Source organism: Equus caballus, chromosome 11 (assembly GCF_041296265.1).
Source record: "Equus caballus isolate H_3958 breed thoroughbred chromosome 11, TB-T2T, whole genome shotgun sequence".
Lineage (NCBI taxonomy): Eukaryota > Metazoa > Chordata > Mammalia > Perissodactyla > Equidae > Equus > Equus caballus.
In genome coordinates, this window is record NC_091694.1 from 38,707,787 (window position 1) to 38,778,394 (window position 70,608).

At 45.0% G+C, this 70,608-nt stretch overlaps 3 protein-coding genes and 1 long non-coding RNA gene across 4 annotated transcripts; 1 reads left to right on the plus strand and 3 right to left on the minus strand.

Moving 5' to 3' along the window:
- Nucleotides 1-326: 326 nt before the first annotated feature.
- On the minus strand, nt 327-2,415 carry CCL11 (chemokine (C-C motif) ligand 11). Its single transcript, NM_001081871.1, has 3 exons — nt 2,273-2,415; nt 967-1,078; nt 327-571 (listed from the first exon to the last, which is right to left on the minus strand). The coding sequence occupies exons 1-3, from the start codon at nt 2,346-2,348 to the stop codon at nt 457-459; spliced, it is 303 nt and encodes a 100-aa protein (NP_001075340.1). The 5' UTR covers nt 2,349-2,415; the 3' UTR covers nt 327-456.
- Nucleotides 2,416-4,720: 2,305 nt separating this feature from the next.
- On the plus strand, nt 4,721-10,444 carry LOC138916282 (uncharacterized). Its single transcript, XR_011423324.1, has 2 exons — nt 4,721-5,225; nt 8,836-10,444. It is a non-coding gene; the product is annotated as an uncharacterized lncRNA (long non-coding RNA).
- A 7,369-nt stretch (nt 10,445-17,813) lies between these two features.
- On the minus strand, nt 17,814-19,539 carry LOC100071714 (C-C motif chemokine 7). The gene is made up of 3 exons (XM_005597581.3): nt 19,386-19,539; nt 18,496-18,613; nt 17,814-18,076 (listed from the first exon to the last, which is right to left on the minus strand). Exons 1-3 carry the CDS (start codon nt 19,459-19,461, stop codon nt 17,971-17,973), a joined length of 300 nt encoding a protein of 99 aa, XP_005597638.1. The 5' UTR covers nt 19,462-19,539; the 3' UTR covers nt 17,814-17,970.
- Nucleotides 19,540-34,855: 15,316 nt separating this feature from the next.
- CCL2 (chemokine (C-C motif) ligand 2) lies at nt 34,856-36,799 on the minus strand. The gene is made up of 3 exons (NM_001081931.2): nt 36,670-36,799; nt 35,738-35,855; nt 34,856-35,360 (listed from the first exon to the last, which is right to left on the minus strand). The coding sequence occupies exons 1-3, from the start codon at nt 36,743-36,745 to the stop codon at nt 35,255-35,257; spliced, it is 300 nt and encodes a 99-aa protein (NP_001075400.1). The 5' UTR covers nt 36,746-36,799; the 3' UTR covers nt 34,856-35,254.
- Nucleotides 36,800-70,608: the final 33,809 nt, after the last annotated feature.

The window sequence follows — 70,608 nt, forward strand, 5'->3', positions numbered from 1 at the left end:
CACAAAAACGTGACAGCTGATTGTAATTAAAAATGAATATTTTTATGTATTCCTAAAGTAAATTTAATTCCACTGAACGTTATGAGTCACACCTCTGGATCACAAGAACAATGTCTTCTTAGAAAAAGAAAATACTTTCATATTGATGATCTTGGCCAGGGTCGCTACAAGATTCCAGGGAGGTAGGGAAGAGAGGAGTAATGTTTCTCATATTTTGCAGGGGATTGCATTGGAGCTCACAGAGGGAAGGGACCTGACCAAAGCTTTGGATTTTAAAAACAACTGATATTCATAGAAGATAAGTTTAAAAACATCAATAACTTAAATGCAATATATGTATTTTTTAATTATTAAATAAAAGCCATTCCTTTTGTAATGATGATGAAATTATCTCAGGACACATCTTAGGAAGAGCAGGGAAGATGAATCAGGCATTCCTCTGGCTCTGATTTGGTCTCAAAAAGATGAATACTTTGTAGTTCGGGAGTTTTCGTCCAGGTACTTCATGGCATCCTGGACCCACTTCTGCTTGGGATCAGCACAGATCTTCTTGGCTTGTTTGGTCTTGAAGCTGCAGGAGAGAAGGGAAGCAGTTAGAAGGATCCTCTTTCAAGGTTGTGTCCATTTAACCCTAAACCTTCTAGGACCATCTGTCATGGGGTGAAGGGCTTGCTATGGGAGAGGAGGAAGGGGAGAGAGGAAGGGTGGGATGCTGGGGCTTAGCTGCAGCTCTTGACGGCCCAGTAAAGCCATCTGTGCTCTTGACTCAAAGGAACTGGTATGACCCAAACAAGCCTTCAGGCAGGGAGCTGGGAATGAAAATTTCGTGTTGTGAAAATTCATAGCATTGGAACTCTCTGAGTCTATGACTCCCAAGATTCCAAGCAACTCTGATGCAGTTCTTGACCTTTGCCTCCTAGAAATTCTAATTTGGGGGCTGGGAGAGGTCGAGCTTTGTCTACTTACATCACAGCTTTCTGGGGACATTTGCTGCTGGTGATTTTTCTGTAGCTCTGCAGTCGCTGAAAAGAGATCTTCCTACTGGCCACGTTAAAGCAGCAGACGGTCGAGATAGAAACTGAATTTGGGGGAGAAATGAAAGAAAGGATAAGCCACTAATGATATGTAGATATATTAAAACATAACTTTGTAAGGAAGGAAGGAAATTTAGGAGAAGGCAAGGAAATGTAAGAGGTGGATATAGACACCATCTGCTCTGAGGTCCTGTGCCTCTGCCTGTTGATTCAAGGTCCCCAGCTGTACACTGGGGACCCATCACCTTGGGCTAGGGTATGGAAAATCTCGGTCAAGGTAACAAGCTCTAGCTTTGTCGTTACGAGGAGCTATGTGACTATGTGATAGTCATCGTGTTTTCACCAAGTATTCTCCATTCTCTGCTTTCTGGACACACGGTGGACTTGCATTTCTTGGCCACTTTTGGTTGTTAGAGCGATTAACTAGTATTGACCCATAAGTGAGAAGACAAAGTGGGAGGTGTCATTTCTGAGCCAGAGTTTGTAATTGCCAGCGCAAGACTCTTGGGAGCTTTCTTTTCCTTCGTCACAGGGAGCAGCAATGTTCCTGAGGGCGGCTGCTCCATCAATCAAGAATCCCGAGTATATGAAGAGAAGCTCTCGCCAGTACGTTACAGATGTTTAGTACAAGCGAGAAATTAACCTTTGTTGTTTTAAGCCACTGATAATTTAAGATTGTTACCACAGCATCCACGTTCTTATTCGGACTGACACATGCAGTAAATCTAAGTCATCAGAGGATGGAAAAGTGAGTTATGATATAAACATTTAGATACTTTTTCCCAAACAGAGTCAAAATATGTCCCCTGGGACCTCATTCCCTTCCTCTAACCACTGTTTCTGAAAGTTTCTGAAAAGCTTTTGGAGTCCCGTAAAAATTCTCCAATTAAGCAATTTTTGCCCCCTCCACCACTGCCCCAGATGCCCACTGTGCCCACAGTAAGAAAGGGTCTTTTGTGTGCCCTATTCCTAAACACTGTGAAGGTAGCTGGGTTGTACATACACCTGGCATCTCTCTCAATACTCATGTCAGGAAAGAACATGGAGACTGGCCTCAGGGGCCGGGGTTTCTAGTTACGGCTCTTCCACTGATTGTGAGGTCTGGGCATTTCTTATCCACTCATGGGACCTCTTTTCCCATCTTTAAAATGCAGGATTTGTGGCAAGTCTCTGCAGATCCTTGCTGATCTGATAGTTCTGGAGGTGCTTAGCTTTCCCATAGGGAGAGGGGGGCTCACCTGGCTGAGCCAGCACCTGGGTGCTGAAGGCGGCCGTGGTGAGCAGCAGGCACAGGAGGGCTGCGGAGACCTTCATGCTGGAGGGCGAGGACGCGAGCTTCAGCGTGAGAGCTGTTGGTTTCTGGGCTGGTCTCTGCTGCTCTGCAGCTCTGCAGCTCTGCCTGCCTTTTATAGGAAGCAGGGAGGGTGGGGGCTTCCAAGGAAGCTGTCCCTGGGCAGGGTCATGGCCAAATCATGATGGAGGGGTGTCCTGAATTGCTGACCAAGCTCCACATCTTGGCAAGTTAACAGGACAAACCAGAGGAAGGAGACTCGAAATACCTTTCCCTCCAAGTGGGGAAGGGCGTGTATGCTTGTGCAATAACTGAGCACGGAGAGTAACGAGAGATTGTCATTCTTTGTTTTGGTTTGTTTTCTTAGGAATATTTACTCCTGGCCTAACTTCTGTTGCCAATCTTCCTTGTTTTTTGCTTGAGGGACATTAGTCCTCTACTTTATATGTGGGTCACAGCCACAGGTGGGCTGACGAGTAGTGTCTGCACCTGGCATCCAAACTCACGGACCCGGGTCTCCGAATTGGAGTGTGCCAAATGTAACCACTTTGCCATGGGGCTGGCCCCGAGGGGCTCATTCTTAAAAGCTCTGTTTTCCCTGACATGAAACATCTGGGGTTGGCGAAAGAAGCAGGAAAACAAAGAGCGTGAAGAGATGAGGAGATCCAAGAACCTCCCCTGGTCCCTGTGTTCGCATGGTGGTCTGTAGGATTTTGGAGGCCAGGAAGGGGCCCTAAAGCTTCTGCTAGACTCCCCTCCAGCTGCAGAGAGATCTCAGCAGCTCTGAACATTGCCAGGCTCTGGGAACCCAGGAATGGGAGCAAACAAGAACCTCACCCCAATAGTTCAATCCAGGGGTCATAGAATCTTAGTTCCCCAGAATCTTCGTGTCATAGGACATCAGAACTGATAGTTCCTATTGCTCTTGACTTCATTTTTGTTGTTGTTTTGTTTTGTTTTTTAAAGATTTTATTTTTTTCCTTTTTCTCCCCAAAGCCCCCCGGTACATAGTTGTATATTCTTTGTTGTGGTCCTTCTAGTTGTGGCATGTGGGATGCTGCCTCAGCGTGGTTTGATGAGCAGTGCCATGTCCGCGCCCAGGGTTCAAACCAACGAAACACTGGGCCGCCTGCAGCGGAGCGCACGAACTTAACCACTCAGCCACGGGGCCAGCCCCTGCTCTTGACTTCTTGTTCATTTTCCCCAGCTTTCTTGATGAATAGTTGACAAATAAAGATTGTATATATTTAAGGTGTACAATGGGATAGTTTAATATACGTATACAATGGGAAATGATTCCTGCAGTCAAGTTAACTCACATGTCCATCACATCACATAGTTACCTTTTTTATCTTTTTTGGTGTCTTGAGAACACAAGTTCTACTCTCTTAGCAAATTTCAAGTATATAATATAGTATGATTAACTATAATCCTCACACTGTGCATTAGATCCCCAGAATTTATTCATCTTATAAGTGAAAGTTTGCACACTTTGACAAACATCTCCCCAGAAACACAAATCAAAACTACAATGAGATATCACCCCACACCTGTTAGAATGGCTGTTATCCAAAAGACAAGAGATAACAGGTGTTGACGAGGCTGCGAAGAGAGGAGTACCCTGGTGCACTGCTGGTGGGAACGTGAATTGGTGCAGCCCCTATGGAAAACAGTAGAGAGGTTCCTGTGCATTTCTAAACGATTTGCTTGGCTGCTAAAGTCTTTTTTCCAAAGGGATCAAACAGTAAAACCCTGTTCATCAGCTCCGCCATAGTGGAGTGGGTCTGTTTGAAGCAGAATGGGTGGTTCCCCATGCTCTCACAGCCCAAGGATTCAAGGAACACGTGTGGAAGACAGCGCTCTAGTTCACCCTCTCCCCTGAGCACATGTCACACCCAAGGTGCCCGATGACTAAAATTCTCAAAGAGAAAGAGGAGACAAGAACCCACATATATCTTCTTTGTGCGCCACACAAGGACTCCTTGTGGGAGACAGTGCAAGAGCAGGCAGTCTTTAATGAGGTCCTTAATTAAGATCTTTAATGAGATCACTGTGATACCGACCCCGATATCAGTTTTCCCACATTAAACCCAGCATATATGGGGTTAAAACCAAAACACTCATTCCTTGTTTACTCTCTGGCTTCCTGACTCCAGAATCCACTATCCTCCATGGAGACAGACACCGCCAAGGGCAAGCACCTGGATCATCTCCTCCCCGCAAAGCGATACAGGCTGGTGGGAAAGCTGCTGACCAGCAGGGTGACAGGTTTCCTCTTCTCTGCAAGTGTCTGAAGGCCAAAGACAGGCTGGTGGGAAAGCTCCGACCAGCAAGGCTATATGCTCCCCCTCTCCTACCTAAAACCCCAAATAAAAACCCTTCCTTTCAGCTTTTCGGGGAGTTTGGGATTTCAGCGTTAGCTGCCCTCTCTCCTTGCTCAGCGCTGTGCAAAAATAAAATTCCTACTTTCTTCCACCACACCTGGTGTCAGAGATTGGCTTGCTGTGCAACGGGTGAGCGAACTCACTTCAGGTTCGGTATCAATTTGGTGACCCAGATGGGACAATGTCCCGGGTGGACGTCTCGCCTGTGGCACACCGGCCTCTGGCTAAAGGCCTCTCTTGGAAGCTGTGCTGCAGCTGCCTGAGCCCCCTGTCTCAGGGACAGCCCCAAGAGACTGGCTGCTAACCAGATGTCGTCGGCCCACGGCACTTTTGCTTTGGTGGTGGAAGAAACTAGCTTTAGGACTTAGGAAGATGTCTCTTGTAAGTAGCTAGTAGCTTTTGGTTTTGTTTTTGTGTTAACCTTCTCCAACAGGACCGGCCAGAAATAACGGGTACCCGGCAGCCCTCTGGGCTCCATTTGTTTTGAAGTCACCGCGATGCCCTGGCCAAATTTTGGTAAGTCCCCTGGGTGTGCACAACCGAGGTCCCTTGTCCTTGCTCATTTGGGAAGATCTTCATGGTGGATCCTCATTTGTGGGCGCCCACTGAGTGCAGGACACGGACTAAGCTGGGACTGGAAGCTCTTTGGTTTTTGGTTTTGGTCTTTGTTTTGGCTTCCGTTTGTGGCCGAGGGTTTTTGGGAATGCGCGCTTGTTTGGCATTTGTTGTTGTTTGTCTGTTTGTCTGTCCTTTTAAAAGTGTTAACATGGGAGATGCTGGATTTATTCCACCTAAGAGCTCCTTGGGAAAAAGTGGCTGATGGTCGACCTATAGATAAGCCAGTGTCTAAAGAGGTACGATTTTCTTTTGTAACCATGTGGCCACAACATTCTTTAGATGCCGGAGAGAAAAAAAATGGCCAAATGATGGATCCTCAAGTTGGGAAAGTTTTTAGAGAGCTCTTATGATAAACAACTGTTTTCTTGGTACCTCTGAAAAGACCAAATTAAGAGGAAACTATAATGACTAGTCTTAAGAACTTAATTCAACTTGGGGTCTCAGCTTCTTGTGGTCTTATAGATGCTAATGAAAGTGTCAACAAAGAGAAATCAGAAAGGGAAGAGTCACAGGACTTATCCCAATGGGATAAAAATCTTTAGCTAGTTATTAAAAGAAAAATGGGATAAAGGGAACAGATATGAATGAAGCTAAAAGAAAGGTTTTAATGAAACACTGCCTAAGGTTGGATGGGCTAGAGGGACCCCCCTATTTGCTCCCCAACATTAGAGGACATCAGACAAAGCTGTTCTATTTACCCCAGTTTGAAAAATGTACAAGGTCAGGAGGCAAAAATCACAGTGAGAAACCTGACCAACAATTATTTGGGGCAACAGTTAGGCTACTAAGATTAATAAAACTATAAAGATTAAAGTGTTTAAGCTAATATTATATGAAGAGGTTATGTCAACTTTGCCTGAATGTTTTCTTTGGGAATAAATGCTATGTGTAGCTGGGAATGCTTCCGCTGAACAATATTGTAATACCAAAACTTGTTAATAAAATTCTAATGTAAGTTATAATTAAAAGTATAAGGGTTAGGAAAAGCAAGACAGAGTTTTGTAAAAATTGATATACTTAAACGGGCCAAAAACAGTTCACCCAAACTGGTGTATGCAACTGGAAAAGCCAGCTGCAACAACGGGGAGCCTGTTTTAATCTTTTGAGGCTTCTAAATAAAATTAGAAATACTTTACTGCCTCTTTAAGAGAAAATAATTAAATAATTAAACAAGCCAGCAGCCAAACCCAAATCTGCGGCTTTTTTCTGCTCTCTTGCTGAGCTTCCCAGCAAGCTGAGCTTCGCTTCAACTCCCCCAAAATTCCTGATCTAAAATTGCATAAGTAAAAATAAGTAAACTTTTGAGATAATTTGGAATTGTAATGGCCATTCTGAAAACCTGTTTCAGAAGAGGATTCAAAATCTCTCATAATGGAATGCAGTCTTTAATGAATATGTAAAAACTTCTAAGAGACAAAGTTATTTAACATGATGTAAAATGATCTTTGATGAATGAAAGCCTGTTTAAGCTTGCTGGTTTCATTTAAAATGAACGTGTCCTCAAAGTTATCAGCATTGGCTATAATGCAGACACACAGCCTGGGTTTACTGGTCAAATGAGCTCATGTCATCTCTGCTACAAAATTCATCAGCAAAACTCACAACTCAGTATAATAGCTAAGTCGGTTTAACGTCTCATGGAGTTTTTGTAGACGATCTAAATATAATTGTTAAGAACAGGTAAACTAAATAAATGTAAAAAAATAAAAGTTTCTGGAAAAACTTTTTAGCAATAATTATCTGTATAATTATGTATATAATAATTATATTATGATATATGTACTTAAAACAACTGAGGAAGATAGTTAACTGCTGTAATGTCACATGAAGTTTTTAAGAATAATTGTTAAAACTGGGTAAGAGTTTTAAGGACAATAATTATGTTTTATAGTCTGCATACTCAAAAATCAGCTTCCAAAATCTTTTTGGATACTTAAATTTTATAGCTTTACTAAGTTAAGTTAAATAATAACAGTTTATTGGGTATCTAGGTCATTTCCACGTAAGATAAAATATTAAAGGTTAACTACTAAGCATATATTTGTCTGCCTTTGGTTTCTTATATCGAAGAGACTGAAAAGTGCTTAGGTTTATTGATAAACATGTTTTATGTGTGCTGAGAAATTTTCTATGAGAAAACATATATTTCTAAAAGGTCTATATGCAAGGAAAGTAAAATATATGTTTTCAGTAAAAAAATATAAAGAATGGAAATATTTTTGTTTCTTGAGTTGGGAAAGATAAATTTGTCCTAAAGTCTGGGACAAATTCTGAATGTAAAAAGTAACCAAAGGTTTGTAAAAGTAAAGCCCTAAAGAGATTTATGTATGGTCAAGTTGGCCAGGATTAAAGTAAATCCAATTAAGTAAATAAACTTATATGTCAAAAGTAAACTGATACAAAATTAAAACTTGGTTTCCTCTTTCTTAAAAGGATAATTTTCCTAAATTTTTAATCTGCTCTTGATAAAAAGATTACAAAAAGGTTTTTTTTTTTTTTTTTACTATTTTAACTCTGTTTCCCCTTGACTGTTTTGTTGTCACTTGGAATAGATACCTGAACAGGGTTTCGCAGTGAACTTTGTTTCCTATCTGAACAAATGTTTTAAAGCTTTTAATATTTTTGACAAGCACACACACAAATATTCAAGTCTTGAATAAAAGCTTTCTTTTGACCTGGAAGAAGAGACAGGTTTCTCTGGGGATTTTCAGAGGGCCCCTGGGACTTCTCAGAGAAATTTGCTCTCTTCTTATTAAAAAAAAAAAAAAAAGCTAAACTAATGAGGCTTATTTGTATGTTAAATTACATGAGAAGCGTTGTCAAATAAGCAATGATAAACTTTCTTAAATGGTATTATATAAATGAATGTTATTGATATAAATATTTAAAAAATTATCTGATCTGTTCTGATCGTCAGCTATAATCCTGGTTATTATCTCAAAATATTATACATATCACAGACATGATCAAATGCCTTTGTCAGTTACCATTTTTGAATGTTTTGTTATTTATAAACAGTGACTGTTTTACTTTGATGTTTTTGCAAATATGTTTCATCTTCAGAGAAATTCATGGAAAAGACTCTGACACTCTAGAATACAGGTTTCCAATAAACGTTCAGATTGTAAAACTAAACTAGGTAAAAATTACAGAACTCCAACAGGGAAACTGATGACCTCACAAACTGCTGACAGAAGATTAAGATCAAGAACCAGTTACACAGGACAAAATAAACTGATAGGGATGATTATAATTTTTATGACTTTTTGATTGAGATATTACTGATTTTTGATGTTTTGCTTTTTTTCAGAGTTAAGAAAATCTTTTTCTCTATTCTCTTAAAGAACTATGACTTACAACAATTTATAAACAAAATTGAAACGTTTGTCTTTTCCTCCCTATCTGAGCCCTCCAGAATGTAGAAAACCCTGATGAGTAAGTATTATTATTCTTATGGCAATATAGTTATTTGCATAAGTCCAATAAGAATCTGTTCTTCTTTTAACAGGACACAATTGGAAACACTGGTTATATTACCAAGGCTTTGACTGGACCATCATATTTAAAAAAACATACAGGCTTGAATATAACAAGACAGCTTTTGAGGAACGAAAGTTGACATTCTGGAATAAAGCCACTTGGAAATATTGGCCTGGTACTGTGCTTATGGGTTCTGTAACCTGGTAAGGTTGAGCAAAGAATGTCGCTCCCTCTGACAGGTACAGGAACCTCAATACTTTGGGGACCTCATGAAGAGAAGGATTCACCCAAATCTGTAGATACTGCAGGCGGAACCTGATAACACGTCCTTTGCTTGGCTTTCCTTGAGAGGCCTTTAAAGTTCAACCTGAGATTCCTTATAGGGTTCCAGCAAAGCAGATTTAAAAGAGCCTATATGATCAATTACTATTCTTGCTGTACTTGTGTAAATAATTATGCCAAATTTATTAAAACTAGACTTATTTTGCAAATGAGTTAGTCTTAGTTTGGCTATGTCTAGTGAAATTGAGGGTGATTTTAGAGAGGAAAATTATGTTTCAATGGAAACTATAACACATGTTTATAGATATTGGTTTTTAGTTTTTTCAATTGACTTTGAAATTTTGTTTTACTTCTGTTAACTGAACTGGGTCTTGAATTCTTCTAGTCTCCTAAAATATCTGGCTAAAAACCTCCAAACTAACATTTTCAGTGTTTTTTCCCATTATTTTCATTTGGAGTCATTGAAAACTAAATCTGCCCTTTTTCCTAAAGCCTTACAAACTGAAGCTGGAGGACCTAATATAAACTTAAGAGAGATTCATGTCTACTGCTGTGTAAGCCACTCAAAAAGCTACCTGAGTGCCCGATGACACCATGAGAGACAATTCAAACTGCAAAAGATGCTTCGACCCTGACTTCTAGGAATCTTGATTGGCTGCCCCCTGGGCTCAGAAACTTTTTTATAATTTGCTCCAACCATTAACCTTGTTTTTCTCTTTTTGTTTCTCTAGAAAAACTTCTTATTAAATACCTGGTTACTTACTTACATGATACAGGCCTTCAGGAGCCCACCAGCATCACTGCCTTATTAAAAGACTGGTTCAATGAGATGAAACAACCTACGCCCCATTTCAGCAGGAAGTAGCTAGATCGGTCACCGCCCCAAATCTCTCAAGATTCAGGGATGGACATAAAATAGGGGGGAGTTGATACTGACCCTGATATCAGTTTCCCCACATTAAACCCAGCATATATGGGGTTAAAACCAAAACACTCATTCCCTGTTTACTCTCTGGCTTCCTGACTCCAGAATCCACTATCCTCCATGGAGACAGACACCGCCAAGGACAAGCACCTGGATCATCTCCTCCCCGCAAAGCGATACAGGCTGGTGGGAAAGCTGCTGACCAGCAGGGTGACAGGCTTCCTCCTCTCTGCAAGTAGTCTCAAGGCCAAAGACAGGCTGGTGGGAAAGCTCCGACCAGCAAGGCTATATGCTCCCCCTCTCCTACCTAAAACCCCAAATAAAAACCCTTCCTTTCAGCTTTTCGGGGAGTTTGGGATTTCAGCGTTAGCTGCCCTCTCTCCTTGCTCAGCGCTGTGCAAAAATAAAATTCCTACTTTCTTCCACCACACCTGGTGTCAGAGATTGGCTTGCTGTGCAATGGGTGAGAGAACGCACTTCAGGTTCGGTTACAACTGTGGTGAATACAGAATTGAATACTGGCATGGAGGCACTTCAAGGCCCTTTCTTGACTTTTCCTGAACCCTCATATATCAAATTAATTTATTGCTACAACTTACACAGAGAGGCGTGCTGAGGACTCTGAGGCGTTGTCTTGGATTAATAGAAGACAGTTTTGTGGCTTCCTAGTTATGTCCATCATGGGCACAGGATTAAGAAAGTGCCCTTGCTGGCCTACACGATCTCTATGATCCCATCTAGAATACTTGGTCTAGGGGCCAACCTGGTGGTGCAGCAGTTAAGTTCACACATTCTGCTTTGGTGGCCCTGGGATTATCAGTTCAGATCCTGGATGCAGACCTATGCACCGCTTGGCAAGCCATGCTATGGCGGCATCCCACATATAAACTAGAGGAAGATGGGCATGGATGTTAGCTCAGGGCCAGTCTTCCTTAGCAAAAGGAGGAGGATTGGTGGCAGATGTTAGCTCAGGGCTAATCTTCCTCAAAAAAAAACCCAACATAGAATACTTGGTCTACAAAAAGTGATCAAGTAGGGAGCAGAGAACCTGGACCTTCCTTGTTCTTTCCTGCTCAACACTGGTAGAGGTGTTCTAGTGTTGTCTCTGGAATCAGCATCCTCAGTTTGAATGATAGCTCTGCCAATAACCAGCTTTGATACCGTGGACAACTTACTAAGCACTCTTTGCTAGGTTAAGATAGGGATAACAATCATGCCTACCTTAGAAGATTGTTGTGTGGATTAAATGAGTTAATAGGTATAAAGTGCTCAGAAGAATGATCAGATCACTGTAGATCCTCAGTAAGTGGAAGTTCATATTTATTATCATTAGAAATATTTTATGGGTCCAGGGATGCTAGAAGAGGACTCCGAGTCTGGCCCGATGGCTTCCACCTCAATTTTCCTACTGCTTCCAAGGAAAAACACGTAACACTAGGGATGGTTGCGAAGAATGCCTGAGTTGCACATGTGTGGTCTCAGAAGCTGTGTCAATACAAGAAGTTTGGAATGTTCTTGACCTCAGAGGTGTTTGGCTAAGATGACCAAGTGATTATATTCCTTTGGTAGGAACAATTTCATAACTGCTGGATGTTTAGGAGGCCCTATCACCAAGTGAGTTTCCATGTTCATATTGTCCTCCCAGGGGTTAGAATTTAGTCTGGACCAGGAAAACTCCAGTGGGAAAAGATAAACAAAGTCTTTAGACATCCAAGTTTGGCAGCTGTTGCATCCTGCTGCCTGGTTGGCCCTAACAAATGGGGGAAGCTCCACTGCTGGCTGTTGAATGAAGCGTCGGATGAATGTGAGGTCTTAGTCAGGAATGACTCTGAGTGATGGACAGGAGTTGGATACCTACTGTAAAAGGAAAATCCCAGCTTCATAAGTGTTTTCCAAGGAATGGCAAGTGATCAGTGGTAAAGGACCCAGGAATCAGGACTCCTGGTTCTGTTTTGTAGCTCTGCCCAGATGTCCTCTAATAAAGCAAAGTTATACACAGACTTGAAAGAGACATTAACATCCATTTTTTTCCCAACCTTCCTTAAAAAAAAAAAAAGAATAGAGTCTTGAGGCTTGGGGATGTAGGGGAGGAAGAATATTTCCTCTACCCACTCTAGGTCCTTCTGGCTAGGCTACGAACTAAATTGACATGACACAGAATAACAGGAGAAAATCAAACAAAGCTTTATGACATGCAAACATGGAAGAGACTCAGGAAAACTGAGCAACTTGCCATAATGGCCAAGTTGCCAGCTTCAACATCATCTTCAGCTAAAGACAAAGGAGGGTATTGGGAGTAGTGGTTTGGGACTTCAAAGGGGAGGAAGGCAATTCACATGGAAATGGACAAGCAAATGTTTGGTGAACAGAACTTTGATAAGAGTGGGCTTGGCGAGGATCCTCCCAGTCTACCGATACCCAGAGTTACCTACGGTGATGGCCTGTCCAGGGGACAGGACTTTTATCTTAAATTCTTTTTTTTTTTTTTAAAGATTTTAAATTTTTTTTCCTTTTTCTCCCCAAAGCCCCCGGTACATAGTTGTATATTCTTCATTGTGGGTCCTTCTAGTTGTGGCATGTGGGACGCTTCCTCAGCATGGCTTGATGAGCAGTGCCATGTCCACACCCAGGATTTGAACCAACGAAACATTGGGCTGCCTGCAGCAAAGCCCGCGAACTTTAACCACTCGGCCATGGGGCCAGCCCCTATCTTAAATTCTTTTAGGCAGTTAGGGGAAAGGTCAAAGTTTCTTTCAGAGTCTTTTGTTCTGTCAAGGCAGAAAGACACATTTTGGCTTGGCCAATTTGATTGCCCACGGGGACCAGTGCCCAAATCCCTAAGGCCACATGGTATGTTTTAGGCTGAGATGATTCTAGAACTTGTCTCTTGCCTCTCTATCTTGTGAAACCTTTACCACATTGTGGCCCTCCAACTCAGTTTTCCCTTATGCAAAATAGGACCAAGTAGGGCCTGCTATCTCTTCTTCTCAAGGGTCACTAAGACCATGTCTCCAGTTTCTTGTTGCTTTTGAAGGAAAACTACCTCAAAATATATGTTAATATAAAAATTTTGACAATATGCCTATCAAATAGCAAGCTCTCAAGAACAATGCTAATTTGTGCAAGCCACTATATTATTTCATTTCACATGGGTTGACTCATTTAATCCTCTCAACAAACCTATGAAGTAGGCACAGTCATGCACCGCATACTGACGCTTCAGTCAACAACAGACCGCATATTTGATGGTGGTCCCATAAGATTCGTACCATATGGCCTAGGTGTGTCGTAGGCTATACCATCTAGGTTTGTGTAAGCACACTCGATGATGTTCACACAATGACAAAATTGCCTGATGACACATTTCTCAGAATGTATCTGAATTGTTAAGTGACAAATGACTATATTCTAATTAAGTCCACTTCAAAAATGAGAAAAATGAGGTTAAGCAACTTCCCTTTCTGTGAAATCCTTGATAAAAGTGAAGCCTGCTTCTCCAAGTGGCCCAGAGAGAAACCCAAGCTCTTTGATTTAAAATATTCTTACTGTTACATTATCTCACGTAGTCTTCCTGGGGCAATCAGCTTTGTTCTTTTGTACAAAGGTGAAAACTGAGGCACAGAATGCTGAAGGCATTTCCCTGAGCCAATTGGTCATGGGAATGCTAGCCTGTGCTTCAACAACAATAACCAACACAAAAAGCTCGTCGGCTTACTGCAACAGATATTTATCTTTTGTTTACATCACAGCCTGATGTTGGTCAGGCAGCTTGCCAAAGGTACTTTCTTCAGAGATCCAGGCTGCTTATAAATTATAGCCATCATCTGGGCCAAGTGGCCTCTAAGTTCACTGAGGCGAGAAGAGATGGTTGACAGATTGTGTAGGATGTTTTAAAGAACCAGGCCTGGAGGCAGCTTATATTACATCCATCAACATCCTGTTGGCCTTAACTCATCATACTACTCTAGTTTAACTGCAACAGAGGCTGAGGAATGAAGATAAGTGCATGAATATTTGGTGAAGACTAATGGTTTCTGTCACAGACTGGCCTTTGCTTGCTTCTTCTCATCGTAAGTTAATACCATTAATCCACCCACAAGTGAGATAACCCAAAGTCCCATACAGTCATTGCATCAACCTAACTGCCCGGGACCCCTGAGTGGCAGGTGGTCTTCCCTGTCAGATGAGGACATGGATCTACTTTGTCCAGTGACTTGTGAACTAAAAAGACAAGTTATTTGTCCTTTCTCCAATATAACAAATTTGAAAAGGACAGAGTACTTGCAGTGAACACTCTCATTCATGGAGGGAAAGATGGTAGACACCAGTGGCCAATGCTCTGCAGCAACCCTGCAGTTCTTTAGGCAGGTATTGTAAAAGTCCCTCACCTTTCAGTAGGCTTGATTCTGCAATTTAGGGGAGTTCCTTTGTCTTTTTTTTTTTTTTTTTTTGCTGAGGAAGATTTGCCCCAAACTAACATCTATGGCAGTCTTCCTCTTTTTTGTGTATGGGTTGTCACCACAGCATGGCTGCTGACGAGTGGTGTAGGTCCACAGCTGGGAACCGAACCCAGGCCACTGAAGCAGAGCGTGCCAAACTTAACCACTAGGCTACAGGGCCAGACCCACTCTTTTTTCTTTTTGATGCTGGCTCCTGATTGCCCTTGTGAGGTCCCTCCTTTTACATTACTCCCCTTGGCCACCTCTGAAGTGGGTGTGGAAGACAGACGTGTTCTCCCAGGGGGTTCTGTAGCCTCTGAAGACAGCTTGCTGCATGGTAGTGCTTGGAGTTTGTTTTCATTCTGAACTGTCAATGCCGCCTTCTTTTTTCTTTCACTCCAGGCTGATTCATGGTTTTATTGGCAGTATAGTATCAGTTCTCCTTAACTTAACAAACTTCTGATGTCTTTCTCCCCAGCCAATTCCATATACCTGCAGCCACAGCCCAAGCTTCTTTCTAAATATAGTCCTCAAATTATTTTTCTGCACTTTCCCCTCTCTCTCTCCCTCCTCTTAATGAGGCTTGAAATGGCAAGTCTACAACTTTAATCTGATTTTTGCCCTAAGGTTCTTCATCCAACTAGAAGTTTCTTGCTAGATTTTTATTACTGAAATCTTTTTACTTTTTTTACTTAAATACCTTCTTTTAATGTTTGGGACCTAGAAACAGGGGGCTTTTCTAACAATGTAAGGTCCTGAATTTGTCCACTTTACCCCATCTCATTTCTACTTTAAGACCAGTCAATTTTTTCCTGAGCTCATCTCTTTCTTGCAATACCTTAACACATGCAGACAAAAACAACAATCACATTACTAATGCGTATTTTTCAAACTCTCTCCCTGGAGCCACAGTTTCAGCAGACAGGACTTCACAGCTCTGACTCTTGGTAACATGAATCTCCTTTTCAACTTGAAATATTGGCTTCTTCGCTGCCTGCTGCTGAATGACTAGTCAATGCCACATAATCTAGGTTTTTAATGGCAACACATGCTCATGGTATCAGTTCTTTTATTAACAGGGTTAAGCTAGGCTCCAAATTTCAGTGGCTTAATACAATGAAGGATTATTTCTTTCTCATGTCATAGTGCAGGGTAGGTCAGGTGACTCCTCCAAGCGCTCACCAGTGACTTGGGAACGTTGGCTGCCCCCACCTGGAAGCTGAGCTTTAAGGAACACTTTCCCTCCAGGGTCAGCTTGACAGAGGAAGAGAAGGCTGGAGGTATAAGTCATTTATGAGGGCTGTGTCTGGAAGTGGCTGCATCATTGCAGCTCTCATCCAATTGGTTAGAATTCAGTCTCATGGCTCCCCAATAAATGCTGTTTAGGCTGGAAAATGTGGAAATGTACATGGATATGTGGCGGGCATTTAGAGGCCCTGCCACTTCAGGACTAGTGAATGCCCAACAGCCAAGTCTAGGAGGAGGGAAAGTTCAAACAAAAGGCACTTGTCCCGTCTAAGCCGGAGGCACAGGTCAAGCCCAGAGGCTGCACTGATCTGAAAGACAGAACATCGGGGAGCCTCAAGCATATCCCATCACCAGCCCACAGATGTGGCTGAGAACAAGTTAAAGATGGAAGGGGCCCCTTCCCCACCCAACACTCCGTACCAGAATCTTTGGATGGTACTGGAAATCTGTGTTTTCCTTAGTGTCTAAGTGATGGTGACACCAGTATGAGAGCCATCGGTCTTCTGTCAATCTCCATTTATGGGGACCTAGTCAGGTAAAGTAACTTGCCCAAAGTTATTAGGAACATTGGTGATATAACTGGTCCTATCTTTGAATCCCATGAAACTCAATGCCCAATTATGTATCAGCCTCTGATCCTGGCTGTGTTTTGGAATTTCTCTCTAATCCTCTGTGCCTGAAGGGGACAAGGGATCCAGGCCTACATGAGGACAAGTGTGTTTAGAAGTCCTTGAAAATGAAGAGATACGGCTTGACAAAGAGAGTGTGAGCAGATTCTGCTTGGGCTTGGGTACATGGAGCTCATCTCCCCTTGCCTGGCCTACTGTCTGACACTCTGCTTAATATTTGCCTGCACCAGAGGGCTTGCTGTGTCTCAGGATGCTCTAACAGCTATTTATTTCTCCTCCTACTTCTGGTCGGCCTCCAGTTGTTCTCCACTGCAATTTGAGATGACACCCCTTGGCAGTAAATGGTCACCAATAAATTGTCTGCTTGGCACTAAGGAGCCTGATTTCTCCTGACACTTTGAGATTTCTCCTTGGGGCTTTGATGCAAATCATCTGTCTCCAAGAAGCTCAGCTTGAAGTTATCAAGGGTTTGTCAGTATCCTGCCTTGGCTGCAGGGTCCTCACCCTCCTTGTTCTTCCTCAGCTTGCTGAGATAGAAATTTTTAAGATATGGGGTTCTCAGTGGATGTGGAAGGGAACATGTAAGGTCATCTGTCAGTCCCCTCCCTGATTTCTCAATGCAAGTGATGTTTGTATTATTTTGGATTCAAGGACTGATTAGAAGGGGAAAACCAGCCAGCCACAAAGCTGATGCAATAGATGAGACGGGGAGAAGCGGGGGAGGGCGTCGGCGGTGGGGGGAGGGACGCCGCGGGTGGAGGGGGGAGCTCTTTCGGGTAGAGTTGGGATGGTGAGAAAAGGAATGACTTTGAAAAGAAAGAAGGTATTTGAACAAATGGCTGAAGCTGCTGTCAGGTCTGGAGATGTGTAGCTGGCTACGTCTGGCTCCAACCTGCCTCACTCTCCTTGACACGCAGGTGAGCGCAGCCTGGAGGCAAGCCCAGCGCCCATCCTTATACTCACACCTCCAGAACCCAAGCCCTACCTCCCAAAATCACGCCTTCTTCCCCAGTTATTGCCAGCTTTGTCTTTATCCTTTAAAAAGCCATCAAAGTCTGGTTACACAACTCTACGAATATCCTAAGAACTACTGAATTGTATACTTTAGGTGAATTGTATGGTATGTGAATTATACCTCAAATAAAGCTATTATTTTACAAATGAAAAAAAAAACCCCCATCAAAGTCAACTTTTATCCAAAAACATATTTTATGTGAAATCCCAAGAGACATACGAATAAAAATATTCAATTATATAATAACATTATGGTTTCATAAGCACATCACCTCCTAAAAACCCAAACCAAAAATCTTTGCATTGTCTTGTGCAAGGAGCTTCGTAACGCCACAGTGAGGTAGAGAGGAGAGGAGCAGCCTGCAGTTTTCAGAGGACTGAGGGGGACGTTGTGTCCCAGGCTTTACATTTAAAACCCAGCCAAATCCATGGCACATTACATTAAAATATTAATAACTTAAAAAAAAGATAAGGCAGTACTTAAAAACTATAATTCACATTATTCCACAAAACTCACATTCCTTAGAATTATAAGAAGATAATCTCAGAGTGCATCTTGGAAAGGATAGGAATATAAATTAGTTGTTTCTCAGGTACTAGCTTGGCTTCAGTTCAGGCGTGAGCAATTAAAGCTTTGGAGTTCGGGTTTTCTTGTCCAGGTAGTTCGTGAAATCCTGGACCCACTTTTGCTTGGGGTCGGCACAGACCTGTTTGGCCAGTTTGGTCTTGAAGCTGTAAGGGAGAGAAGGCACAGTGAGAGGCAGCACTCTGAGGATTCGACCTGGGAGCATAACCTATTCTATGGGAAATTGGCCCGGCCCATTAGGCTCATTAGGTAGCGCTGGCCCAGGGATGGAGAAGAAAGAAGGGACTTCAGGGAGGGCAGCTGCTTTTGCTGGCCGAGGTGAAGCCGTGTTGGCTCCTGGATGAAGCAACTGAGATCTGAACCAATGGCTAGACAGGGAACTGGGAGCGGCAAGTCTCTCTTTTCATGAGTTCAATTTTCCCATTGGAAAATTTCTGGAATTGGATTAGAGAGGGTCTAAGCACCTGAAGGTTTAATTCTAACTCAATTTGATAATAACCCTATCACTGCCCGGGAGAAGAACTCAGAACTGAGGGATGAGTCTGGGTGGTCAGGGGCCACTCACATCACAGCTTCCTGGGGACAGTAGCTGCTGGTGACTCTTCTGTAGCTCTCCAGCTTCTGGATGGGGATCTTCTTATTGATGAATCTGTAGCAGCAGGTCGTTGAGGTATTAATTCCATCTACAATGAAACAACAACAAAAGGCTGTTTAGAATGTGTGCTGGGGCTTTCTATTTATGAAGGAGCAAGCAGGAGGAAGGAGAAGTCAATGGGAAAGAAGGCCACCCACCCCAAGTCCAGTGTCACTATCCTTTGAGACATGCCTTAAACTCTCTGTCTCACTTGCATGGAGTGTAAAATGGAAAGGCACCATCATTAATTGAGGAGGAATGGAAGACAACTCTGGGTGTTGCTGGGAGAGGCTAGTGGAATAATTCCATTTCTTGGGGCAAGGGGACTCTAGCTATGGGTCCCTCATTCGACTGCAAGTAATCATTTCCATCATGACTTTCCCTGATACCCATTGCCTCTGCAGAGCTGTGTCTCTGGAAGCTGGACTGAATGAAGCACAGCCCAGGTTCTGGGTCTCCTGCTCTGCACTCCCCCATATCTGGAAATACCCTGCACACCCACCACCAGAGGCCCCCCCTCTTGATCACCCCAGTCCCTAAACACTGTTGAAGGGAGCCAGGGCAGTAACTGCACTGAGGCTGTGTTTACAGAGCTGGAGTCTGGGGAGGAGCTGGATTTGGCGTCCACAGCTGGAATTCTCGCCCAGACTCTGGCCAGGAGCAGCTGTGTGATCAGGCTCACCCCTTATCCTTCTCTGACCTTCCCGATCTTAAAAAGGCAGTTGTTAAGAGTGAGACCGTGGGTACCCTTCTACTCTGATGGCCCGTGATAAGCCAGAGATGGGGCGATGTGCTTCAGAGGGAAGGAGACGGGGGCTTACCTGGCTGAGCCAGCACCTGGGTGCTGAAGGTGGCCGCGGTGAGCAGCAGGCACAGGAGGGCTGCGGAGACCTTCATGCTGGAGGGCGAGGATGTGAGCTTCAGCGTGAGAGCTGTTGGTTTCTGGGCTGGTCTCAGCCTCTCTGTTTCTCTGGCTGCTCTGCCTGCCTTTTATAGGAGCAGACAGGAAAAGGGAAAAATTCAGTAGGGGAGAGTCCCTTGTTCTTCTGAATGAATCACAGGATGTAGTAATAAACCTGCTGAGCCATCACCCTGCCCTGAGAAGGATGTTAGGAAATGAAAGAGAAAAGTGTAAGTTGGTGTGGGCTGGTTTTCCATCCAAGGTCAGAATCGCCAGTGAGGCGGGGGCTGTGCCCACAGAAACCACCGCATGTGATCTATGGCTGTTATTAAGGGTTCTGCCTTTTTGAAATGAAACACTTTCTGTAGTAAAAGGATACCAAGATCAAGGAGATGCAAGAGATTTTCCCAGTTTCCCTTTCAGCATCCCCAGGGCCCTGGGGTCCAGAAAGAGGCTCCCCCCAAAACTTTGGCTGGGCTCTAAAATGGACTAAAAAATCTTTCACTGCTTCAAATCCTGCTGATTTTTCCAACACCCAGAGAGAAATAGGATAATAGCACATTAGCAAAATAGAATTCAGTATTCTTAGAAGAATAATACCTAAAATTGTAGTGTCTATTCTATTACTGTGTAACAACCCATGTGAAAACAGTGACTTAAGACAATGACAGTCATCGGTTTCGCTCTTGAATGCGGGGGTTGACTGGCCTCAGCAAGGCAATTCTCACTCAGGGATCTTTTACATCTTCACGTTTGGGTGATGGCTAGGATTGAGGTTGATACCGGCTCAACACAAGGTTGACATGAGGGAAGCCATATTGTAGAAAAGAAATCATGTTGTAACTTTGCATGACCTCTAACGTACTAACCCTGCTGGATGTGCGCCCTCCAGGAGGTCCACTTGCTCTGCAGATTGTACGGCCCCTGCTTTTGCATATACCTGCCAGGTGTGATAAGATGATAACTTCGTTCTTTTGAGTTCCTTGGGAATGTGATGATGCCTGGACACAGAGTCTATGCTGTAGCCACCATCAATGACAACTGAAAGACCTGGTGTGGCGATTCCTAGTCTGCAACCCCAGAGGGTCAACATTCTTAACTCCCTCCGCTATAACCCACTGGCCTATGGAACTGCTTCAAGATTCTATGCCTCATTTAAGAAGGTTCTTTAGGATACTAGTCCCGCAATCTTCTGATTTGCTAGCTTATTGCTTAATAAAATGCCCTTTCTCTGCCGCCATCTTACCTCTTGGCTATTGGCTTTTGTCTTGCGGCGAGCAGATAACGCCCTTTGTATGGTAACAGGGTCATCTCAAGGGCTTCACTCACTCTCCGTTGTCTGGGCTGAGGACTTAAACAGCTGGGAGTTGGACCAGATGGAAGCGTATCTCTCTCTCTCCCTTCCTCTCTCTCTGTCTCTCATCTCTCCAGTGGTCTGTCCACATGGCTGGATGTTTCATATGATGGTTTAAGGCTCCCAGGTGCAAGGCTAGGGAATGTAGACACCATCTCTTAATGCAAGGGGTATAAAAGAATTTGCAGACATGTTTTAAAATCACTATCTGTTTCATAGGCTATCAGAACTGCAAGGCATGTGAAGATTGTGGCATGCCATGCTTTTCAAAATATCTGATTATCTAGGAAAATATTATTCCAAGTAAAAGAATATAGGGAAGCCAAATTTATGAACAAAATCTAAGTGGACTTACACAGTTTGACGCAGAGGCCGGAGTCTCCACATCGTACTCCCCACACAAATCTGAGGGATCCAAAGGATAGATTTTGAAAACCAGAAGTCCAGTTACCCATCTCAAAGTATCTTCCTTTACACACATACATTACAAGATCATCAACTAATTGCTGGTGATAGTGATGAAAAGGGGTTTGACAAGAGGCCCTGCATGGCCCTTCAAACCTATAATTGGATTGCCCACAATAGACGTGGGATGTGAGGGAGGAAAATTCTTCAGTGGGAGAGATAAGGGCATTATACAACCTGGAACACTGACTTGAAGCAATTCAAGGCTTTTATTCTGCCTTTAGATTTCTATCAAGTTTATTTTTACCTCTGTGACTTTGCTCATGCTACTATCTCCATTAGCTCTTTTTCAAATTTCTATTACTCGCAGTTCCAGAAATTGGTGGAGATTCAATCTACATCCTATCTCCTTATCCATGGAGTCTTCTCTGCCCACTCTCATGTAACCCATCCCAATAGCTTATTTTCTAATCCGGTGTGTATATTCCATCTACTTGGTGCTTCTAAGACTCAGAACTCTCTCCCTTGGCTTTTTCTGTTCCAGGAGACAGCTGTCATGGATAACCTACTGATGATCCACAAACCTGGGGCAGGGTACAGGGGTCCTGCCCAGAGAATAACTTCCCTGGATGTGTCTGTTCACCTGTTCAGCAGGTCAAGGAAGTACTGATGAGTCCAGTTCATCCAACCTCTCTCCTTCATAAAATCTCAAGTGAAGTCCCCCAGGATGTCTCTGCCTAAGACCCCAGGGAAAAATGCCAGCTTGTGTTCACTATGGAAAAGTCTGTGCTTGACATCCATAGGAGCTTGGAATGGAATAAATAAGAGACTGTTAGTTTTGTGACAGAATTTTGTAAAAACACTTTGTAATGATTTAAAATCAATGTCAGTTGATTTTAGAAAATATGGCAAAATTGAAAACACACAAGAAAAGGACAAAATCCTTCTACATTGTTGGCACCCAAAGGCAGAAATGGTTAATTTATTTTTAGAGTTTAAAAACGTATTTTTAACCCTTTATCATTATAAAATATCCTTCTTTGTCTCTAGTAACAATTTTTGTCTTAAAATCTATTTGTTAGACAATAGTATAGCCACTAATGCTCTTTTGGTTAATGTTTGCATGATGTGTCTTTTCCTACCTTTTTACTTTCAAATTCTTTGAGCTTTTGAACCTACATTGTGTTTCTAGTAGCCAGCATATAGTTGATTGATTTTTAAAATCCATTCACCCAATCTTTGCGTTTTGGTTGAAGAGATTAATCCTTTTACATTTAGTGTAATTAATGATAAGGTAGGACTAACATCTGACATTTTGCTTTCTTTTTCCTATATGCTTATATCTTCTTTGCCCCTCAACCCCTCCATTACTTTCTTTTGGAATATATTCATTCTCCCCTTCCCCCCAGCTTTATTGAGATAATTTACTTAGAACATTATATATGTTTAAGGTGTAAAACATGAAGAGTTGATACACATATATGAAATAATTACAACAATATGGTTAGTTAACACCTCCGTCACCTCACATTTTTGTGTGTGGTGAGAACATTTTAGATCTACTTTTTTAGCAACTTGAAAGTATATAATACAGTATTGTTAATTATAGTAACTATGCTGTACATCAGATCCCCAGAACTTACTCATCTTATAACTAGGAGTTTGTACCCTTTGACAAACATCTCCCCATTTGCTCCATCCTCCAGCCCTTGGCAACCACCATTCTACTCTCTGTTTCTATGATTTTAGCTTTGTGATTTTTTTTTTTTTGAGGAAGATTAGCCGTGAGCTAACTCCTGCCAATCCTCCTCTTTTTGCTGAGGAAGACTGGCCCTGAGCTATCATCCATGCCCATCTTCCTCTACTTTATATGTGGGACACCTACCACAGCATGGCGTGCCAAGTGGTGCCATGTCTGCACGCGGGATCTGAACCAGCGAACCCCAGGCCACTGAAGCAGAATGTGTGCACTTAACCACTGCACCACTGGGCCAGCCCCAGTTTCAGCTTTTTTAGATTCCACATTTAAGTGAGATCATACAATATTTGTCTTTCTCTGTCTGACATATTTCACTTAGCATAATGACGTCAAGGTCCATCCATGTTGTTGCAAATGGGTGGATTTCCTTGTTTCTCATGGCTGAATAATATTGCATTGTGTATGTGTATATATACATACACACATACACATATACATATCTTTGTCCATTCACCCAGTGATAGATGCTTAGGTTGTTTTTATATCTTAGCTTTTGTGAATAATGCTGCAATGAATACAGGAGAGCAGATATCTCTGAAATCCTGATTTCATTTCCTTTGGATATATGCCCAGAAGCGGAATTGTAGGATCGTCTGGTAGTTCTATTTTTAATTTTTTAAGGAACCTCTGTACAGTTTTCCATACTAATTCCATACTAATCTGCCCTCCCTTCTTCTAACTGCTAATTTAATCTTTATATTTACATGTTTGTTTTTTGTTGTTGTTTTTATCTTCCACTTATGAGGGAAAGCATATGGTATTTGACTTTCTCCCTTTGACTTATTTTGCTTAGCATAATACCCTCAAGGTCCATCCATGTTGTCACAAATGGCAAGATTTCGTCTTTTTTATAGCTGAGTAGTATTCCATTGTGTATATATACCATATCTTTCCTATCCACTCATCAATTGATGGCCACTTAGGTTGTTTCCAAGTATTGGCTGTTATAAACAATGTTGCAATGAACATAGGGGTTCAAATATCTTTTTGAATTAGTGTTTTTGTGTTCTTTAGATAAATACCCAGAAGTGGTAGAGTTGGATCATATAATAGTTATATTCTTAATTTTTTGAGGAATCTCCATACTGTTGTCCATACTAGCTTCACCAGTTTACATTCCCACCAGCAATGTTTGAGTGTTCCCTTTTCTCCATATTCTCTCCAATACTTGGTACTTCTTGGCTTTTTAATTACAGCCATTCTGACAGGTGTGAGGTGATATCTCATTGTAGTTTTGATTTACATTTCCCTAATAATTAGTGATTCCGAGCATCTTTTCATATTCCTGTTGGCCATCTGTGTATCTTCTTTGGAAAAATGTCTGTTCAGATACTTTGTTCATTTTTTAGTTGGAGTTTTTTGTTGTTTTTGTTGAGTTGTATGAGTTCTTTATATATTTTGGATATTAACCCCAAATCAGGTATGCAATTTGCAAATAACTTCTCCCAATTTTCATGTAGTATTTTCATTTTTTTAATGGTTCCATCACTATAGGCTTTTTAGTTTGATGCAGTCCCATTAGTTTATTTTTTCTCTTGATTCCCTTGCCTGGAGAGACATGGCATTCAAAAAGATACTGCTAAGACTGATGTCAAAGAGCATACTGCCTATGTTTTCTTCTAGGAGTTTTATGGTTTCAGGTCTTACATTCACATTTTTAATCCATTTTGAGTTAATTTTTGTGTATGTTCTACTTTCATTTTTTTTTGCACGACTGTCCAGTTTTCCCAACACTATTTATTGAAGAGACTTTCTTTTCTCCATTGTATGTTCTTGGCTCTTTTATCAAAAATTAGCTGTCCATAGGTATGTGGGTTTATTTCTGGGCTCTTGATTCTGTTCCGTTGATCTGTGTGTCTGTTTTTGTGCCAGTACCATGCCGTTTTGACTGCTATAGCTTTGTAGTATATTTTTAAATCAAGGGGTGTGATACCTCTAACTTTGATCTTTTTTTCTCAGGATTCTTTTGGCTATTCAGTGTCTTTTGTTGTTCCGTATAAATTTTAGGATTCTTTGTTCTATTTCCATGCAAAATGTTATCGGGACTTTGATGGAGATTGCAGTGAATCTGTAGATTGCTTTAGGAAGTATGGACATTTTAACTACATTAGTTCTTCCAATCTGTGAGCATGGAATATCTTTTGATTTCTTTGCATCTTCTTTGATTTCTTTCCACAGTGTTTTATAGTTTTCAGTGTACAGGTTTTTCACCTGTTTAGTTAAATTTATTCCAAGTATTTTATTCTTTTTGTGGAGATTGTAAATGGGGTTATATTCTTGATTTCTCTTTCTGCTATTTCATTGGTAGTGTATAGAAATGCCACTGATTTTTGTATGTTGATTTTCTACCCTGCAACTTTACTGTATTTGTTTATTATTTCTAATAGATTTTTGGTGGATTCTTGATGGTTTTCTATATTTAAAATCATATCATATGGAAATAGTGACAGTTTCACTTCTTCTTTTCTGTTTTGGGTAACTGTTATTTCTTTTTCTTGCTGGATGGCTCTGGTTAGAACTTCCAATACTATGTTAAATAAGAGTGACAAAAGGGGGCATCCATGTCTGGTTCCTGTTTTTAAGGGATAGCTTTCAGTTTTTCACCATTGAGTATGATGTTAGGTGTGGATTTGTCATATACGGCCCTTATTATGTTGAGGTACTTTCCTTCTATATCCATTTTATTCAGAGTTTTTTTTATCATAAATGGATGCTTTATCTTGTCAAATGCTTTCTCTGCATCTGTTTGGAAGATCATGTGATTTTTATTCTTCATTTTGTTAATGTGGTGTATCACGTTGATTGATTTGAGGATGTTGAACCATCCCTGCATCCCTGGAATAAATCCCAGTTGATCATGGTGTGTGATCTTTTTAATGTGTTGTTTTATTCAATTTGCAAGTATTTTGTTGAGGATCTTTGCATCGGTGTTCATCAGTAATATTATAATTTTCTTTTTTTGTATTGTCCTTTTCTGGTTTTGGAATCAGGGTAATGTTGGCCTTGTAAAATAACAACAACAACAACAATAATAATAATAACAATAATGATGTTATGAAGCTTCCCCTCCTCTTCAGTTTTTTGGAAGAGTTTGAGAAGGGTAGGTATTAAGTCTTCTTTGAATGTTTGCTGGAATTCACCAGGGAAGCCATCTGGTCCTGGACTTTTATTTTTTGGGAGTTTTTTGATTAATGTTTCAATCTCCTTACTGGTGATTGATGTATTCAAATGCTCTATTTCTTCTTGATTCAGTTTTGGAAGGTTGTATGATTCTAAGAATTTATCCATTTCATCCAGATTATCCAATTTGTTGGTGTATAGCTTTTTGTAGTATTCCCTTTTATAATTTTTTTGTATTTCCATTGTAATTTCTCATCTTTCATTTCTGATTTTATTTATTTGAGCCCTCTCACTTTTTTTTCTTGGTGAGTCTAGCTAAGCCTTGCCAATTTTTTTTTCTTTTCAAAGAACCAGCTCTTAGTTCCATTGATTTTTCTATTTTCTTTTTTAGTCTCTATTTCACTTATTTCTGCTCTGATTTTTATTATTTCTTTTCTTATACTGATTTCAGGCTTTCTTTGTTCTTCTTTGATCAGTTCCTTTAGGTGGACTGTGAGACTGTTTATTTGGGATTTTTCTTGTTTGTTGAGGTTGCTGTAACTGCTGAATTGCTATAAACTTCCCCCTTAGAACTACTTTTGCTGTATCCCATAAATTTTGGCATGTCGTATTTTCATTTTCATTTGTCTCCAGATGTTTTCTGTGCGTGTGAGGGAGGTTGGCCTTGAGCTAACATCTGCTGCCAATCTTCCTCTTTTTGCTTGAGGAAGATTGTCACTGAGCTAACATCCATGCCAATCTTCCTCTACTTTATGTGAGATGCCACCACAGCATGGCTTAACAAGCAGTGCTAGGTCTGCACCCAGGATCCAAACCTGTGAACCCTAGGCCACTGAAGTGGAGTGCGTGGACTTTAACCACTACGCCACTGGGCAGGCCTCCTGTCTCCAGGTATTTTTTGATTTCTCCTTTGATTTCTTTGTTGATCCAATGGTTGTTCAGCAGAATTTTGTTTAATCTCCACATATTTGTGGCTTTTCCAATTTTCTTCCTGTAGTTGATTTCTAGTTTCATACCACTGTGGTCAGAAAAGATGTTTGGTAATACTTCAATCTTCTTAAATTTTTTGCGACTTGTTGGAATTTTGATAGGAATTGCATTGAATCTATAGATGACTTTCAGCAATATGGACACTATAATAATTTTAATTCTTCCTATCTATGAATGTTGGATAACTTCCAATTTATTTTTGTCTTCCTCAGTTTCTTTCATCAAAGTCCCATAATCTTCAGTGTACTGATCTTTCACCTCCTTGGTTAAATTTATTCCTAAATGTTTTATTGTTTTTGAAGCTATTGTGAATGGGATTGTTTTCTTTATTTCTAAGATATTTTGTTTTTCATATATAGAAACACAACTGATTTCTGTATGTTGATGTTGTCTCCTACAACTTTACTGAATTTTTTGATTAGTTCTAACAGTTTTTTTGGTAAAGTCTTAGGATTTTCTAGATATGAGATCATATCATCTGCAAATGGAAGCAATTTAACTTCTTCCTTTCTTTTTATTTTATTTCTTTTTGTTGCCTGATTGCTCTGGCTAGGACTTCCAGTACTATGCTGAATAAGAGTGGCAGGAGTGGGCACCTTTATCTTCTTCCTGATCTTAGAGGAAAAGCTTTCACTGTTTCACTGTTGAGTATGATGTTAGCTGTGAGACTGTCACATGTAGACTTCATTATGTTGAAGTACACTCCTTCTATACACAATTTTTTGAGAGTTTTCATCATTAAAGTATGTTGTATTTTGTCAAATACTCCTTCTGCATCTATTGAGAGGATCATATGATTATTATCTTTCATTCTATTAAAGTAGTGTATGATGTTTATTGATTTGTGTATGCTGAACCATCCTTGCATCCCAGGATAAATCCCACTTGATCATAGTACAAGATACCTTTAATGTGCTGTTGAATTAAACTTGCTTATATTTTCTTGAGAATTTTTGCATGTATATTCATCAGGGATATTGGCTTGTAGCTTTTTTTTCTTGTAGTGTCCTTATCTACCTTTGATATCAGGGTAATGCTGGCCTCATTAGTTTGGACTCTTCAATATTTTGGAAGAGTTTGAGAAGGGTTGGCATTAGTTCTTCTTTAAATGTTTAGCAGAATTCACCAGGGAAACCATCTGGTCCTGGGCTTTTATTTGTTGAGATGTTTTTGGTTACTGATTCAACTTTTTCACTCATTATTGGTCTGCTCAGATTTTCTACCTCTTCATGATTTGATCTTGGTAAGTTGTATGTTTCTAGGAATTTGAAATCTTTCTTTTTTCTTAATTTTGGTGTTTATCACTATAAACTTCTCTCTTAGAACTACTTTTGCTGCATTGCATAAGTTTTAGTATGCTGTATTGTCATTTTCGTTTTTTCAAGATTTTTAAAAATTTTCCCTTTGATTTCTTCTTTGACCCATCAGTTATTCAGGAGTGAGTTTTCTAATTTCTATATTTGTGAGTTTTCCAGTTTTCCTGCTGTTATTGATTTATAGTTTCATATCATTGTGTTTGGAAAAAATACTTGGCATGATTTCAACCCTCTTATGTTTGCTAAGACTTATTTTACCTATCATGTGATCTATCCTGGAGAATGTTCTGTGTGCAATTGAGAAGAATGTGTATTCTGCTGCTGTTTGATGGGAAGGTCTGTATATGTCTGTTAGTCACATTTGGTTAAAGTATAGTTCAAATCCAATGTTTCCTTATTGGTTTTCTGTTTGGATGATATATCTGCTGTTGAAAGTGGAGTATTTAAGTCGCCTACTAGGGGCCAGCCTGGTGGCACAGTGGTTAAGTTTGCATGTTCTGCTTCGGTGGCCTGATGTTTGCTGGTTTGGATCCTGGGTGCAGACATGGTACCGCTTGGCAAAAGCCATGCTGTGGCAGGCGTCCCACATATAAAGTGGACGAAGATGGGCATGGGTGTTAGCTCAGGGCCAGTCTTCCTCAGCAAAAAGAGGAGGATTGGCAGAGGTGTTAGCTCAGGGCTAATCTTCCTCAAAAAAAAAAAAAAACCATCTTCTCCAAGACACATTGTAATAAAACTGTCAAAAATCAAAGACAAAGAGAAAATCTCAAAAGCAGCAAGAGAAAAGAAGCTTGGAACTTACAAAGGGATCCCCATAAGGTTATCAGCAGATTTCTCAGCAGAAACCTTAAAATCAGGACACAGTGGGATGATATAATCAGAGTGCTGAAAGAAAAAAACTTCACAGACTAAGAACACTCTACCAGGCAAAGCAGTCCTTGAGAAATTAAGTAATGATAAGGACTTTCTCAGACGAGCAAAAACTGAGGGAGTTCATCATCACTAGACCTGCCTCGCAAGAAATGCTGAAAGGACTTCTTCAAGCTGAAATGAAAGGACACTAGTTAGTTATATAAAAACATAAAGAAATATACAACACACTGGTAAAGTAAGTATATATTCAAATTCAGAGTACTCCAATACTGTAAGATGATGGTGAATTAACCACGTAACTCTAGTACAAAGGTTAAAGGACAAAATGATTAAAAATAACTGTAGCTACAATAATTTGTTAATGGCTACACAACATATAAAGAAGTTAATTGTAACATAAAAAACATAAAAGGGGTAAAAAGGTAGAGTTTTTGTATGCAATCAAAGTTAATGTGTTATCAGCATAAAATACACTGCTGTATCTATAAGATATATTATGTAAGCCTCATGATAACCACAAGCAAAAACCTACTGTAGATACGCAAAGGATAAAGAGAAGGGAATCAAAGCACACCACTAGGGAAAAGCATCAATTCACAAAGGAAAGCAGTAAGAGAGAAAGAAAGGAACAAGGGAACTACAAATAGTCAGAAAACAATAAGATGGTATTAGTAACTCCTTACCTGTGAATAATTACTCTAAATGTGAATGGATTAAATTCTCCAAAAAAGGCGTAGAGTGGCTAAATGGATTAAAAAGAACAAGATCCAACTATATACTTCCTACAAGAGACTCACTTCAGCTTTAAGGGCACATCTAGGCTCAAAGTGAAGTGATGAAAGAAGATATGCCATACAAGGGAAGACCAAAAGAGAACAGGAGTAGCTATACTCATATCAGACAAAATAGAGTTTAAGCCAAAAAGTGTGAGAGGAGACAAAGAAGGTCATTATATAATGATAAAGGGGTCAATTCATCAAAAGAATACTTGCCAAGCAGTGCCATGTCTGTACCAGGATCTGAACTTGCGGACCCTGGGCCACTGAAGCGGAACATGCACACTTAACCGCTGCACCACTGGGCCGGCCCCAAAGGAGAAGATCTCTTTAAGTTGAGCTTGTTTGGAAGCCTATGAACTTCATGAAATTGGATATCTAAATTTCTCCCTGGATTTGGGAAGTTCTCAGACGTTATTTTTTTTTTAAATAAGGTTCCTGCCCCCTTCTCCCTTTCTTCTCCTTCTGGAACCACAATAATTCACGATTGTTTCTTTGGATGGTATCTCATAAAACATGTAGGCTTTCTTCACTCTTTTTAATTCTTTTTTCTTTGTTCTCCTGTGACTAGATAATTTCAAAGGGCCTGCATTCTATCTCACAAATTCTTTCTTCTCCTCAATCCATTCTCCTGTTCACAATATCTATTGCATTTTTCATTCCATTCATTGTATCTTCAGCTCTAGACTTTTCTTTTCTTTAATGATTTCTATCTCTTTGTTAATCTTCTCATTTTGTTCATGTATTGCTTTCCTGATTTTGTTGAATTGTCTTCCTCTGTTTTCTCGTAGCTCATTAAGCTTGCTTGAAATGCTATTTCACACTCTTTTTCAGGTAAATCATAGATCTCCATGTCTTTGGGGTCAGCTACTAGAAGGTTATTGCGATCCATTGGTGGTGCCATGTTTTCTTGCTCTTTCACATTCCTTGGAGTCTTGTGCTGCTTTCTTTGAATATGAAGTAGCAGTCACCTCCTCCAGTCTTTATTGTCTGACTTTTAGAGACAAATCCCTTCTGTCAGCCCTGCTAGGGATTTTGAAGCTTTCTCAGAACATCTATGGATATGCCTTCTCCAGGCTTCTTGCTCCCTCTTATGGCAGAATTCTTAAGCTTGTATGCCTTTTCTCAATCCTGCAACACACCAGGCCAAGCGCTGGCAGCCTCTCTTGCTTTCTCAAGTGTGGAGCTAGCTCCAGTTTGTGATCTCCTCCTGGCCCAGAGATTCAGGCTGGCTTTCTGCTTGTGCTCACTACCTGTCTGCTAAAGCTTGCTTTTGCCATTGTTGGGGATATTCATAGGGAGCCAGACACATGTTGGGGGTGTGTGGGTGAGGCTCATGGAGCACTAGTGGTGCCTGTGGGCCAGTTAGGGGGGTCTTCAGATGAGACATCTCCACTGGCTTGTGGGTGGGCTTCTCGATGGAGTCTGCAATACAGTTAGTAGGATTCACATCCCTTTAGTGCCTTCCCAAAGTCCTATCTTCTGCTCCCCCAGCCTCTTCTTGACCCCCAGCAGCTCACACCTCAGTACTCCGGATGGGGCAGGAGAGATATGAGTGTCTTTGGCAGCATCCACATAACTGAGGAGCTGGGGAAGCTCACTCATGTGCTCTCACTTCCCCTCACAGGAGAAATCGCAGGCTGAGAAGGTCTCTCTTGGCACCGAGCTGTGCCACTTTGGGAGAAGGGTGGCACCAGTGATGTCAAACTGCTCGTCTTATCCACTCCAATGCATCCAAACTTGAATTTTTGCTCCAATGGTGTGCTAGAAGCTTCTCTGCTAGAAACCTGAACTTCCACAAAGGCTCTTTCATATATGCATGATTGTCTAGGACAGCACTCGCCAGTGGACTCCCAGACCACAGCCACAAGGGGCTAGAACCAGTTCATGGGTCACTGCAGATTCCACAGCCAGGGCCGAGATCTGCATGTTTTTTACTGAGACTTTCTCGGTCCCTTGGCTTATGGTGCTGGATCCCACAGCTCCCAAAAAGACACTTTTCATGAATGGTTGCAAAATTACTGTCGTTGAGGGGAAGATATGAACGATGAACATCTTATCTGACCATCTTACTGACTTCACTCTTCTGCCCATTACCGTTTTCTTTTGTGACATTTTGATAGCTTCTAGTGTACCATTTTATTTCCTTTTTTTCTTTTAGTACATGTGTTTGAGTTATTTTCTTAGTAGTCACTGTAAGGATTACCGTTATCATTGTAATTGAGAACAAGCTAGTCCAGATTAATACCAACTTAATTTTAATAGTAAATGAGAACTTCGATCCCAAATGACTTCACTCCCTTCCTTCACCTTAAAGCTGTTATGGGTAGAGGAAGGAGCCCATGAGCTAAGGAATTCAGGAAGCCTCCAGAGGCTGGAAAAGGCAAGAAAACAGATTTTCTCCTAGAGCTTCGAGAAGCAACACAGCCTTACTGACCTATTTTAAATTTCTGACCTCCAAAACTGTGAGATAATAGATTTGTGTGTTTTTAAGCCATTAAGTTTATGATAATTTGTTATAGTAACAATAAGAAATGAATATAGATTTTGGTCTGAAAGTGGGGTGTTTCTATAACAAATACGAGAAAACGTAGAAGTGGCTTTGGAATCGGGCAATGAACAGGGGCTGGAAGAATTCTGAGCATGATAGAAAATGCCTAGATTTCCTGGAACCGACTATTGGCAGTGACAGGAAATGAAGACGCCACACTTGGCATTCTCTCCTCAAATGGGGCCTCTTGCCAATGCTTTGTGTTCACAGTTTCGTCATCCAAGGAGCAAGGAATCCCATGCTTAGCTGGAGGCAAAAGTGAATTAAGATTCCTGAAAATGAATGGAGATGGCCTAAAAAGGGAATGTGAGTGGATCGTTTTTGGGCTGGAGCGCATGGATTGCCCCTCCCCCGGCCTCCCCTCCTTCCAGCCCCTCCATCTCATGTCTGCCTGACAATAGAGGTCCGGATGCTCAGTAAATTACTCGGTGATGTCCCGTTTGCTTGCGCTCCTCTCCCTTTTTGCCTGCTGACGTCCACCGCACTTTGAGATTTACTCCTGATTGACCATCAAAGCTGAGGATGGGAGGAGTGGAGGAGAGGCAGGGAGGGCTGGCGAGCCTGAAGGTCAGTGAGTTCCATAAATAGCTGCCAATAAATCATCTGCTGACCGACGTCTCAGAGTACTTTGTGAGTCTTCCTTGGAGCTTCCATGGAATCCCTCAGCCTGAATCAGGGGTCCTGGACTGGCTCAGGAATGTGGAAGCAGAATCTCTCTTCCTCTCCAGCTGGTAGAAATGGGAGATTCCCAAGAAACACACTCCCAGATCCCGGAACCTAGATTCTACTGAGTTCCTATTTGTGACACATTATCATCCCCATTTTATTGATGGAGACTCAAAATATTCAACCTGTACTAAGTGACAGGGTGAGTCAATGCCAGTTCTGGGATTAGAACCCAAATGTCCTTCTCCCCAGCCGGGGTTTTCTCCAGCTACCAAAGGCACAGCTTGGTCTCTCTTGATTTAACAGCCACCTCCCCGTCAGGCTGGACAGGTGAACCTCAAATTCACCATACAAAACCTATTCAACAGGGCGAGAGACCTGTTTTCTTTAGTGGAGGGGCTGTCTGTGTCTCAGTGGGTCAAATGCCTCACAGGTAGATCAAATGCCGTGCAAAGGAATAGAGACCTTAGGTGGGCATTCAGTAAAAAGAGGCCCATCCACCTAAACGGATGATCTCAGGCTCCTGGGATTGGAATGCGGGGACATTGATGCGGAAAAGTGCATTCTGGTTTCAGGAAAGTTGTCCCCTTAAAATGTAGGTTGTAGACGGGGTTTCATATCTTAGGTCACAAGTCATTCTCCTCCATCTACATCGCTCAGCATTTCCTCCTGCCCAGCTTATTCTTCTCCAAAGCTGCCTCTCACACCCCATATTCAGCCACTCATCATCTCTTGCCTGGACCACGGCAGGAGCCTCTCCCTCGTCCTTACTTCTCCAGGTCTGCGTGAAGCCAGTAAATTACATTTCCTGAAACTTACCTGTAAACCTTTGAACATGCCCGTGGCCTTCCTCATCGGACCAAATATTTTCAACATCTCCTTTTAACCTATGAAGTTGAGTACTAACTTACCACCCTGACGTTCAAAACCCTTCACTCAACCTCCCTTTCTAAACTTCCCCATCACTTGACAGAGACATGGACCCCAACTCCCATCTGATTTGTTTTCTCCTTCTTTGATGTATGCATCATCATCATTTCTACCTCTAGGTATTTGCTCCCACTCTTCTTTCTCCTTTTCTTAACGATCTTGTAATTCATCAAGAATAAGTTCAAGTCCTATCCTCTTTATGAAATCTTAATCTAACCATCTTATCATTAAGCCATTAGGTCTCTTTCTAATTTCCTAATGTCTGCGGTGTCTGTATTACTCAAAGTTGGAGGATTAATTGGATGGGGAGAGATTGGGGGCAGGTAGCCCAGGTAGGGGGCATTTGCAATAGATTATGGGAGAGATTGTGGGCAGGGGTCAGGAGCTGTGAGAAAAGAGATGGGAGGGGAGGCTGCTGCCAAACAGGTGACAAGGGTAGTTGGGATGTGGGCAGATGGTGTCAGGGGCTGGAGTGGTGGTGGGGGAATGCCTTAAAGATTCTTCTATAGGCACTAGATGAACCCTCCCAGGGCCAATCCACATTCTCAATCCTCCAACATATGACCCCGCCCTCTGAAACCATGCTGCTTCCTCACCACCAAGTGTGTGTATTCAGCTTTTAAATTTTCTTCAAGAAAACACCAAAAGTTAGGTTTTGTACAAAAATATATATATATTGTTCAGTAGTTACATCATAATATACATTTCCACAATAGCGTTTTTAGCAATGTCTTATAATTTTAAACAAAAAGGCTTTGCATTAATGATCCTTGCAAGGACCCTCAACACCATCCCAAGGGTAGAACTGGGGTTCACAGAGGAAAGCAGTTTGCTCAAGTCTCCATATCTCACAGACACTAGTATTCGTGGAAGATAAACTTTAAACATCAATAACTTAAATAAGATTAACGCTACTTAAGCATCAAGTTTCATGTCAATAAACAAAGTTCATACTCTTTGAAACTATAATAAAATAATATCAGGGGGCATTTAGGGAATGCTAGAAGACAATAAATTAGCTTCAGATTCTTGGCTTTTGGAGTAGGTGTTCAAGGCTTTGGAGTTTGGGCTTTCTTGTCCAGCTGCTTCACAGCATCCTGGACCCACTTCTGCTCGGGGTCAGCACAGATCTCCTTGGCCAATATGGTCTTGAAGCTGTGGGGGGAGAAGGCACAGTTAGTTCCATTAAGATTTCAGCCTAGGAGTGAAGCCCATGCTGCCCCGAGAAGCTACCATGGGAACTAGAGGAGGAAGACAGGTGGAAGGAGGGAACCCAGGGCAAGTTGCTCCTATAGTTGTCCCAGTTGAAGCCATCCTGACATCGGGTTAAAAAAATTGGAATGCTCTGAATAAGCACCCAGATGGAGAGGGATGTTTGGAGTCACCGTTGCCCTGGTGGCCTCAGTTTTCGCACGGGGCACTGTGAGTTATTGAATGAGATGATGTCACTCTGACTCTAAGTTTGTGAGGCTGCCCCTTGCTCCCTGAGGAAGAACTGGAGCTCCCAGAGAGGGCTGGTGCATTCAACTCACATCACAGCTTCTTTGGGACACTTGCTGCTGGTGACTCTTTTATAGCTCCCCAGCCTCTGAGATGAGATCTTCTTACCGGTGAATGTATAGCAGCAGGTGACTGGAGAATTAATTGCATCTGGAAATAGAACCGCAAAGAAAAACCATTTTAGGATGGACTAGATTCTTCTGATCTTAGTCAGAGCAGAAGAAAGGAATAAGGAGAAGGGAAAGGGAAGTCAGGAGCGGGGGTAGAACCTGTTACACCCCAACAATTCTGCCTATACCTTGGAGCTAGAAGGTCATACTGACTCAGTTTCCTATGCTGTAAAATGGGTATACAGCACTGATAATGGACAGAGGGAAGGGGGAACTCTTAAAACTATATCACTCCTGGGAGTGTCCTTAGGAGAGACTAATAATCCAAATTATCAGGGTCAGGGAAGATCAGCTCCGGGACTCCAGCTATGGGTCACCCTCTAGGCACCCAGCAATCTATGCCTAATAGTAAGTTTCTCTGATACCCGTTGCCTCTGCAGAGCTGTGTCTCTGGAAGCTGGACTGAATGAAGCACAGCCCAGGTTCTGGGTCTCCTGCTCTGCACTCCCCCATATCTGGAAATACCCTGCACACCCACCGCCAGAGGCCCCCCATCTTGATCACCCCAGTCCCCAAACACTGTTGAAGGGAGCCAGGGCAGTAACTGCACTGAGGCTGTGTTTACAGAGCTGGAGTCCGGGGAGGAGCTGGATTTGGCGTCCACAGCTGGAATTCTCGCCCAGACTCTGGCCAGGAGCAGCTGTGTGATAAGGCTCACCCCTTATCCTTCTCTGACCTTCCCGATCTTAAAAAGGCAGTTGTTAGAGTGAGACCGTGGGTACCCTTCTGCTCTGATGGCCTGCGAGCCCAGAAATGGGGCGATGTGCTTCAAAGGGAAGGAGACGGGGTCTTACCTGGCTGAGCCAGCACCTGGGTGCTGAAGGCGGCCGCGGTGAGCAGCAGGCACAGGAGGGCTGCAGAGACCTTCATGCTGGAGGGTAAGGATGGGAGCTTCGGCCTGAGAGTTGTTGGTTTCTGGCTTGGTCTCAGCCTCTCTGCTCCTCCAGCGCTCTGCCTGCCTTTTATTGAAAGCCAAGAGGGTGGGGCAACGGGAGAAAGCTGGGCCCCAGAGCAGCATCATTCTCAATGAATGACGAAGTGGAATGTTAAATGCGCTGAGCAAGGGCAGCATCCTGGGAGATTTCCAGGAAGTAGGAGAGGGAAGCAGTGGTCAGGACTTGGCACTTTTTCCATCCGTTGCTGAGACCAAAAAAAGTGGTGGGGTTGGGGGGAAGGGGAGGCCAGTTATGTTGGGAGCGACCACAGACATGAACCCAGAGGGTTATTCTTAAAGATTCCTTCTGCTTTCTCAGAAGTGAAAGCTCTGCAGAAATGAAAGGAAGCAAGGAAACAGGTCAGAAGGGAAATGAAAGCATCTCTGGGCTGACCCCGGCCCACCTTTAGGCAACAACCTGAGGGGCCTTCAAGCCAGGAAGGGGCCCTGAAGTCTTGGTGGGCTCCCCAACAGCACACTAAATCCCTTTGCTCTTTAAAATGCAGGATGATGGCACAAGTGTAGCTTAGCAGAACTATAGGATTTTGTAACCATAGAACTGAATTCTAAGACTCATCAGATTTAAGACTTGGGAGAAGCCATGTAGATCCTACAGTGCTGCGAAAGAAAATTTCCATGTAATACTCAGACAATGCTTACTCGGTGCCAGGAATATTCTAAGCCCTTTGCAAATGCTAAGCCTTTCAGTTCTCCAACCCCATCTGGTAGGTATGTTATTCCCATTTTAGAGATCAGACAATTGAGGCACAGGGGGGTTAAGTAACCCACTCAAGTTCCCCTGAGCAGAACCCAGCATCTGTGCTGTCACCACTATGAGACAGTCCTGGGTGAAAAGAGCAAGCATCCTCCGGCTGGCCTGGGCCTCCATCCGAGTGCCCTCTGTCCCCAGCATCTGCCAAACAAGCAGTCACCTCAAGAGGAGTCATGACACATTCCTTGTGGGTAAGTCACTGTGGGATTTGGAGCCTGTGGTCAGCTCAGCAGGCGGCTCTGGGCGAGAAGTGCGTCCTCTGCTATGGCGGCTGTCATCCCAGCTTCTTTCTGGATTCCCAGAGAGCATGAGTGAGGAGAGGAACAGAATGATGGGCATGGGATGGCTGCCTTCATGCTGCAGCGCTGGTCTGGGTTTGCTCAGAAATCCCAGAATCACGGTAATAAAACTGTAAAGACCTGAGCTTTCATTTCGGTGAACTCTTTTCCTTTACAGACACGGTAGGATTCCTGGAGGCGTGTTAGTGGCTGAGAGAAGCCTAGAATTCAGCTCTCCACCGCCCCTTTCCACTGCCTCCTACTTCTGAGACTGCTTTGCCTTTCCAAGTGGACGTGGAAGGATATAGGGACTCTTCTTTCTTAAAGGGTCATTGAGACAATGTCTGCAAAATGCATGGAGCAAGAAACATCTGCCAATCACTACATTTGTAATGAGAAATGGTCATCTCTGACCGCAAACGGCCGTGTCTGGTCCAAGGTAAGTGGTCAGCGAGAGTGAAGCAGATGAACAGCTGGTGTTATTGGGTGCCTACCAGGCGCCAGGTATGGCGCTGAGGTGCTTTCCAGCATCATTTCATTGTCCTCCAAACAACCCAACTTTCCTGAGGTAGAAACTGAAGTGAAGTGACTTATCCAGGATCTCACAGGTGATAGAAGGCGGGGCTGAGTTTCCCACCCAGGACACTTTGACTCCAGCGTCCCTGCTCCCAGGCTTTAGGTTAACGTCTCGTGATGGATATTGGTTTCCTAGAGAATCTGAGAGCAGAGCATCCATGAAGTAGCCATTCTAGACTCGGGAATAACTCCAAAAAGGCAGAAGGAAGAGAGAACAAATCAGTTGTCTACCTCGTTGCTTGCGCCTTGCTCAGACCCTATTTCCATTCTGCTTGACTCGTGCTAACCCCGCACCGGCCTCCGCCCCACTTTGAAACCTCTCTGTGTTTTGCTCAGTGGTCCTCCAATGGCTCCAACCACTCTTATTGAATGAAGAAAACGTTTTCAGGATGGAGACTGCGCAGCTTCACACACTCCTCTCCAGACCATCTCACCTTAACGTCCAAGACGTTTTTCTTCATATTAATGGAAACTCCTGGATAATATATTAGCATGGCCTTTTCCACAGACCGGGAGGACTGTGTCCCGTTTCTCTGTGGAATCCAGCCATTTCTTGGGTTTTGTCTAGGTTAACAAGTTTGAAGATACTGAGATGTTGAATCTTTCTGCTGGTCCAGCCGTGTCTCTCTCACTGCTGGTGTCCTAGAACCAAAGGACCTGGAGAGATCGTGGACTTCAACTTCCTCTTTTTATATAAAGAAACCGTATTCCAGCCAGGAAGCTTTTCTCTATGTTTGAAGGTACGTCTCTACCTCAGAGAAGAATCACAATATTTGGAAAGTGACTTGTCACCGCAAGAGTCAGACAATAGACAGGTCACAGGTGAAAGGGTATGACTCAGAAGAGAAAGTCTTCTGGGAGATGGCAGCTGTTTCCCTCCCGCCTCTGCTCTGTCAAGAAGAGATGCTCCTCAGCTGGAAGGTCGGTCACCTGAGTGGGAGAAATGAGTGGAAATTCCCTCTCTGAAGCAGCTTTGGAAGTTCCCAGACCACATAGAAAAGAACGCTCTTGGCTGGAGCCTGCATTCCAGATGCCGGGCCTGGAGCCAAGGACGTCTCACATGGGGTTGTACCGGGAAGATTCCAGCACAAAGTCTGGATTGGGTCCCTGCTCAGAGGCGTAAGAAGGAAAGCCCTGGAAGGGATGTGAGGGGAGGCAGGGCCAAGGTTTTACAGCTCCCCAGAATCCCCAGTCCCCCTGGGGCCCCCTCCTCATCAACTCATAGATGAGGAATGGAAAGTCCTCTGGGTGAATAATCCCTTCTTCCTTCGCGTGGGCTGACACCCCCACCAGCATCCTCCACGCGGACCTTTGTCATCACCTCCGACTCCCAGTCAGTGTCAGGGGTGAAGGAAAGAGGAACTAAGCGTGAGCTTTCTAGAAATATCAGAAGCCAGTGACTAACCTGCCGCCTTGGCCCCTCCTGCACTTCACCTGCTTCCGCCTCCCCATCCAGCATGGGGTCCCTTGCCTGTGCTTGCTGATGCTCCCCCAGCTCAGGCCTTGGAGGGAGACACACAGTAGGCTTTGCACCCATCGGATCCTCTCTATTTTTTTTTTATAATTTTCTTTTTGCTGGGAAAGATTCGCCCTGAGCTAACATCTGTTGCCAATCTTCCTCTTTTTCTCTTCCTTCCCAAAGCCCCAGTACGTAATTGTCTATTCCAGTTGTAGGTGCTTCTAGTTCTTCTATGTGAGCTGTGACCACAGCACGGCAACCGACAGAGGTGTGGTGTGGTTCTGCGCCCAGGAACTGAACCTGGGTCACCAAAGCGGAGCATGCTGAACTTTAACCACTAGGCAGTCAGGGCTGAGCTCCTCGGGTCATTTCTAGACGCTTACCCCAGGCTTCTCCTCCAGCTTTGCCTCTCTGCTCTCCTCCATGTCAGCTCCTGGTAGACTGGAGCCTATTTCCCCAGCTCTGCCATCTTTTTCCTTCCAAGGACTGGAAATCCATTCTTCACTCTTGCACAGAATGTCAGATATGAACGGGACCTTAGAGATCATCTTCCTGTTTCACTGATGGGGAAATTGAGACCAAGAAAGAGGCAGTGACAGAACTGAGGTGACATAGAAGACAAATGGCAGTGTTTGTGGGGTGTTGTATATTTCTGGGCTCAGTGTAGCACCCCTCCTCACATACTGCACTGTCTCCTGATGCTAACACTCATACAGTTAGCACCTACTCCGTGCAGAGCACAAGGCAGGGGACTGGAGGTTGGGGGAGTGACCTAGATGGGAAGCTTGCTGTCCAGAGAGATGATGGAGCAAGTATCCACGGCAAGCAGGGCTGAGTTTATGAATAAACCTGCGCAGTGCCCACCCCAAGCTGTGAGCATCCAGACATTTCCTGTGTTCTCTGGTGGATCTGCTGCAGGTCCACGTGCATGAAGGAGGGGGATGGGGGTGGCCAATGGGAAGAGAAAGGGAAGATTCACCTGCAATGACCTGGGTTGATTGGGGGTGGGGAGTGGTGTCTCTGCCAAGCGGGAGGGGACTTGTCATTTAGTTTGTCTTTTGGGCCAGCCCTCATGGACCAGCACCTGAGCCCTGCGGTGAGGGGGCTGCCATGGGTGAGAGGGCCGAATCTAAGGACATGTTAGGTTCCTGGCAGGGTAAGCCACTCTACAGCTCCCTCGATAGTCTGTAACCACAGGTGGCACAGCCCGGGGAGAAGCCGCTTTCCTCCCATGCGGCTTGCATTGCCCAAGGTGGTGTGACCAGTGAGATGAGGGGGTCCAGGGCACCGGTGAGCACATCGAGGAACCCCTGTGAAGGTGCTGAACTGGGTGGGATCTTGGGGCAACAGGGGTCATGAAGATGAGGTGGAGAGGAGACAGAGGAACATAGTTCTGACAGCCTTTCATTGAGTCTGTGTTGTAACACCTGTGCTGGGGGCCCCTGAGGGACGCTCAAGTGACACAGAATGAATCACTGTAGCAACTAGAGAGAGGCAGAGCCCCAAGAGTCCCAGCTCAGGGGCTCAGGGAGGTACATTTAAGGTGGGCTCCAGGTTGGCGGGTTTTGAACCTTGGGTGATGATTGGATGGGGAGGGGCACATTTTAGAGCAGACTTATAGAGACTACAAATTTAAAGTGCTTACGCAGCCCCTGGGGACCTTGCTGAAGTACAGATTCTGACGCTGTAGCTCTTGGGTGGGGCTGAGAGCTTGCGTTTCCCAGGTGATGCTGACGATGCTGGTCCGTGCTTTGATTAGAACCATCTGAAAACGGCTCAGGTGGGGCAGGCGGGTCAGGTGTGAGAAACTGTGAGCCATTCATTTTGTCTAGTCCGGGATTCTTGTTTGTGGCTCTTGGCTAGGCTTCAAGAATCTTCTGGAATTGTCTTCCACATTTCTGTGATGGTGTATTTTTCTGGAGAGAGGGTCCATAGCTTCCATCATATTAGCAAGGGCATCTATAACCTCCTAATGGGTCAGTACCCTTGAACCTATCAAAAATAAAGAGTTCTGGTCTTCCCCTCAGACCCACAGAGTCACAATCTGTAATTTTACTATGTAGAGCTGTGTTTTTTCTAAGCTCTCAGATTATTGCCAGTCTATGTTTGGGCATCCCTGGGCTAAAGCACAGGGTACATGAAGTAGTGAGTGTGCCGGCCAGGCTGGGTGGAACTTACAGAAAAATGGCACAATCAGAAAAGAGGAAAGAAGCAAGAGGAGAGAGGAAGAGGAAGAGAAGAGGCCGGAGAAGGAAGAGGCGACAGGGGGTCATGGGGAGGGCCCCAGGTGGCGTCAGAATACTAGGACCAGAGGCCTGGATCTGCCTCCTTATAGCTGTGTGGCCTTTCACAAGTCACTTGACCTCTCTGGAACTCTTCTGTAAAGCATGATTAGTAAGACAGCTGTTTCTGACATTGTCACGAGACTTGTATGAAATAATAAACCAAGGATGCTTTGTAAGCAACGTGTAAAGAGCTGTGTCACTCTAAGGGCCTGAGCGGGCAGTCTTGGGGCACATGCAGCCAGTCCCAGCAACAGATTGGCGTGCCCCTGATGCATAGCCCAAGCCTCCACACTTATTTCTTGCTATGAAAATTCCTTGGGCATCTATATTATATAATGCAGTGAGGTTTAGATTTCCTAAGCTCTTTCTCATCCCTCTTGTCTACCTTTGGACAGAGAGAGAGAGCCTTTGGGTGCTGACAGAAAGCTAAGGGTCAGAAAGGGCAGCCCCAGAATCAAGTTAGGGCCTTAGCTCCTCACACGGCAGCCAGCTCTCGCCGGAAGCCTGTATTCTGCCAGGCCCTTGTCTGCCTCTAAACGTCGGGCACCCTCAACCTCACTCTCATTACTGCACAGAATTGGGGTTCTCCGGCCTGATGTGGATAAAGAGCCGATTATGATGGCATCAGCTTTTGAGAAAAGAAAAAAGCTTTATTGCAAGGAGACAGGAGGAAAAAGCTCTCAAGTCTGTCTCCCCAGTTCAAGATTTGGGGCAAAATTTAAGAGGTTAGGGACAACAAGCTGGTCCATGGAAATGCTGGTGGGGCAGGTTTTGACTGGAGGGCTTTGAAAATTCATGGCAAGGTGTGCAAGAGGCTTTAGCACTGCATCTTCCTAGACAACAGGTCCTTTGCTTCTGACGAGGCTCCATCTTTCAAGTTCCAGTCATGTCCCCGTCCTTTGGTTCCATACGGATAATGTTTGATCCTATTGTCCTTTCAGGTCAAGATTTTCTCTTCTGCACATGCCCTGTCTACGTGAGTTTGCAAATTTTCTGAAAAACTCCTCTTCATCACTCTGTTGATAAGAGATGGAGTCAGTTCAAACTGTTCCCGGCGGGCCTGTGGTTATACCTTCTGCTTCTAGAACTCTCTATGCTTCTTCCCACCTCAAGGCCTTTGCCCACGCTGGATCCCAGCACCTGGTGCAGCGTCTTTCGTAGAGTAAGTCCTCAATAGATATTTTCTGAACCTATGAGCAGTCTGGGAATCTCAAATCCTTTCCCCCAGACCTCTGAATTATGGGGTGATTTAATATCATACAGGGAAATGAGTAGAGAAGCAATGCTTTTGGTTTCCTGGGTTTCCCACATCTTCTTTTTTGGGGAGGAGATAGTGGTGGGGCTGAGGGCACAGTGTGCAGGGCCCTGATGGCGAGTGATTTTCTGGGGCTCCGTGGATCCCTCTTTGGAGGGGTGAACTGTTTCTCTCTCGGTTGCAAAATGCTGCATGCTCAAAAACGGAAACTTCAGCTGCCAAAAAAAGCTCCTTCTTTGCTAACAGTTTCAGCTCGCTTCGCGAATGGAGTCCCCGGTTGCAAAGCACTGGCTCCATTGGAAAGCTCCTCCTGCATTTACTGTAGATTTTAGTCTGAGAGTCTGAATGGAAATGCAAATGACATTTGTCTAGCGGAGGGGAAGTGTTGGGGGAAATGGTTTTGCAAAGCACACACATCTCTTCTGACTTAGATGCAAGAACTTAAAAAAAAATTACCAAATAATTCAACTCTGCAACTCATATGTGGCTCTAAAAATATAGCCAGGGTAATGAGAGAAACTTTCGGGCATCCTGCTTAGAGCTGTTTATAATGGGGTGGGAATGGCAGGCAGGCAGGAGCTAGGTGCGACCAAGGGCAGGGACTTTAGTGTGTGTTACTCACTCCTTCATCCCGAGCACCAGCACCTTGCATTAGGTGCTCAGCAAATAATGTGATGAATGAATGAACTGGAGGAAAAAATCAGAGGGGAATGGGCCATAGAAACCCTAGAGTTGAAAATCCCTGGCCTGCTTATAATTTAGAGTGGGGCAAAGAAAGTTGCCCAGGATTTTAGTGCACGCCTAAATCAGTGCAGACAAGCTGTGTGTGTGTTTGTGTGCGTGTTGTAGAATGTGCCTAGTAACACAGATCTTGGCATTTTCCAGTGAGACTGCCAGCTACATTTTTCTCTAGGAGAAACATTCCTTTGTTTAGAGAATTCTTCCTAAGGCAGTAGAAGTAGGCGCTCATTGTAAATAGGGACTCATTGTCCTGGAGGAAAGGAGGAAAGGACCTTTGGTGGCCAAAGAGAAAGACTGCCTCCTAATAATACCCATTGCTGTGCAAAGCTGGACACAGGGGAAGAAATGGATGCATTTGCTTAAGACCAAGAGATCTCCTAAGCGGAGAGGAGTTGAGGCCCTTCTTTTGAGTCCAAAATTATGAAACACTCTGTGAGAGTCTGAGGAGGTTCCGACTGGATTGGTGGACCAAGTTCTGAACCAGGGCTGAGAAATCAAGGGACGGGAAGACCTCCTGGCCCCTCCACATGGGTGCAGTCATCATGCTTTGAGGGCAATGGCCAAACCTGCCAGTTTAAACTGAGGATGCTGCAATGTTGGGAAGCCAAGGTAGCACTGTGGCCAAAACTGGAGGGGTCACCATTAGAGCAAGGAACAGGGACTAACTTTGGATGGGCGTGGGGTCAGTTATCCACAGTTCCCCCGGGGGCAGTGGCAGAGCAATGGCAGCAAGAGTCCTGGCCACTGACTGGTGGGTCAGATCACCCCGCTCTCACTTTGCTCCAAATTTAACAGCAGGATTTGTCAAGTGGGACCCAATAGGTCCCCAGCATCTCTTGGGCACTGTGAGGAAGTGGAGAGGGGGCGCTTAAGCACAAATTATTAGATTTCCTCCTAATCCAGACAATTTGAGGCTGCAGTGATTGACTGAACATAATAACAGAGATGAGAACCACTTGGACCCTGAGGTCATAAAAAAGACTCTATCAGTTACGCGCAAACGTTTCTTTATTGTGGACAGTTCACTGCTCCGGCACATCGCCTGCCTACTTCCTTTGCCTCACTCCACTCCCGACACAGTTGGGATGCATTTGTATTCCAAAATGATGACAAGCTTTGCCATTATACAATTTTGATTTCATGACGAAGATCAACATTAATTTTAAGTATTTACTGAATGCCTCCTAGAACTTTTGTGCAGTTAACGAGGGAAGATTTCAAAATTGTCGGCCACGAGGCGCCCACGATTATAATTCCTTGTGCATGCTTTATGATTCATAAAATCATGTGAATCTAACAAGGGCATCGTAATGTGGGTGAGACTGGTCTCACTATCCCCGATTTACGGATGGTGAAATTGAGGCTTAGAGGTTGACTCACTCAAGGACAAGGTTGCCGAGAAGTGGAAGTTCTGGGATTGAAATCCAGAATGTTCTCCCTCCAAGGCCAGTCTTCTTCAGGCCCCACCAGGCCTTTCCTTCTCCTGGTTAATTTCCTTTCCCTTCTCCTGAGAGCTCACCTTCCGAGACCACCTCTGTCCACCGTGCAGATGGAAGGCGTGGTGAGATGGTAGAAGGCTAAGGAAGGAAAAGTTTATGGGGGTGTAAACCAGCTAATAGGGAAGTTCTCTCGTGTTCCCTGGGTCCCTTTTCAAGTGAATTCATCACCACAACATTTCAGCCTCTGCCCCATGGCCACCTTCTGGACTTTGTCATCTCCTTGAACTTCTCCATTTCATGATGCTCAACTTAGTAATCCATTTACTTTGACCACAGACTTCCACATCCTTCCCCATCAGCAACTCTGTATCCACTGCGTCAGCGGCTCCGGGTCCCTCAACACTTACCTGGCCTCCTTTCCTTCCCAGCCCAGCCTGGTGTTGGCCACACTCTCACTAGCATATTGATCCTCTCATTTCTATGATTCTGTCTCCCCACCCACCAGTGCCCAAGCCCAGGTCATCTGACCATCCCCCTTATTCCTGACCTCTCCAGGCTGTCAGGCTTCCTGGAAGTCTTGCTCTCCTTGATGACTACGCCAGCGATCCTTTTTGCGTATGCCTGGGTATTTCTTTCTGCCGTGCTCCGCAGTGGCACTCACACCTTCCCCATTCCCTTCCCTCTCTTGCTCCAGCCTCAGGCTTCTGCACTCTCAGGAGATAGCATACTCCACGGAGAAAGCAGAGACTATGAGAGAAGAATTCCTGCCAAGCTCGTCCCCACGCCCATACCAAAACTTGATTCCATCTTCATGGCATTACATCTCTTCCACCCTGCCTTAGGAGAAGAACCGGTCCCTCCTGTTGAGGGTCACTGATCAATCTTTGTCCTTGATCTCCTGCAGCCTTCTCCAGAATGTGGCATTCTCCTTTAGCTCTATGTCTTTTTTTACCCCCCTCTTTCCACTCTTCCTTTCTCTTCTTCCAACCAACATGCTCAAATCTTCCTCATTGTTACAAAAAAATGTATTTTCCTTAACCCCCATCTTCCCTCAAGCTACTCCCTTCTCTCTTTCTTTCTTTTCATGGGAAAAAATTCTTGAATGATTGATCTCTCCTTGTGGTCTCTACATTCTCACCTCCAATTAATTCCTTAACCTGTTGCCATCTACTTTCTACATCCATCTCTCAACTCAAATTCTTACAGTCTCGTCAGTGACCTCCTGATTACTTAAAATAAACACTTTTTCATAACTCTGAAATGTGAAATCACTGCCAAGTTAACACTGTCTGCCGTTCCTTCTTACAGGAAATCCTGCCTTCCGTCTGTGTCTCGGGCTCCGTTCTCTTCTTGTATTACTGTCTGCTTCTCCTTTGTTACATGTATTCACTGGTTTCTCTTCTCTGTTCCTCTCTAAATACTGTTCTTCTCTAAGAATTCATACTTTTATTCTCACTCTTCATGGGAGCTTGCAAACTGGGGGCCCATTACCTGGTTCTGGCCTGCAGACTTTTTTGTGTGTGTGTGAGGAAGATTGGCCCTGAGCTAACATCCATTGCCGATCTTCCTCTTTTTGCTTCAGGACAACTGTCCCTGAGAGAACATCTATGCCAATCTTCCTCTATTTTATGTGTGGGACACAACCACAGCATGGCTTGATGAGCAGTGTGTAGGTCGGCACCCAGGATCCAAACCCATGAACCCTGGGTCGCTGAAGCAGAGTACGTGAACTCAATCGCTGCACCACTGGGCTGGCCCCTGGCCTGCAGACTTTTAACGTTTGTCTTGTACAGTGATTAAAATGAAGAAAATTCATTGCTAACATTTAAAATTCAGAGATTTCTCATTTAAAAACTCAGATATCTGGTTTGTCTTGGTCAAGTAGGATTTGGTACCACCCAGCCCACATGTCACATGGCAACGCTCCATGAGAGCCACTCTCGCCTTTGGCTGAAGCTTCTGTCCATAAGGTCACCAGAGACTCCCTCCCTCTCTCCCACGACTTCTCTGTTATCTATTGCTTGACTCCCTTCAGTCACTTATCTTATCTGCCTGGCTCCTATTCTAGTTGAATTTGTTACCCTGGGTCTAGACTCTTTTTCCTCTGGACTCCCACATTTAACCTCTCCTTATCCAGCAAATTACTCATTTGATGAGTTCTAGACTTGTGTTTCTATCTACCTACTGGGCGTTGACACCTGGATGTCACTCAACATCAGCAAGTCCCTCCTTCCTTTTTTGTATATCTCCTTACCTCCTTTCCCTCCCTCTCTTCCTTCTTTCTTTTCTTCTTTCAACCAAGATGCAATAAGCCCCTGTGGCAGATGCAAAATTCCTACCTAAAAGGGCCTTGGGGAATCGATTTGGTTGAAGACGTGGGAGAGGACTGGTGTTGAGGTTGTATTTGCATAGGAGGCACATTATTTTCCCTTAGGTTATTTATTTGGGGTGGCTTTAGGCAGGGGGTCTATGGATAATTTTTGAGGAGGGATTTTAAACTTCTCCAAACCATCCCTTGTTGCTCTCACTGTGTGTCCCTACACTGCCAGGTACCACGCTGAGTGCAAGGAAGGCAGTGACCCACAGTCCCCACTCTCATCATGCCACTGCCAGATCTGAATCCCCTACCAAGAATTCACGTGCGCAGAGGGCCAAGCTGGAAAGCAGGGATCCATCTTCAGATTTCCCTCCCCACGTCCTCTCATGTCTAGTTGGTCTCTAACATCTGTCCATTGCACTTCTGGAGCATCTCTGGTGTTCGTTTCCTCTTCTTCATCCCAACACTCCCTGCGTCAGGCGGAGTCCTGTTAAAACAGTTTAATGTGATTTCCTGCCAAGAGAAACTCTACCGTCCAGTCTCTCCTTTGTACTGATGGCAAGTTTATCAATCCCAAACCACTGATGTGTCTGCTAAAAATGTTTCAGCAACTCTCCATATCTACTTGATAGAGCCCATCTCCTTAGTATGGACATCAAAAGACCCCATCTGGCCCCAGCATCCATTTCGGGCCACATCTCACTCACGAATCACTCCTTTCACATAACCTAGGCTGTAGTAAGACCAGTTGCTCGTATTTCCCAGAACAGGGCCCTTGCATGCATGACTTTCTTTGCCTGGAAAGGTAGCTGGGCCTTCTCCAAGAAGTCTTTCCAGATTCCTTCAGGCACACAATCCTTTGTGCTTCCTTAAAACTTTACACTTTCCTTTTGACAACACTTGATAGGAGCCTGTAATTGAAAGGTTATTTATATGTGTGTCTTCTCCACCACTTTGTGAGCAAGCATAGGCAGAATCTATCTACATTTTCTTCTTTGACTCTATCCCAGCACCTAGGACAGGGCCTAGCATTCATTCACTCATTCATTCATTCAATGGTCATTTATTTATTCACTTAACAAACAGTAATTAAGCTCTTAGTCTGTCCTGGATGTGAGCTCTAGACTAGGCAGATGTTTACTGAATGAACGAATTGAGAACCTGAGAAATGTTTAGATCTCAGCTAAATAAAAAAGCCAAAATCTGAAAAAATCTGACTTCTGTGTTTTGGCTGGGTTTGAGCTCCACTGGCCGTCCCCCCAGCCAGCATACGCCTCCCACTGACTCACTGTAACACCTTGGCTGAGTTTCTAGTCATCTTGGGCCCTCATCTACAGATGGAAAACAATAAACCTCTGAATCTTTTTATAATTCTGAGGTTTGTTTGTTCCATTTCCTCACTTCCAGGGTGGCTGCAGAGGAAGGAAATAGCTCAGTTCTGGAAATTCCCCACGGGATGGGACACCAGGCTTCATGCCCAACGGCTCAACATTAGCATAATTCCACTTCATATCTGTAACAAACCTGCAGGATGAGCAGGTCAGCAACAACCATGTCATCTTATAGAGAGGTGAAATAAGCTGCCCAAGGTCAAGTGCAAGAAAGTGGCAGAGCAAGGATTGGAAAGCAGGCCTTCTGCTTCTATGACCAGCACAGTTTGGACTCTCCAATATTGCTTTGTCAGGCTTCTTGGTATGAAAGTGGATCTAGACACCCAGATTTGAAACCCAGTGTGGCCACAGTAGGAGCTGCTCTCACATCTTGGCCAAAACCACATCCTCCTCATTCCAATTTCTCGGAAGTGTTTTGCAACGTAATCCTTATCTTCACTGCCCCGTGCCAAACATCAAGACTCTGGTTTCCTTTCTGGTCATCAGCCTTTGTTGCTCATTTTTTCTTACAGCTATTTTTTCTAGTTCTCCATTTTTCCTTCTCTGATTTCGTTTTTATCTCCTTGGTATTTGTTATCGTCCAAACTGACAGTTTCTGTTACATCAGACATCCCCTTTTGAAAGATGACACAGGTTTTTCCAGGAGTGATATTAGTTTCTAGGCCTTCTAGGAAAAGGAAATTCAGAGAAGACCCTCTCTCTCCATTATTTGCATCTTATACAACAAGCAGGTCTTCCACCTTGCTGGGGGCTGCTGGCTTCTCAGCCAGGTCCTTGGGGAAGCAGAGGCAACTCTGACTGTAGATGCTCACTCTTTGCTTGGGGCCTTTTCTCCAGGCCAACAGAGCTCAGGGTTACGAACGCCCTGTGTGCTTAAGAGACCACTCTTCAAGCAGTGGGTGCAGCCACGGTTAAGAGGGTTGATTGATGTGAGCATTGCACGTCTAGACCGAGGATGGGAAAGACATCATGGCGTCCAAGCCACATTTTGCAGATTGAGATCCTACAGCTTGGAGAAAGCAATGACTTGCCTAAAGTCATGCAGCACATTAGAGACCAGGGCTTGACCTGAAACTTAGGTCTCTTATTCCTTTTCTGAGAAGGAGTCTTTCCTCCACCACAAAGTTCTTGGTGGAGCCTCAGGGGCCCCTGGTAAGAGATTTGCAGAATCTTAGAGCATGGATGCAGGATAAACCTCTCGGGGTCACTCTTATTTCATCCCTTTAAACTTGAAGAAGTTTCCTGGAGGGGATCATAACTCTGGGTCATGTGCTGGCCACAGAGCTCTTTACAGACATGGTTTCAGCCATCTGAAGCATTGATGAGGCAAATTGAGGCATGGACATGTTAACGTTGGTCATTCACAGTTCTGTTCCAAAGCTGCAGGGACATCTGCCCTCACTCGCAAAGTGGGGAACTCCCTAAGTCCACCAAAAGCCCTGTTCCCAAAGAAAAACCATCATCAAGGGGCCTTCCCATTATTACACTGGATGTGTGTTGCATTTTACAGCTGATTAGGCTCATTTGCGTATCATCTCTCCCTTCTGCTCTCTATACCAGCCTCCTGGAATAGGCACCCTATTTTCCGCTCTTACAGTTGAGAACCTAGGGTTCAGAGAGGTTAAACACCTTGGCCAGGGCCATGTAGATAGAAAACAACAGAACCAAAGCTCTAAATCCGGGGCCTTTTCGCTATACTGCTATCGCACACAGACTCATAATTAAATTGATCTGTAATAAGCACCTTCAACAGCCTCGCCTCTTTAGATCCTGACAGCAATCTTGTGGAGTCACCCTCATGGAGGTTCCGTGATGAAGTAGCTGAACTGGACCTTGGATTCAGGGTACCTTCCACTGCCCAGGCTCGCCTCCCACGCCCAGGCCTCCAGCCCCATGGAGAAAGCCCCAACTGGGCGACAGGCACATGACCAAGGACAGGACAGTGACCAGGACACTGCTTCCCGCCCCGAGGTCTCTTCCACTGACTCCAGCTGGGCCTCTCTCTCTCCAGAGGGGGCTTCCTAGTCAGAGCAATGGATGCTTCCTGTCACCTTCACCTCTTCACAGTCTCCGCTTTCCCCAGCCTCTTCCCTAGAGGCTAAGACAAGAAGTGATAAATAACCAGTGTTCATGAGACAACAATGAAACCCTGAGAGAGCTCTTAGGGAAAGATTTTACTCATTCGCTCGTTCATTCACTCACTCACCGCCCCCCCCCCCCCCCATCCTTTAACAAAGTTTTATCAAAGATCTATTCTGTGCAAGGCGTTCAGCCAACTGCTGGGGATACCGCATACTGATAAAACATAGTAGGGGACTACAAGGAGTTGACTTTTGGTTCAGCAGATTAAGCAGAGAGCTGGCAGTCATCCCGGGCTCTTTCATCGACCTCACACTGCAAGTCCAGCCCCTCCTTGCCATCCTAATTGGCATTACCCTTCTTCAGGTTCTTAGAACCCTTTTCCTGGACGCCGCAAGGCTCCCAGCTGGGCTCTTAGCCCACAGTCTGACATCTCTAAGCCATTCTTCACCCTGATGCCGGAAGCCCACAATGCCAATCCAATTGTGTCTCTTCCTGCTGAGAATCCTTCTATGGCTCCCCTCTGTCCTCAGGATAAACCCCAAGTCCCTCAGCATGCCACCCAGATATTGGTCATGGCTTGGCCCCTTGCTTCCTCTCCAGCTCCAACTCTCCTCTCCCGCCTCAGGCACCCTGGTTCTAGAAAGGCCAAGCTGGTTTGCAGAGACTGCCTGCCCTCTTCCCCTCCCCAAAGGGGCACTTCTGGGTCTTTGCACAAGCTGTTTCCTTTTCCTGGAGGATCTTAGCCAGAGCAGGTTCTATTCAACCTGCAAAGGCCAGCTCAAAGATCCTTTCCTCCTGGAAGCCCAGGCTAGAAAAGATGCCCTTCTTCTGCATTTCTGCAGCATTGATGTTCATGTTAAACAATGTTTATCTACTCTATCGCAATTATCTGTCTTGCTTGTCTCCCCGACATATCTGCGGGCTCTTGAATCTGTAATACATAGATAATGCCTGGACCAAGAAGGTGCTTAATCATGTTCCATTGACTTAACATCAGACAAGCTCCAAAGAGAGAAACTATCTTTCCTCTCTGCTCCAAAGAAGCTTACAAAAGGCAGCCAACTTGGTCCACCCTCGGGGGTGGCTGGAGCTCAGAAGGAAGGAATGTGTCTGTGTTTGTTTTTATGGAGAACAAAGGGGTCACTCTCAAGCCCCCAGAGGCTGCAGAATGCAAGAGCAGCTTTAGTCACTGCAGCTGGGAAAGTCCACACTTTCTTGTGGCTTTCTTTATACATAGGTCCTTTTTCAAGAGGAAAATCATAAGCCGTTTGACTTTTTCTTCTCGCGAGCCAGCGTTTCTTTCTCTCTGCTCCGTGGTCGGTGTTTCCTCTCAGAATCTTTCTGATCTCCCCACCCAAGGCAGGTTGACAAAGCTGGAGCTTGGGGAGCTAGCTCTGCACACTGGTGCCTTGCTGGAGCCGGGAACCGGGGTCCACGCACCTGCCAACTATTAAGTCTCTTGGAATCCAGAGAGAACCACTGAACTCCTCAACCAGCTTCCCTCATTGTTGCTGCCATGGATTCATCCTCACTGCAGAAAAGTACTGGTGCTAAGAGTAGAAGGAATGACAGATGTCATCAGACTTACCATTTTCAAGAACCCCCAATAGGGATGACATTCCTGCTACACACTTTACGTATTAACTCATGAAAAGAGTTAGAACTTGCCATGGGACAGATACTGGGGCCACATCAACTCATCAAGCAGACGTGGTGCCCGCCTCAGTGAAGCTCACTCTTAATTCTCCCCATAGCCCTCTGAGCTAAGAGATATTACCCATCCCTGCCCTTTGGCAGAGGAGAAAACTGAGGTCTGGGGAGGTAAAGGGATTGACCAAGGTCATACGATCAGCTGGATTAAGACTGAAATTAGAATCTATGGCTTCTGGCTCCTACTTATGTGGTCTTTCTGTGACACAATTCTAATAAGTGACAACGCATAACCTAGCCGTCTGGCCTTCTGACACTGGGGTGGACCTGTCTGGGTGCATCATCCTGACTCAGACGTGTCACATGTGCAGCAGAAGCATCTGGCCACCGAGATCCAGAGGCCCATGTATGCCTAGCCTGCCCCCAGCCAGCCCCGCTGTCACCTGACTGATGGACCCAGACCTCACCAGCCAACCTTTAATGCCAGAGATTTTTCCTGCCAACCTCATCTCCCCTCTCCTCAATTTCGTCTCCCAGAGCCCAGACTGGGCATTAGATGGGCTCCCTGTTCAGCAAAGTTTGGTCTTTCAGTCTCTCTCTCTCTCTTTTTTTTTACTTACTTGGTGAAGGAATGAATGGACCTAGGAAAACAGATGGAGTTCATCCTCAGGGTGCATGATCCCCTTGGAGCTGAGATTCCAGGGCACATTAAGAAACTCTGGGATCCAAACACCTCGTCCACCAGCTGGTCCTAAGGGCCTGGAACTCTCGCTGTTCCTGTGTGTCTTTCAGCTATGGCACACCCCAGTTTGCCATCCTACCTTTGTGATTTTTCACAAGTCTTTGGAACACTGTTCTCTTACATACTTAGTGGTGTTCTTTACGATGATTCATTTTTTTACTTAAATAAATTCACTTTGAAAGGAAACATTTTATAACTGCTATAAATTTAAAACCAATATTGCTTGCTATAAACACAATCAAAACAAACATTGTTTTTCAATTTCAACTTGATGCAGCTGGCTGCCTCATGTTCTGAGCCCTGAGTGTACTCTCTCTTGTTGAAGTGGGGGCGGGGGATAGAGATTGGCCAGGACTAAGGCTTTCCTCCTGATTGAATCAGAAAGATTAAAAGATAATTGAAAAGGGAATGCCTCTCTCTACTCGTGATTCATTGATGCTTCATGTCCTGGTCTAGGAGAACGATGGACGTGGGTACCACGTTATCAACATGGGGCAATTAGAGTGACTTTCACCTATCAACACACCATGGGGCTCAGTGGAGCTGATGCCCTGGCAGTGCGGCCTGCTGAGGACAGACACATCCTGCTGTGGATACCTGGGGTAGAGCCAGATGACCTGCGCCTTGCCAGGGCCAGTGCCCCAGCCCAGGCGGAGTTCGGAGGAAAGTGGCTTGAAGGCAGGGTATTCTTGGAGTCCAAGGACTTGATGATGGGTGATGCGGAAGCCCCAGGAAAGACTTGGCTCCCTCCTATTCTGCACAGCTGTGTCTGTGGGCAGACCCTGGGAGGCTGGGGAAGGGAGATTTCACCGCCGTCCCCTAGAAGAATTGGGGAAAGAGAAGTCTTTTTTTTTTGAGGAAGCTCAGCCCTGAGCTAACATCTGCCAATCCTCGTCTTTTTGCTGAGGAAGACTGGCCCTGAGCTAACATCCGTGCCCATCTTCCTCTACTTTCTATGTGGGACGCCTGCCACAGCATGGCTTGGTGAGCGGTGCCATGTCCTCACCCGGGATCCGAACTGGTGGACCCCGAGCTGCCAAAGCAGAACATGCGAACTTAACCACCGCGCCACCAGGCCGGCCCCAAGAGAAGTCTTGTTGGGGACACTCTGAGCAGCTGGGCAGAGTTCCTCCCATGAACCTGGGGAAAGGCACTGGGGTGGGAGGACTTCCTCTTCTTCTGTCCATTTCACAAAAGAGAAGGGAAACTTCTCAGAAAACCACACGAGATGTGCTGATGGTGGGGCAGAGGAGGTGAGGAAAGGGCACTGTGAGCAGTGAGTAGCGTGCAGGCCAGCGTCCAGGGTCAGGAAGGCAATGCCAGCACACACGGGCGGGATCCGGCCTGCCAGGCACAGAGGCGGGGATAAGACAAGCAAGGTTTAATCATCACTCTTTAAAGCGTGAGGACATGGAGGCCCAGAGCGCTAAGCATTGATGAAGATTGCACAGCTGGGGAGAGGTAGAGCCAAGAGGTGAAGCCCAATCTTCTGATACCATGCTGGGGGGTTGACCCAGCCTTGTTGTCCCCCTGGCTGGCCCTCCCTCTGGTGAATAGATGGGGTGCGAGTGAGGCGAGGCTGCCACCTCTGATGGTTTGAGTTCACAGTCAACCCCCGCTCCCTAGACCTCCTGCTCTGCACGCAGTTTTATTTGTCTTCACCATGGTTCTCTGAAGTCACCACTTCCCCCTTTCAGGGCTGTGGAAACAAAGGCTGCGAAGGTGATGCTCGGGCACTGAAGTCGCTTTGGTCTCCTTCTTACTCTAACCAGTGTCCATCCCACCGGAGCCCCTGCAATGGCTGCGTGCACTCCTCTGGGTGGGGAGAAGTCCCAGAGGACCGGGGGCCTGGCTGGATGCAGGCTGGGAGGATGGAGAGTGTGGCTGGCCGACCTCATCTGGCTGCTGGGCAGCCCCACAAGTGGGGCTGGAAAGAGGCCAGGGCAGGGACTTGCCCTCAGGCTCTGAGTACCCGCCTGCTGATAGGGATTATCTTGCCTTTTGGGGACAGTCAATAAAGCTGGGACTTTCCCAATTTCAGGGTCCAGGAGGAAATTCCAGGCTTTCTCATGAAGGCTCAGACCCTGAAGGGAATCCGGCCCTTTGGAAACCGAAACTGCAGGAGAGGCGGGAATCAGGAGGAATCAGAGTTTGGCACGGGTGGAGGCCTGGCCCCAGCTTCTATGGTAATGAGCGAGGAGAAGGCAGCAGGGCGGGCGCCGCCAGGAAGGCCGTTGCAGACAGCCCTCTGTGGCGGTGTCTGCGAGGGGATGAGTGTGTGGATATGTCTGGCCCCGGTTGCCTCACATTGTCCCCTTGGCTTGGCCTCATCTCCCCCTGCAGAGAACCTAGCGGTGATGTTTGTAGGAAATGACCTGGGAGAACAAATTCTTACTGCACGAGTCTCATGACTTTCCCAGGGGGAACCCCCTCCCCGTATTTTCCATCACCTCAGTGCAGGGCCCAGCGTGCATTGTGTGGGAGCTGGAGTCCAGGGGGCCAGGGCCGATTGTAGAAACAGAGCACGGTCCCTTACTAAGACAGGGCCATAGAATGTGAGTTCCAGCTCCTCTATTTATAGAGGAGGAGGCAGAGTCCCAGGGCAGGGTGTGTGTGTGAGAGAGGGAAAGAACCAAAGTCACGCAGTTGGTAAGAGGCAGATGTGGACCCCACACCGGCACCTGCTGGGACTTCCCCAGCAGGGCGTCTAGGTACAGTGGGTGACACATGGCTAAAATCCTGGGCAGGGGGTCTCTGAATCTGGTTGGGAAGCAGAGGGAGGGAGCAGGAAGCTAGGAGACCTGGGAAGCAGGAGCAGAATCGCAGCCCCCGGGAGCCAGGCGAGCAGCCTCCAGGCCAGTCCAGAGGGCAGGGCACCATCCCAGGGCCAGGGCAGCCCCGGGGCTGGGTAACTGGAGGGATTCTGGTTCAGAGGAGGGGACGAGGCGCCGCTGGGGACAGTGTGCAGAGATCCTGTCAGCGCCAGTCACACACAGGGGCCCTCCAAGTCAGGCCTTCCCATCTACATGGTGAGGGAGAATGAGCTAGAACTCAGTTCCCCGTGCTTAGTATGTGGCTAGGAGATGCAAAGATACATAAGGAAGGAAAGAAATGAGCATAATTTATTTTTCTTTTCACTCCTCCCAATACCTGCAAGAAATCCATTTTGTAGAGCAGGAATGTGAAGCTTGTTCAGAAAGTGTATCTGTTGTTGTTGTTGCTGAAGTTGGCACAGCTGGGGAGGGGCAGATCCAAGGGCAGCCGTCACCTTGGGGTGTGTCTGTGTGTGTGGTGAGCTGGAAGAATGAGGGAAAGGACAAGATAAATTGGCTAGTACCTATCATCCGGGACAGGGTGTGAATAGCGGCGCAAGGGAAGTGCGGAGCTCTCTGTGTTCTGAAGGGGAGACTTCCTGTCCATTTGCAGTGGTCAATACACACAGATAGATGTTGCATTCTAGGGAAATATGCCCAGTGCAAGAGGAAAGAAGGTCACGACATAGAAAACCCTGGAAACACTGTTTGGGTATCTCTCTCCTCCCCTAAACCCCTCACCAGACTGTCAACAACCAGGCGGGACCTGGGACACAGGCACAGCCACCCTTGATGCTTCTGAGAGCACCTAGGGGAGACCAGACCTTCTAAACAGTGGACTGAACTGAACCACAGACAATCAGAGCCGAGGCTTCGAGAGGAAAGAGTACACCAAAACTATATTTAATTTGCTTGTGTTCAGTTGGATGCTTTTCAATTCAGTGCTCGTTTTGTGAGTGTCTACAAGATATCCAGCACTGTGTTAGATTCTGGAAGGCAGGCGAAATATTCGATAAGGGATGAAGAGAAGAAAGAACGAGTGAGACGTGAAGGGTTTGGAAAGAAAAGAGAAGAGAGCAAGCCTCCAGTTTACAGACCCACATCACATCAGGTGTGAGGCATTTTATATAGGATATTTCATCTAATCCTTGCAATACCCATGGTAAGTGTGTCCTGCCATTGTTCTCGTTTTTACAGATGAAGCTGATGTTTAGCGAGGTTAAATGACTTGCCCAAGGTAATCAGGCAAACAAGAGACATATTTGAGGTTTGATCTTGAGAGTGTTTGAACGCAAAGTCCACATTTCTCTCCCCACTCCTGCACTGCCTCCCAAGACGTTCCACAGAGTGATCCCTCAGCCAGAGTGTTCTAGACAGCTCATTGTCAATCCCATTTTAATGATAGCTACCTCAAAACTGTAGAAGCATCGATAAGAATTTTTTCGGTGTATTCAGTTTGGGAGGTTGAGACATGAACAGTGAAAGGAATTAGACGGTATCATTGGGAAGCGTCTGGGCAAATGATTCTATAGTGCCCTGTCTCATGCTTTGGTGACTACCGCGTAGCCTCAGAAATGTGACTTCAGTTGGAATCCTGGATGGTTTTTACCCCTCTTGATTTTGTAATGCAAGTTCCAAGGCCACAGCTGCCTTGATCCCATGCATGTGTCTATTTATTCACTTTTCCATTTCTTCCAAGTTGCTGGGTGTGACTTCGTTTACTTAGTTCCAGAGGCCTGCCATTACTTAATCAGGTCACAGGAGCAAATTTAACCACAAGCCAAATCATTGGGTCTGTAGGACATGGGTTCTTTTTACATTGATGATTCATGCCTTTAGCTAAAAGTTGGGGGTTTGGGACTTCTATGTGCATGTAGTTTAGTTACTATGTCTTCTCACATCTTGGAGATGGTTCTTTATGACTGAGTTGGGTCTTATAAACTACACATGGAAAACTGAGCATTGACATTCATTCCTTCATTCATTCACTCATTATCTGGCAAGTATTTTATTGGGAGTCTGTGATGCCCTTGGTATTACAGTGATGAACAGGGTAAAGTCCCTGCCGTCCAGGCACTCAGGGTCTGCAGATCCCCAGACAACGTGCTGCACTCCAGCATTCCATCTGCTGCAATGGGAGTGTGTAGGGCACAGAGCATCCAGATTTTCCAAAGGAGGAAAATTTCCAAACGAGGAGTGTTCAGAGCATGGATACTGCCTTTGCCATGTCAGAGGGGTTGACCTCAAGAGCTGGTGCTTTTCTTTTGAGCTAGGAAGACCTCAGGGTACCACTAAACCCCCAGCTAGCCAGAAACAGGTAGGGAGTTGGAACAGATGGCTGTGTGAGTCTGGAGGGAGATCGTCCTTCTTGGGCTGAAATGGGACTTTGGCTTCAGGAGGGCAGGAAGCCAATTTCTTTCCATCTGGGGCACCAGGTAAAGCACATTTCTTGCCTCAGCTTTGAAGGTAACCTGGGAGCTGTCTGGCCCATGGTCTGTTCCAACGGTTTGCCTCTGATTTCAGGACTGGACAGGGACCACCCTTTCTCTACCCCCTGTCCTCTCCCTGTCAGCGTCTGATAAAGTCTCAGACAGTTCTGGAGAAAGGGTGACTCACTGTAGTGGTCATTTACCCATAACTAAGAGAAATAGTGAGTGATTAACAGAGGAGGAGCCCATTACAGTCACCATGAAGGTGACAAGGGAGATGAATTTCTCCTCAACAGTGACTGCTCTCCACCCTAGTCCTCAACTCAGCTAGTAACACACCAGCCAAGTGCAGAGGGAAGGGGACCCTCTTCTCTCGGTGGGCTCTAAGTGTACTACCTAGCGGTGTATGTTGTGGGTGGAGACAACTACCACGCGATTGTGCCGCTAGATTCCTGCAGGACGCAGAGAAATGAGTCACTTGAAAGCCAGTTCTTTGACTTGGCCCATACCTTCTTTCCGCTATTTGTTGGCAGTTGAAATTAACTTCCAGACCCACACACACTTTCCTGCTCCCTAACGTGGGTGTGTTACTATTTGCTTTCACTTAACTCCAACCCCTACATGACCCCAGGGCTTGATCTCTGACTCTGAAACGACAGGCAAGTTGGAAGACACGACAGTAAAGATGAATCACTTCCGAGCTTTGCTGTTTTGATAGATCACATGCCCAGTGCACCTGCAGTGTTTTTGACTTCTGTTTCCAGTCAGCTTATCAGAGCGCTCTGAGATGGAGCTCGCGTTCCAGAAATTAACTTTTCTATCTGCAAGAAAGGACTTGTTACGAAGATAGTCTGTAAAAGAGGTGCGCAGACTTCAGTCTTCCATGTGACAAGAAGGAATGAGAAAAGGGATAATACATGGTGGGAAAACATTACTACTATTTTTTGCCTTTTACGCAACTCTTTGGGTGACACAAATACACTTCCGTCCTGTGTCCCAGGCTTGAGCCCCTTGAGGAAACTCTAGTTCTTCAGAATTACCTGAGGCTTTCTAAAAATGCAGATTTCTGGGTTGTTCCTAGCAAGATCCATTAGATCTATGTATTAGTCAGGGGAGGCAAACTTTGTACCAAAGCTCCCCATGGTTTCAGTGGCTGAACGAGATAAAATTTGGTTTTCATGCGGCGATCCAGTGGGGGTGAGTGGGGGGGAGTTCTGTATTTCATTCAGTCATTCTGGGACCCAATCTCCCCCATCTAACGGCTCTACTATTCCCTACAGCCTCGGAGTCCTCTCCTGTGTCTTCTATGCCCACACTATAAATAAGGGAATGAGTGGGGGTGTGGAGAAGACACATCTGCTCTTAATTGCTGCAGCAAAGAGGTGACCATGTCACTTCCACTGACATCCCATTGGCAAAAACCAGTCCCATGGCTCCGTGCAGGGGCCTGGGAAATACAGGCTGGCTGTGTTCCCAGAAGAGAAAGGGACTCAGTGAAAAATTAACCCATCTTAGTCATGACCTGGGATGGGGACATAAATATGTATTTATTACAATCATCCTTCGTAACTCTAACAAAGATGACCTGGAGCCAATTTCCTTAAGAAACGCGGATCCATAGGCACCTGTGTGGGTAATAGCAAGTGAGTGCTAATCCACTTTCATATCTTGGAGGCTGGCTTATAGCAGTAGAAACAGAAATAGACAAAGCAAACCCCCGCTAGTGTCCTGGTGTTTTCAGGAGGGCGGTTCTCGTCTGCAGCCGTGGCTTCGCCAGCTGCAACTCAAGCCCACAATTCCACGTTTCAGGGACTGAAAGATACGCAATCAGGGAGGCTGCCTCTACCTGTCTGGGACTCAGGTTCTTTATCTGTAGAGTAGGGATGTGAATATATTATATCAAATAAGCTAGTTGAAATGCTTGTTACACAGCCTGTTATACGGTAGGTGCACAATAAATGTTGAAAGTATTTATCAGAGGCCTAGGCTCCTGAGGTCGAGGGGAATTATGGGATCCATCATCCAGGGATGGAGGAGACCCTTGCTACTCAGTGTGGTGCACATTCAGCAACCCTCCCATCACCTGGAGTTTATTACAAATGCAGCATCTCAGGTCCCATCTCGGAATCCACCATTTAACGAGACTTGCAGGTGATTCTGCCATTTCACAAGATATGTACATAAAGTTTGGGATTCCCTGGGATAGAGGTCATCTCCAACCTCCTCAGCCCAAGCCCCTGCATTTGAGGGGGACACACGGAGGGCAGAGTGTGAGTGGCGGGGGTCAGCTCAGATGGCCTGGAAAACAGATGATGCCAGTCACCCTGGGAAGGTACCATTTCCATGAGCAAACAGGCCTCTCTGCTGTCCTCCACCTCCTGATGAAGAGCGCCATGTTGGAGCCACCTCTCCTCTACCCTCATCCAGGTGTTTGGTCTAAATCTTGCTGGGACCTTTCTTCTGTTGTTTCTTAGAAGAGATGTCTCTTCGGGGAATCCTTGAGGTTGAGGGATGATCAAGGACAGACAGGGTGCCCTAGAAGTTGGACATGGACAGAGTGATGGAGATTTTATGGCCTATTGGTGACGTCAGGGTCTCTAGAGAAGATCGTGGCTCCAAATAGTTATTACAAGGGGTGCGGGTTATTACGGTGATGGAAGATTGAAAACAAATTGGACAAGATGTTGAAATAATGGGAACTCCCCCCACTCCACAGTATGTGTACTTTGAATTGTGTGTGAAGAAGTCACAACCCTCTCTCATGGGCCTGGAAGACGGCAATAATCACTAATTGTAATAATAATAAGTTTATGATCTCTATGTTTCTCTCAAGCTCTCTAAATCCGGATAACTAAAATAAAAACAAATAAGCAAAATAGCAACCTTGTATTTGCACAGAGCTTTACAATTTACATAACACTTTTTAGATGTTCATTTATTTAGCAAATATTTTTTGAGCACACACTGTGCATCAGGAACTGAGTTAGGTACTGCGATTATAATGGTGAATAAAACAGACATAGGCACTTTTCTCTACGGAATTTATGCTGAAGTGGGTTTACACTGTAGTGGGTTTGGCTAAGTTTTATTGAGCATTTACTATGTGCCAGTCACTATGCCAGGTACAGTAGACCCAAGGAATCCTCGTGACAATTCTCTGAGGTCGGCACCTTTGTTATCTCCTTTACCTAGATGGGGTTGATAGGAGTGCCCAAGCTCAAGAACCCAGGTGACTTGCCCAAGGAGAGTTAGATGGTTGTTGGTGGGTCGGGGAAGAACCCAAGTTCTTGGCTCTGAGATGCTTATCCACCAGGAGCTTGATCTGCACACATTCTGACAATGACAGTAGAACTCAGTCTTGAAGACTGAGTAGGGTTTTGGAGACAGACAAGAACATTCCAGGCAGGGGAGCTTCAGTAAGTTGGAGAAGATGACGAAAAGACAGTGCCCCATGGGGAAGGAGTCATTTCTTGGAATTAGGAGAGGAGGCCTCCAAGTGAATCCTGCCCTTGGGAAATGACAGGCATTGCCCATGGTGGCCACAGCATCACAGCTACAGGCACAGTGGGCGGGAAGATGGGTTTGGACCATAGTGGGAAGGGATTTAACTGCCGCTGCAAGAAGTTAGTCCTTCATCCTTTAGGCAACAGGGAACCATCAACCCATGGGAGAGTGAAGAGGCCAGAGTTCTGTTTTAGTAAGACCACTCCCACAGTAAGATGGAATATGAATTTGGCACAGTTTGGCAGGACTAGTAAGCCGTACAAAAAAAGATGAAAAAATTGGTTAGAAAGCTATTGCTCTACATATCCCCGGCCTCCCGACACTGCTGGATATGAACTAACCACGGCTTCTCAAACTGTAACGTATATGTGAATCCCCAGCAAACTTGTTAAACGGCAGATTCTGATTGAACAGATCTGGGATGGGGTGTGAGAGTCTACATTTCAAACAAGATCTCAACTCATGCAGAGGCTGCTCCTCTGGGGACCACACTGTGTATAGCAAGATGTCGAGGATGATGACAATGCTTATGGGTTCACAGAGCCCCCCGCCACGTGTCAGCAGCTTTGCTGAGCTCTTTGTGCTACATGTTCATTCCGTTCTCTTAATAACCAGGATTCATAACAATTAGGATTGTTACCCCCTTTTTTACTGAGGAATGAATGAACTGGATCTGAAAGGGGTTAGGTAGCTTGTTCAAAGTCACACGGACATTTTAGCCTAGTCTCTCTCAATCTTTTCTGCTATACGGAACAAACAAAACGCAATCAGAGCGCCCATGACCTTCTCATTAAATTTGAATTCCTTCTGCAGAAACCCTGTCACCGCATATTAACCGCGAGAGAGTCGACCATTACTCATATGCAGAAAGGAAGGAAGAGGCAGTTTTCTCTTTTCATCTCGTGACGGAGCGGGGTGGCTTTAAGGAACAGGCCTGCATGACAGCAGGCAAAGCGAGGGAAGTCCACAGGTCGGGGAAGCCAGCGTCTTTAAGTGCTGGCGCTCGTCTGATGCAGCTCCTGTGCAGAGCGGATGGGGAACCGGGAGGCAGCAGCCGTGAAGGGCCTGGGTGGGTGAGGAGCCATTCGCTGCTCTGCGTTAATTCTCGTGGTTGGAAACAAGGCCTGGCAGGCAGCCCAGGAATATCTCATTTCCATTATGGGAGATTCCAGGAGACAGAGAACACTCCATCTGTGTTAAATAATCGGCTATTGCAACATCCATGCCTGGGGATTCCCGCTTCTTCTGGCCAGATCTGTAAAGCGAATCAAAGGTCAGGCAAGAAGGCAATGTTTAGGGTCCAGGCTGAAAAGCCCCACGGGAACAGCAAGGGGCAGAGGCTGAGGAGGACCCCAGCCGTCTCCCTGTCGCGTCCAGGAGAGGCTTGCTGTCATTGTTTGTGCCTGGCCTGGCCAGGAAGTGAGCCGAAACAGCCTTGCCTCATGGGGCCGCGCTTGAGAATTGACCTTCGAACCCAGTAGGTGGGGTGCAGGGCAGGCTGTTGTATGTGGACCAGTAGCCTCAGAATCACCTAGTGCTTCTTAAAAGTGTCCGAGCCTCACTCTGGGCCTAGTGAATCTCGGGGAGTGAGGGTAGGTCTTCATTTTTAACAAATTTTCCAGGTGATTCCTAAGTACTTTGAAGTTTGGGAATTACTCACAAACTTCTCTAGCAAAATGGGGAACGTGGACAATATGGGGGAAAGAACATAGCTCCAGAGGCAGATAAACCCAGATTTGTGCCCCATTCCTGTAGCTACCAGCCATGGGATTTTGTGCAAATCACTTGACCCCATTGACTCCCATCTGTGAGTGGCTTTATGACGCCCTCTGCAGAGGGTTGTCGTGAGGGTCACATAAGACATTGGGTCTGCAGGTACCTGCTACGTGTCAGGTGTCCAATAAGTACTTGTGGACTTAGAGTCAGCATCTCTCAGGGCCCAGTCTTGTTTCTTGTTGAAATAGCCTCAGGTGCTCACCAACTCAGGACGTTTGCAGGTGGTAGGTGGAAGCGGGTAGGGAGGTGGGATGTAATAGGATTTAGTCTCATCCTATTTGTCGATTAATTAGGCTTTGAGATGGATGTGAAAATCAGGACCGTAGCAGCTTGAGACACATGCTGATTCTAACCAGACACCTTTTAATAGGGATGGGAAAGGTATTGCTCTTGTGCTCCACAAATTTAGGTGCAAATATGAGGCGTTGGATAATCCCACATAGCGGCATAACTAACAGAAATGTGGAGGCGACCTGGGGCTGCATTACTAGAAGTATAAGCTGTGGAATGAGGGAGTGAGAGATGCACTTTTTTCTCTCTGCTGGTCAGAACAGCCTGAAGACCTTCCCGCACTGTGGGTTGGGGGCAGAGGAGGTCTTATCCTTAGAGGAGAGGAAATAGGGTGGTGAAAGAAGTCAAGACCATATGCTTGCGGAGGTGTTTAGGGAGGAGTGTGGTTTAGCTTAAATCAGAAGAAGCAATGCAATTGCTATACGCAATGACCTGAAAGCGGGAATTAGGGAAGTGGGCTGAAGAAAGAGAACTAGGAACAACGGCTGGAAACTGCCGAGACACAGACTTCAGTCCCTTACATGGAAGAGCTTCAAGAGCAGCTGCCATTCTTGAGTTCCTCTACCCAGGACGGCGAATTGCTTTCTGTAATCAATCCTCCAACAATTTTGCCATTCTTTTCTCTATTTTTCAGATGAGGAAACAGGTTCAGAGAGGGGAAGTGACTTAGCAGAGTCACACGCATCAGAAGGGGTGGACTCGAGAGCTAAACCTCTGTACTCGGAAGACTCTGCTTGCTCCCCTGTGCTGGGCTGTCTGTCTCGCGAGCAGAGGAGCCTGAAAACAGAATGCGTTGCCTTAGAAGGTAGTGAGTTCCTTGTCGTTGAAGGTGACCATCTATCAAGGATCCCATGGGAGGGATTCAATAAAATCAATTTAGTTTGTCCTAGGAGTAAAGATCTTAGGCTTTGGGATCATAAGCCATCTTAGGTATTCATTTGCTGAAGTTTTCTTTTGCTATTTCATTGACCTACTATAGTCCAAGTGCTTGTCACAGGGCCAGGTACCTGGATGGAGGACCCACAAATTAGAGCTTTTAAAATGGGCTGGAGTCAGTTGTGATGGCCTAGAAAGCCCCCCAAGTCCTGAGAATGCATAGGCAGTTGTCCCCTGCTTATTACACATGGGACGATCCTTGAGATTTCTTCTACCCTTGAAATTCCTTGGAATCAACTTTGACTTTAAGTCCCTACTCCCAGGTGCTTGCCAAGCCCCAAGAGCTCACCCTTCAGTCTCAAAGTCAGTTAGAGGGCTTCCATGCTGGGTTAAAGACAGGATTACCACGCAGCATCGGGGAGGAATATCCATGGAAGTTGCAACCATCTTGCTTCTTGGAGCAGAAAGAGCATGACTTTGGGTTTGAATCTAGTGTCATCCCTCACTGCTTGATGGAGATCTCACTTAAGTCACTGAACATCTTTGGGCCTGGTTTGCAGATCATTGAGTGGCATTATCAATACCTCACAAAGCTATGCAGAACCTAGAAGGCCAGCCATCTGCAGAGGTCTCTGCATGTGCTCAGGAAACGCCTGAAATGACCCTAAGCTCTCGCCTCTGGCTAACCTTGAGGCACTGAGCTAGCAGCAAGTGAAGGCTAAGGTGAAGTTGTACACACCCCAGCTGGTGTGGAAGGCGTGCCCCAACACGCACACTCGGAGCCCTTTGGCAAAGACTGGGGGACTTACCGGTTCCAGGCATCTGAGGAAATCTCTATATATTGTATAAAGCAATTACAATAAATATGTTGATAGATACACAATATAGAAAGAAGTGATTTGTATGACAATAATAGCAAAACAAGGCAGGGTAAGTAATGAGGTTATAGAAAAACAACATATTTATGTACTATTGAAACTAAGTTTATATTAATCCAAACTACATTGTTATAGGTTAAGATGTTAATTGTAATAAAATTACAATTAATAAGAAAATAAATTTTAAAAAGACAAAGGAATTTGAACGGTGCATTAGAAAATATCTATTTAACACAAAAGAAAGTATAGAGGAATAGAACAAAAAAGATATAATACATATAGAAAACAAATAACAAAATGGCAGATTTACATCCTATTTTATCAGTAATCACATTAAATGTAAATGGATTAAACACTCTAAAAGGCTGAATTTAGCAGGATAGATTAGAAAAACATGATCTTCAAAGAAGACAGAAAAAGGAAATATACAAATGTCCAATAAGCACGTGAAAAGATGCTCAACATCATTGGTTATTAGGGAAATGCAAATTAAACCCACAATGATATACCACTGCATACACACAAAGGTGGCTATAATAAAAAAAAAAAGAAGGGCAATTGCAAGTGTTGGTGAGAATTTGGGGAAATTGGAACCCTCATATATTGCTGGTGAGAATGTAAAATGGTGCTCACACTGTAGAAAACAGTGTGACAGTTTCTCAAAAAGTCAGACATAGGGCTGCCACATTATCCTGCAATTCTCCTCTGAATGGCTACCCAAGAGAATTGAAAACAAGTTCATACAAAAACTTAGACGCAAACGTTCCGAGCCACCTAAGCCATAGTGGGCAAAAAGTAAAAGCAACCCAAACATCCATCAACTGATGAATGGATAAACCAAATGTAGTGTGTCCATAGAATGGAGTAATACGCAGCCATAAAAAGGAATAAAGTATTGATGTGTGCTACAGCATGGATGAATCTTGAAAACATTGTACTAAGTGAAAGATGCCACAGGTTGCATGTGAATGTCCAGAAAAGGCAGGTCAGGAGAGATGGAAAACAGATTAGCGGCTGCCAAGGGCTGGGAATAGGGAAAGTGACTGCTAATGGAGATCAGGTTACTTTTTGGAGTGAAGAAAATATTCTGGATTTAAACAGTGGTAACACTTGCGCAACTTTGTAAATATACTAAAACTACTGAATTGTACAGTTTAAAAGGGTGAATGTTATGGTAGGAATTATATCTCACTTTTTAAAAATGTCACGAGCCGATGTACATAGATCCTTGAATATTACCTAGCACATAAGTGGTACTCAGAGCCGCCAATGTTGATTTTCTTTCCTTCTTTCTTTTCCTCCTCCACTGTGTGCTTAAGAAGTCAGTCTGGACTCCTTGTCTCTCAGAGCCTCTGCCAGGTGGCGTCAGCTTGTTGGACCGGAAACTCAAGTTTATAATCTCAATTTCCTGAAAGCCTGATGTCCCTGGCCTTAGACTCACTTTCAGGATTTACAGGCAAATCTCAGATCATCAGAGCTGGAAATCACTCAAAGATTCTGTGGATATTCTCCGCCCCTCAGCTCGCACGTTCTGAGGGTACTGCACCCAGAAAACGTGTGATGTGCCCAGGCTGGACCCGGGGCCAAGCTCCCCCCGGCCCGAGAGCTTCTGCGTTCAACTTTCTCTGCTGTCTTTTCTCTTCTGTCTTCCTGCCTCCTCTGCCAGGACGCGTCATGAGCCCGTCCAGAGGTGATACAGATGGTGTGACCAGGGGCAAGTAATGCTAGGAAGAGTCAGTGAGGCCTGTGTCTTTGAAAATGTGTGTGCGGCAGCCCAAAAGAAAAAAAGTGCTACTGAGAATAAACCACAACCCTCTGCCGGCTCACTGGACGGGGAAGTGAGCCTGCTGTTCCATTCGGGAAGCAGCTTTCAGGGTCCCTGCTGCTCAGCAGTCTCAGATCACCAGGCCTTATCAGGAAGGCAAGGGTTGGGAATCAAGAGCTCATTCCTGTTTTTATTTTTAATTTTAATTTCATTTAATTTTATTTTTGGTGAGGAAGATTGGCCCTGAGCTAGCATCTGTTGCCAATCCTCCTCTTTTTGCTTGAGGAAGATTGCAGCTGAGCTAACATCTGTGCCAATCTCAGCATGGCTTGACGAGTGGTGCTGGGTCTGCGCCTGGGATCTGAACGTGCGAACCCCAGGCCACCAAAGCAGAGCACGTGAACTTAACCATCACGCCACTGGGCCAGCCCCTAAAGAGCTCTTTTTTTTTTTTTTAATTTTTTTTTTAAAGATTTTATTTTCTTCCTTTTTCTCCCCAAAGCCCCCCAGTACATAGTTGTGTATTCTTCGTTGTGGGTCCTTCTAGTTGTGGCATGTGGGATGCTGCCTCAGCGTGGTTTGATGAGCAGTGCCATGTCCGCGCCCAGGATTCAAACCAACAAAACACTGGGCTGCCTGCAGCGGAGCGCGCAAACTTAACCACTCGGCCACGGGGCCAGCCCCAAGAGCTCATTTCTTGACGTAAGAAAGCGGGAAGAGGAACTGCCTTACTTAGAGATGACTTTTACTAGCGAGACATTTTCAGTTTCCGTTAGTGGGTGTAAGGATTGGAGGAGGGATCCTGGGGAAGGAAGGAAGCAGAGATGGAAGGAGGGGTAAACTTCAGAGGATGAACCCCATAATGTGAGGGTGGGTTCGGGTCTATGGTGAGAGTTGACCCAAGAAAGGAACCTGGGACCTAACGTGCAGTTGTCTGCTCTTCTGCATGGGGATTCCAGAAACCTTCACAAAGCCAGTAGCACAACCCAGCCAGGAGTTAGCTGTGCGGTGGAGAAAGCTGGGAGGGAGGGGGGAATGGATGCTGAGTTCACACTTAGCTCAGGATGAGGGAAGGAGAAGTGGTCGGAGGTGGTGGAGGGAAAGCTCAGAGCAGTATTTCAGACTGAGAAGTGATAAAAGCCACATGGAGAGCGTAACACCTTGGGAATTCCAACCTTGGGAGGTGGAGTGACTTCTGTCATCTGTGTTGAATGGGGTCTCAAGTTGTGGCACATAGTCAAGAAAAGGCAACCGCAAGAGGCTGGGGAACACAGCACTGATGGGTGCTGGGTTCTTCCGGAATTTCAGATCCCACATGGGGAGAATCAAGCTGGGGGGACGGGGAAGGAGGGACATGTGGAGGAGGGGAAGAGGCACAGAAGTGACTCAGAAGACTGAGATGTGTGGGTTTAATGAGCTCATCCAGGGATGGCACTGCCACCTAGTAGAACTCCAATAAGTTCTGCATGACTCAGAACAGAGTAGCTAAGACTGCAGAGCGGTGAGCTGCTACAACAGGGAGGGAGGGCCCAGAGCCGAGGACAGGCCAAGTATGAGGGAGGCAGACTAAGGACGGGGGATGGAGCATGCTCAGTACCAGGGAGATGCTAACTGTTGGACTTGGGAGGTGCCAAGTATCAGGGATGGATAGAGATGGCTCAATGTCAGCGGCCTGGCTTGTGCACCATGAAGTGGACGTGCCAGGCATGGCACAATCCAGGTCCCTGACAGCGGCCACTCAGCCATCAGCTCCAGCTGGGTTCCCGCAACAGACTCAGAATAGAAATGGGAAGGACTTTGAGCCATTTCATCCAGCTTTTTACAGATGGAGAAAGAGAGGCCCTGAGATAGGAAATGTGCCCCAGGTCACTCAGGAAGTCGGTGGCAGGGTCAGCACCAGAACCCAGGCATCCTGGTTCCAGTTCATTGTCTTTTCCCAGACAGTGTGTGGCTTTCAGATCATGCTAGGGGATCAACGGGCTTTGCATTCATTAACTCGGTGACTTTGGCAAGTCAGTTTCCCTATTTGTAATATGGGCATAATGCAATCAGAGTGTCACCAGCCTTACTAGACTCAACAGGAGGTCATTCTCCACCTCCTGTCCTCCACATGCTTTATAAAGGGTCTCAGCCTTCGGAAACAGACCCCGACCACATTTAAGCCAAGCGGGACTCTTGTGTGGTATCGCCCACATGTGGACATGTCCGCCAGCACCAGGCTCCATCTCTGCTCTGAGAAGCGTGATGGCATTCCCCCGGGACCACTGGTGCCTCTGCTCCTGGTGTACTGGGTTCCAGGATGTGCAGTTGCCTCTGGGGGTGGGGTGTGCCTCTCCCCTCTTTGTGTGAAGGTTGGCAGTATGGCTATACCTCCACGTCTCATGGAATTTTTAGTAAAATAACTCCTTTAGTTTTTATTTAATGTTCTCCAAGGGATGCAGTCATAAGAACACTAGGAGCTGAGTCAAGAGGTTTCCCTG

Coding starts and splice junctions, on each gene's coding strand:
- CCL2 (NM_001081931.2), bottom strand. CDS start 36,745: ATGAAGGTCTCTGCAGCCCTCCTGTGCCTGCTGCTCACCGCGGCCGCC. Junction 35,856..36,669: donor CCAGGTGCTGGCTCAGCCAG/GTAAGACCCCGT, acceptor TTCTATTTCCAG/ATGCAATTAATTCTCCAGTC. Junction 35,361..35,737: donor TGTCCCAAAGAAGCTGTGAT/GTGAGTTGAATG, acceptor CTCCCCCCACAG/CTTCAAGACCATATTGGCCA.
- LOC100071714 (XM_005597581.3), bottom strand. CDS start 19,461: ATGAAGGTCTCCGCAGCCCTCCTGTGCCTGCTGCTCACCGCGGCCACC. Junction 18,614..19,385: donor CCAGGTGCTGGCTCAGCCAG/GTAAGCCCCCGT, acceptor GTTTCATTGTAG/ATGGAATTAATACCTCAACG. Junction 18,077..18,495: donor TGTCCCCAGGAAGCTGTGAT/GTGAGTGGCCCC, acceptor TCTCCCTTACAG/CTTCAAGACCAAACTGGCCA.
- CCL11 (NM_001081871.1), bottom strand. CDS start 2,348: ATGAAGGTCTCCGCAGCCCTCCTGTGCCTGCTGCTCACCACGGCCGCC. Junction 1,079..2,272: donor CCAGGTGCTGGCTCAGCCAG/GTGAGCCCCCCT, acceptor CCCCAAATTCAG/TTTCTATCTCGACCGTCTGC. Junction 572..966: donor TGTCCCCAGAAAGCTGTGAT/GTAAGTAGACAA, acceptor TCTCTCCTGCAG/CTTCAAGACCAAACAAGCCA.